Source organism: Tachypleus tridentatus, chromosome 13 (genome assembly GCF_004210375.1).
Source record: "Tachypleus tridentatus isolate NWPU-2018 chromosome 13, ASM421037v1, whole genome shotgun sequence".
Taxonomy (NCBI): domain Eukaryota; kingdom Metazoa; phylum Arthropoda; class Merostomata; order Xiphosura; family Limulidae; genus Tachypleus; species Tachypleus tridentatus.
Window position 1 is genome coordinate 249,022,995 of NC_134837.1, and position 60,948 is coordinate 249,083,942.

Consider the following 60,948-nt stretch of genomic DNA (forward strand, 5'->3'; position numbering starts at 1 on the left):
TTCAGTTTATTGTACGAACTTTAGGAAGTACCACGACCTCTGAATTAAATGTTCAATAGAAGAAAAAAACAAACAGAACTGAGAACAGGTTTGACTCTGATTCTTTCCTAACATGACGAACAAGAACTTCTATTTTTAGTACAACCGTTTCATGTCTCGTATTTAAAAATATTATCTAGTTGTAAAGAACCAGATGCTAAATTGGATTATTCAACATCAATTGAAAATGAGTTACTAAATCCAGAAGTCGTAATACCTGTAATTACATAAGACTCGACATTCACTAAGTGTTCTACTTGAAAAGGAATTATGAAATTCCTGAGTACAGAATCTGACGGATCCAAAGACGACTACTAAACATTAAGGACTGTTGACTTATCTTTGTCAGACTTCTGTATAACACGTTTTGGTTCGATCTGTTCTAGTATCTAATTAGCTACATCTATGCTTATGTTTAAAGATGAGTGAACATTACATATAGATTGATTTTATTCTGACAACACCTTGGGCAGAAACTCTGGAAATAATCAGTGAAGACGAGAAAACCCACTTGTAGAGAAAAATCTTCACGTACAAACGGCTGGGTTGGTTGAGAAAAACATTTTTTTACACATATATTAAACTCTGAAAATGTTGACATTCGTTGGACTAGTGTCTGGATGGCCACGAAATATTATGATGTTTGATGTCACCACAAATACATCAACACGTTGTGGATCATCTGTTAAGCCTTTTCTTCTTTAATTTTGCAAAAATAAATAATATTGTTTACTTTACCGACTGGCTTACCATTGGTTGTATTGATTGCACTACAAACATGATAACATGCATTAAATAAATACTGAAATCAATATTCAGGTAACGCATGTTTTGCTATATATAATTACTACAAGTTTATTCCTTTTTCAACAAATCAATGTAGTTATGTAAGTCTCAGCCGAAGAAGGGATTATATGTTGTAAGTGACTCATGACGTATTATTTCGACTTTCTTCTTTCAGTACTATTTGTAACATGAAATCTTTATGTTACTGTAACAAGCTACCTGAAGGAGATGTTTTTCCTTACTCTTTTTTTACAACTTTAGAATTACTATATTGTACATGTATGTTCCCTTTTTATTATATATTTATGCGCGAGCAGTTACAAAGGAAGGACTCACTTGTACCAAATATATTTTATTCCACATCAGTAGGCCCGGCATGGCCTAGCGCGTAAGGCGTGCGACTCGTAATCCGAGGGTCGCGGGTTCGCGCCCGCGTCGCGCTAAACATGCTCGCCCTCCCAGCCGTGGGGGTGTATAATGTGACGGTCAATCCCACTATTCGTTGGTAAAGAGTAGCCCAAGAGTTGGCGGTGGGTGGTGATGACTAGCTGCCTTCCCTCTAGTCTTACACTGCTAAATTAGGGACGGCTAGCACAGATAGCCCTCGAGTAGCTTTGTGCGAAATTTCCAAACAAACAAATAAACAAACAAACCACATCAGTATCTGTACCAACCTACCCTCAAATGTAATTAAATGTACAAAGTATTATGTATAATAGTTGAAGTTCAACTATGTAAAATCATGTTTAATAAAATATTATCTTATGGCATGAAACATTGTTTCTCTTATATCTAATTTAATAAAACGTATTAATAAAAATGCACACAAAAAGTAAAACAAATGTGGTAAATGCATGAATATGATGTTGAAATATTGATATATTTATATTTATTTATTATATTTATTAAAGTAAATCTAAATAAAATTATTAAAATATTCTGTGGTATATAGAATAATGTAACAGATAAATAAAAAGTAAAAATTAATAACATTTTACAGAAACTTTCTGGTAACTATTTGGAGTTGATATTAAGGTGATTTAATAACTTGGTACTACCTTATGTAGATAAACATTTTATCCCTTATAAAGGCTTGTTGGAAGGGAGGAGGGTTTGAAGAGTTGGCAGCAGGTCTTGTCGTTGCAATGATATCATTCCTGTTTACTTACATTTGAGGGCGGTCGACGTCGTTGAAGAAGGCTTTTGAAAGAGAGCATCCGACGGGTAAGAAGACATATGGTATTTGTAGCCTTTCCAATCACAATTATAGTAAATTACAGTCGTCATGTGTTTTAGTTGCATCAACTTGTTGCCTTTGTATCTACTTGCTCATTTCGCTTCGACCACATCTACGCCAAAATAACAACGAGAAAGTATAAGCTGAACTTCTCGTCCGACTCTTCACGCGCAACCCAGCTCGCCGTCCTTTTTCCAGTTTCGACTGACGCTCCTCAAAGAGACAATAATACCTATCACTATCACGAGGTAATTTACTACTACCATTCTACTGTGGTAACACAGTGTTATTCCGAGTTCGATTAAAAAGTTTCGGAAGTGTGTGCTTAGTTAACTCCAGCGCGTTTGGAGTGAAGAGAAACAATACTTTCTGACCGGGTGATGTTTTTTGTCCCCTTCGGGGAACGAAATAATTTAACTCTAATGCATACCAAGAAATACGGGTAGAGCCCCGCCAACCGCTAAACCATGCTAATATCTTTGCAATTATGCCGTTCAAAATGTAAGGACTAACTACGCTAATCATCCCACTGATCTCGCCGGTAATCATCGCACTTTACGCCGCTGTAAGTAACCCCTTTCATCGCACATGCAAATTCGGCGGAATCTTTACCTCCTACACTGTTAACATTGGAATAGTCTGTTTTCCCCCACTAAAGGTTCTGTCTGTCTCTTCTCTGTGTTCCTCAGAGGCGTCAACCCAACCAGAATATATTACAAGCCCACGAATGTCAAATCCAGACCACAATACACACCATACGACGAATGTTCTCCAGACACACCAACCTGCTCACTTATTTCATCAAGATAGTGACAACCTTAAAGTCTCCTGCTGAATTTATTTGACGTAACAGGTATTTCTATCACCTGTTTCACTTCAGTGCCGAACGCCCGCATCGCAGATCCACAAGCTTGTGGCCTAATAAACTGTCCAGATAACATTGACAATCAATGGACGACGTTCAACGGTCAACCACTGAAATACTGTTAAACCCAGAACCGGCCAGGAAAAAAACACTAAAGCAAATTCATGTAATTCAACATCGACAAATTCCACTACGAGCAACATATGAAGACTTAATCCAAGGAAGACAAGTGACAGCTCCTGCCAGACCTCAGTTTTAGGTTTAAGGAACACAACCATCACCAGACACTGCATTACAACTATCTAAGCGTCAGTTCAAACAGAACCAGTTCACGTGCACTCAGTAAACAAATCATCCCAAACCGATGAAGAACAACTCGCTGAAGAACAGCCAGTCAACTCACCACCACTCTCGTTTTTCTACACTTCTGGGCGTCAGGTTTGAACATAACTTCATCCTGAAGTTATTCCCTGTTCTACAAGACCATAGCTAGTAGTTTTCCAAGTCACCAGCCAACCAGTTACTTTTATATATTTGTTCCTTAATCCACTTGTTTTGTTTTTTATTCCAATACGTATAAATAACCTTTATTTTCTTTCCACCTACTTCCGAGGATGGTGTTGGTAGATTATTCGGCGTCCTGGGTTTTATTGATGCTCCCGTTTCCTCCCATAACTAATTCTCTGGTATTGGATCTCGAGATCCCAGTCTCGTTAACATCTTTCCTTAGACCCTAATCGTGCCGTTTCAGTTAATGTTTGGTCTAGCCACTTGGACTAAGACCTCTGACCTGGCTTACTTTCCTTATGGCACCTTCGTGTCCCTCTCCTTTCTCACGTGTCAGTTTCATGCCTCCCCACTTGACCTCATCACCTTAAACAAGTCAAATCAAAATCCAGGTAAACTCCCAATAAAAGTAAATCTTGCATGAACGGGGACTAAGATGAACTACAACGTTCCTTACAACCCCTGTTGGGGAGAGAATACATCACATTTCTCTAAACTAAACCTCTGCCAATATTGATTGTGGTGTTGAGCAGCTCGTGCATGTCGCTGGGTCTATGTTATACTAGGATAATTTGTGTATTGGAATATTAATGGTTACCTTACTACCATAATGGGGGCTGGAATGCCAACTTCAGGAGGTAAGTTTATTTAACTTCCTTATCCTCGTATGGTAGTAACTTGTAATTCTTTATAATTGTTTTTCGTTGTGGATCAGTCTAAAAATATGTATAGGCAGACGAGAATAATAATGTGGGACGTTCTGAAATTTATACATAAATTGACCTTGGTATGAATATCATAGATAACGTTTAAAAACATCTAGTGACTGATATGGACAGGCACGATTTGTCTTAGAAATAACGTAATCACCTAGGTTATTAAACAACTTTATTGAACAGAATAGTACATTATCTACATTTATTTTATAGCATGTATCCAAGCACATAAATAATAAGACACTGTGGGCACAAACAGTCCCCAACATCCTCACCTTCAAACATGAAAGCCTAACCCTTCACATAGATCAGGGATGCTCCAGTGTCTCCTGCTTTGACTGGAGGCCCCTCCACCCAAATGGCTCCCAAAGCATCCCTCACCTCCCCAGGGCCCAAAGCCTCAATGTTGGGTGAGTAAGACCTTGCCCTATGCAGGGTCCTGAGACCATCCCAGGACTTGGCAGCTACTGGGGTAGGTACCCCCTCAGACACCCCACCCACAGCAGCCTTTGATGGAGGAGGCATAGCAGATGCCTCCACCCGTTTGTCCTTTCCGTGCAGCAGCCATTGCATTATATTTAAGATTGGAAAGGAAGACGTCTGGTACCCGTTAACAAAGAGCCTGATCGAAGCAGTCGTATACAAAGTTTGCACACATCGTACAAAAACTAGAGGAAGATCACACCTCCTCAGAACGAACCATCCATGGTGGACTCGATCGAAAGCATTCCTCTGATCGAGGGACACAAAGACTGCAGGGATATCCCAATCTGTGATGCAATGGAACAGGTCTCTTAGAAGCACCAGATTTTGTTGGATACTTCTACCCTGCAATCTGTATGTCAGAGTTCAGCAAACCAAGGAAGGCATTACTGGACCCAAACGGGCACACAGGACCTTAAACTATCGTCGCATTCATGTTCAGGAGAGAAATGGGATGCTACGAGGAAAGATCTTCAGACTGGCTGGGAACCTTATACATAACTCTAATTAGCCCATTTAGCATTCCCGGTGGCAGAGACCCTGCAGAGAGACAGTCTTAAAAAGTCGGACGAAGGAGGGTTCGACGACATCCCACACGTGGCTGTAAAATTCCACCGGCAGTCCATCCGGCCCAGGACACTTGCCAAATGGCATGGACCAAATGGCTCACCAACACTCACCCAAAGAGACTGGGTTTCACTAGCTGGTCGTGAAAGGAAGAGTCGAGTGAGGACAAAAACCGAGTAATGTCATCCCACAACCACTCATCCACGATCGAAGCCCAAAACAAACTGCGATAGTAGCCATTTGAAAGCCTGGAGGTGGTGATCAACATGGTGCAGGTCAACGCGGCCCCAAACAACGTCCCACAGTAGAGCGGGATGGTAGCACTCCTACTTGTGGGTACAAGTAGGGACCAGCAGTCGGTAGAGGTACCGCGAGTCCATCGGTACCGCGGCAGACACGGCACAGCACTGCTGTAACGCGACAGCAGCGTCGATATACCAGGGTGGAGGGTTAAATCACATAGGTGTATGCAGGCTCAAAGGAACATCATAGAGCCTGTGCCCCGTGCCAACCAAGAATCGCATGAGGTGGCAACAGGGGTGACCCTCTGTGGACAGACAATGGAAGGAGACAAATAGAAAAAGAGAAAGACACTGGTTACAGACACAGACCTCCTTTATGAGGCGGCAGAGTCAAGGAGTGCCTTGACACCGCCTCAGGGTTGCTAGCCCACAGGAAGGCATAAACAACGTGCTCGATGGCCCGAGCCGCGCAGTCATCCAGAGGAATGACGGCCTCCAGGTACTTGACCAAAGGAAGAATCTTCCTTCACACCAGGGCAGTAGCGGTCATCATGCACGGCCGAATCAACACGCTGAACCACCCTCTCCAAAGGAGCCCCAGGGCCCGCGAGAAAACTAACTCAAAGCAAGTGATTGGGGAGGGGGTTTAATCCAGACCAAACGGGGAGTTAGCAGACGAGGCCCATTTGCCAGAGCCCCTCACACGAGAAATTGGGACACTTAGCTGGGCTGCGCTGGTCGGAAAATAACTATGAACCATGGCTAGCGCCGAACCTAAGGATATTAAATTATCTAGGAACAGGTTCGCATCGTCTGCGTACGCCAAATACGTCACTCACGAACCCCCCGGCAGCCGGAGACCACGACCCGAGACCGAGTGGAACAGTTAAGAGAGCAGGCACTCGATAACCAACACATAGTGTTGGGGATAACGGGCAGCCCTGACGAACCCCCTACAAGATGGGAAAGGAAGACGTCAGGTACCCGTTAACCAAGAGCCTACTCGTAGTTGAGGTGTACAAGGCCACCACGAAGCGGACAAAAACTGGAGAGAGGCCATACCTCTCCAGATCGAACCACAGACGTTCATGGTGGACTCGATTGAAAGCTTTGCTCTGATCGAGGGACACAAAGACTGCAGGGATATCCCGATCCGAGATGTAATGGAACTGGTCCCTGAGAATCACCAGATTTTGTTGGATACTCCTGCCCTGCACACCACAAGTCTGAGTGCAGCGGACACAAAGAAGGCATGGCTGCACCCAAAGGGACACACAGGGCCTTAAAAATGATCTTCGCATCCACGTTCAGGAGAGAAATGGGGTGCCACGAGGAAAGATCTTCAGACTGGCTGGGATCCTTACAGATAAGCGTAATTAGCCCCTCCAGTGTTTCCGGTGACAGTCTCCGCAGCTAGACAGTTCTTAAAGAGGCGGATGAAGGAGGATCCGATGACATGCCACACGTAGCTGTAAAATTCCACCGGCAGTTCATCCGGCCCCAGGACACTTACCAAGCAGCATGGACCAAAATGGCCGACGAACACTCATCCAAGAAAAGAGGTTTCACCAGGTGGTCCCGAAAAGAAGGATCGAGAGAGGGCAAAAACTGCATAACGTCATCCCGTTCTCCAAAATCAGACTGGAGATGTGGCTGGTCTTAGCCTTCTCCTGTGCCTTGCACAGTGGAGCTCTGGGGGCAGCACTGGAAACAAGGGACTCTGTCAGACTAGAGACGCTCGCCGCTCGGAATAGCTTGGAATAATCCAAAACGATATCCTTACATAGTGCCTCAATGTTCGAAAGGACCCAGCCAAGATGTCCTGCTTACCCCACAAATCCTGGCAGCGGGTCCTCGAAAGCCGCATACCTGCTTGCCTCGGCAAACGAGCACTGGCCTCCTTGAGACCCGCCCACCATGACCCAGCGAGAGACTCGACAAAACAGTCCCTGAACAAGGGCAAGCAAAGCGTCTCCCACACCATCTTCGGCAAGGAGGGAGACGTTGAGCCTCCACACACCGGGGCCTCAAAATCGGGAACAAGATCCCGGAAGGTGGCAAGAAACGCCCGATAGTCAGACACTGAAAACGAGACATCCCAAACCCGATGAACAGCAGCCCCGCTGAGGCTCTGCTGCAGGCCAGGTGTCACATAGACCTGGTCAAGGCAAGAAGAAATGCCACGACCGGACGAGGTACCCACAAAAGCAGACCCATGCAGTGCGCGCCAAACGTCACAAAAATCAAAATCCGATAGCACTGCGCACACGGACCGCGTACTCCGATCACCAGGACTAGGATCACCCCTAATCTTGTCGAGGTGAGGATCCTAAAGACAATTGAAGTCACCCAGAAGAACGATATCGGCCTGTGTGACCATGAACCCGTATAAGCCCGAAAATAAGGCATCCCTCACCCGGTGCTCGACAGGCGCATAGACATTGACAAGCCGAATCTTACGACCCCCAGTGACAACGTCAACGTACACCACCCACCTCTCATCATCACTATGTGACGTGAGGATGGTGCCAAGAAAATGCGGGTGGAAAAGGATCCCCACCTCACGCGAACGTGTAGTATTAAACGACCAGAAGTCACGGACAGGGTGACGGAAAGAGAAGGAAAAATGGTCCCTCCCGAGAGGCAAAATTAGTTTCCTGCAAGAAAATCGCGTCAACCACAAAGCGAAGACGTTGGTTTCATTGAATAGTTTCACTGAAGGCTGTGTAGGTTCCAGTTTTGATTATGGTTGTTACCATCAAAAAAACAATGGAAGTATTCTCGACAAATTTATTGGAACTTTAATTGGTGAATATCAATCTTCATCTGGACAAATCTGTGATTGAAGTAAAGTTGAAGTGGATGATGTTCCGTCTTCTTCTCCTTTGTTTTTATTTTTGTTTTAAATTCCATGAAGCTTCAAGTTCTGATGTTCGAAGTTGCTATTGTGATTACATGAATAATTGCAGTGCCCACAAATGAAATGTTTGACCTTTGTTGTCACTCAGATTTCGTCATAAGAATGCTTCTGTACAGAAGGACCGAGAACAAGTTGCACGTGTGCTCACTACTCTGTGCGGATTACGTGTGTGAACGAAATACATATTTGTTGGAGAAATGAGAACTGCTGTATTCAAGTAATTTGTGGATGTCATGTGCATGGAAGCGAAATGTCATTTAATATTGTTTTCTCTATTACATTCATAAGGACAGAGCATGCACGTGTGATGACTTAGTTGTCATGTCTTGTTTCCATCCCCAACCACACGTAAGTTCTTGACATATGACTCTTCAGATGCGTATGAACTCATTGATGAACCTGAGGTATAGTTTTCTTCGTTCTGACTGTTCATGATATATAAAAATGTACACAAAGGGTTATTCCAATATCGAAACACTTAAATGTTTCTAATACCACTGTATTGACTGTCTTGAAACGTACAAGGTACAATTTTAATTTTTCTTCTGTGATGCAAACACCATAACAAACTAATTATTTAACAACATAAACAGAAGTGGAATTGTTTGTTTTTAAATACCGCGCAAAGATATACAAGAGCTATCCGCGCTAACCTCTCTAATTGTAAAGTGTTAGACGACAGGGAAGGAAGCTAGTCAATCACCATCCAACGCCAACTGTTGAACTTCTATTTTGCTAACAAATAGTTAGATTGACCATCACATTATAAAGCCTTAACTACCTAGCCATGCCAGGCCGTCCGTATTGGGACATTACCAATCACACTGAAAACACGCATACAGTGATGTGAAAAAGTGAGGACACCCTATGAAAGCCTGTGTATTTGTGTAACATTTTTTGATATAAAGATATTTAATCCCAATTTCAATAATACTGAGAAATTACAGGAATATAATTAAACAATTAAAACTGAATAAAAGACTTATCAAGATCTTCTATAAATTTAATTCTACAAAAATCCATATTCTATCTGAGAAAAAAAGTTAGGACACTCTACTCACTAATAGCTAGTGTTAACTTGGCTCAAATAACTGTAGTGAGACGGTTCTTGTAGCCATCTACCAGTCTTTGACATCGGTCTGAAGAAAGTTTCCCCACTTCTCAATGCCGAATTCTTTCAGCTGTGAGATGTTTGAGGGGTTTCTTGTATGTACAGCTCGTTTCAAGTCACCCCACAGCATCTCAATGAGATTAAGATCTGGGCTTTGACTCGGCCATTCCAGAACTCTCCATTTCTTAGTTTTCAGCCAGTCCTTGGTGGATTTACTGGTATGTTTCGGGTCATTGTCGTGTTGCAGGGTCTAGTTCCGCTTCAGCTTTAACTTTCGTAGAGATGGTCTCGCATGATCCTCAAGCACCCTCTGATACACAGTAGAATTCGTGGTGGATTCTAGGATTGTGAGCTGTCCAGGTCCTGCTGCAGCAAAGCAGTCTCAAATCAAGACACTTCCACCTCCATGCTTCACAGTTGGTATGAGGTTCTTTTCCTGGAATGCTGTATTTGGTTTACACTATCAATGTCCTTTGTATGGTGTTCAAATAATTCAATTTTGGACTCATCTGTCCAAAGAACATTATTCCAGAAGTCCTGGCTTTTGTCTACATTCTCTCGGACAAACTTCAGTCTGGCCTTGATGTTTTTCTTAGAGAGAAAAGGTTTCCTCCTTGCACACCTCCCATGCAAGTTAAACTTGTGCAGTGTCTTTCTCATTGTAGAGGCATGCACTTTCACATCAACAGTATTCAGAGCGTTTTGTAGGTCATGTGATGACATGTTAGGGTGTTTGGAGACCTCTTTTAGCATCTTGCGGCCTGCTTTTGGTGTGAACTTGCTTGGACGACTTGACCTGGGCATATTGGCAGTTGTTTTGAAAGCCCTCCACTTGTTGACTATTTTCCGGACAGTGGAATGGCTGATTTCAAAATCTTTTGGGATCTTTTTAAATTCTCTACCAGAGTCATAAGCTGCTACAATTTTCTTTATGAAGGCCTCAGATATCTCTTTTGCTCTAATTTTGAATTTATGTACAACAAACAAAACAGTACAAAAGGCAAGACATGAAATATGTACAAGCGAAAAACATGAATATATATACAAATAGAGAAAAAAACATTAAAGATATACTAAAACAAAGAAGCGAGAGCAGAGGCTAGGAGGCTCAGAAGCTGATCTCCACCCACCTTCCCTCACCAACATACAAAGGGGCGAGACGTCCGGCCACCAGAGATGGTAAAACGTTACGGGACTCAGGCGCTGGTACTCCGCCTCAAGACAGAGTAACAGCCGATATCTGGCCCTATCCAGTATCGAAAAGTATGACACCAGAGCCCGCTCGTAGACCGAGTTGTTCCGAGCAAGCCAGATGATGTACTTAAAGATGGCAAGTGTATACTGAAAGGAAAAGCCAGGTGGCTGGGAACCGGAACCGGCACGTGATACAGGATCACCGCCGGATCACTGCAGCAGCGTCGACGTACCATGAAGGAGGGTCAAAACACAGGTGTCTACAAACATACCGTTGTGTCACAGAGGAGGCTCGGTCGACTTGTAATGTGAAAACGTCGTTTGTTCTTGTATTTATTCTGAGACCACAGAAGTTAATTGGAAATACACTTTGATCATGTAGAACACGCAGTCAGAATATTTGTAAAGACGCGCCTTGTTTCAGCTCAGGATTTTTATGTTTATGACAAGTTGATGAAATGAACTTATGTCCAAAAACTCGTCATTATCATGATCGAGATAAAGGTTAGTATCCAAAGAAAAGACCACCATGTTTAAACTGGTTTCACTTTTTATAGTTGTACAACTCTAGGTTTTGAATAAAGACTTTCGAAAGCTCTTGAATCTCGTTCAGGTTTTATACATGTTAAAATATTATAAATGTGACAAGATTCTGAAACTTTGTGTATTGCAATTAGGAGGTTCGTGTTTGTTTTGTTTTGAATTTCTCACAAAGCTACTCGAGGGCTATCTGTGCTAGCCGTCCCTAATTTAGCAGTGTAAGACTAGAGGGAAGGCAGCTAGTTATCACCACCCACCGCCAACTCTTAAGCTACTCTTTTATCAACGAATAGTGGAATTGACCGTCACATTATAACGCTCCCACGGCTGAAAGGGCGAGCATGTTTGGCGCGACGGGGATTCGAACCTGTGACCCTCTCATTACGAGTCGAACGCCTTAACATTCTTGGACATGTCGGGCCCCGTCTGAAATAGGAGCAAACCCTACCGTTGTCTTAACTGGTCTCTCACTTGGCTATTTAACTATATGTAACGAGGGATCCTTTTCTGATGTGGATTTCTTTCTGAGGTATATTTTGTCAAATATAGATCACATTTTTTAAATTTACACAATCTCTTACTTATTTAGATCTCGATCATAAATGAGCTAAAATACTTTGATTGTATATTTTCATCCGACTTGCTACATTAGCGCCATCTTTTACTTAAAACAATTCTATGTATGACATTTTATTAATGAAAACGTATTTTAGTCTTGAAAACAAATTCTTGTAATTTTAGATAAACGTTAAGCCGAAGTTCAATACTAAATGATGCCATTTACTATAAACAGTTTTATAATACTGTTGATTAACTATGACGCTGACATTTCTTTAATATGTGGTTTTCGCTAATTTGCATAATAAAAAAAATATTCTCACACATCTGAACACCCGCGTGGATAAGTAATACCTAGGTGCACACCTTAAGTGTGGGTGGGTGCAACATATCCGTGTCTAGATTCTTTATTCTTGGTGCTATGGTGGTTACTCTTCTCTACTTTGTAGTTTCTCACTATATTTCTCATTTAAAAGATGCGCACACACGTGGATAAGTAATAATATCCTCATGTAGTGTGTGTGCAAAATTTTAAGTTTCTAGGTTCTTTTCTCTTGTAGTTATGGTGGGTCACACACAAACCAAAAGCCTCGGAATTTTATTTTTGTGAATCAGTTTGTTGCTACATGACAACACTTTAAAATATATGTTTTTACAATTCAGGAATTAAACATATGATTAATTAATTCATTAAAATCGATAAATATACAACATTTTTACATATATTCAGTAAAACAAAATTAAAGCAAGGATAGAAGGATAGTAAATGAAAATATGAATGCCAATACAGGGTCTTTTACACCAAGCGTTTCGACGACATATTTAACAGGACTTGAGAAATCCTGAACATAATTAGAGGCGCTCATATTAGATATTCTTGCCAAAAAAACCGCTAGATTGATGAAATGGTAACGTAAGATAAAGAAATCATAGAGTACTGTTTAGTTTTTCTGTCACTCATAATTACGATTAATTAATAATAATTGTACTTTTTATCGGAAACTTTAACAATTGTTTATGAAGAAAATATTGCATAATATATATACATTTAGAATATTATCACGTATTACATATTCTTCCAGAAGTTAGCGTACACTGGGAAGGTATAAACGATTTATTTTGTTTTTCATACAAATATACAAGAGGATTATCTGCGCTAGTCGTCCTAAATTTAGCAATCAAAGACTACAGAGAAGGGAGCTAGTTATCACCATCCCACCTCTTGAATTAATCTTTTAACAACGAATATTGGGCTTGACCCTCAAATTAATTACTTGTAGATATCATGTTACGAACAAAACTAAACAATCATAAAATATTGACTCTCGAAATAAATTACCAACATATACACTTAACAGCCTTTTATATCATAACATGAGGATTGATGTCAAACGAATTCTCATGTGGTTGCGGTTCCGAACACTACTTTCAGGACATTTCCACCTGCCTCTATTAAACCACGTTTCTGTTGAGTCAAATCTGAAATCTAAACGTTATCTTTAATATCATTTAATCCTAATAACAAATCTTCTATCTCAACAAGATATCGTCTAACTAAGATCTTATACTTCTGAATTAACCCTTACTGTAAAGTCCTTACTAAACGTAAAATACAACAGTTAAACAACTTACAGACTCAGTTTGTTTTATAAAACAATTTTTTGCTGTGTGGCCAACCTTACCACACTTAAAACACTGCAAGTCCTCGCACTTATTTTGTCCGTTTCGCCAGTTTACTGTTTCATTTGTACTCTTACTTATCATACTTATTACAGACTGCTTGTGTTTGTATATCTGTTGCTCTCTTGTTTCCTCGATTAAATCTAATAAGGTTGCTCGTGGGGTATTGGATTCATTAACATCACTCCGAGCTCTATCGCTAAGCGACCTTCGCTGATACTCAGACTTTAGTGTATCTTGGATCATCATCTAATCTAAGTTCTACGTAATCTATTTCCTTGTTCTTGTAGCTTTATGTCCAAACACTCGAACAGACTCACCTTTTTCTTGATTCATATTTCGTAATTGTGCCATAATTGTGCTTACCGTTTCTCGTTTACCATATTCTTCTGTCAGCATACGTGTTACAAACTGAAAATCTACAGTTTCACGCAATTCCTCAATGAAACGTTTTGCTTTCCCTGCTGTTCTTAGTATCAAAATGTCTGATTTCTGTGCGTCAGTCCAACCAGATATTCTAACAGCTTCATTTAATGCATCTATAAAACTTTCGACATCCTCGTCGAGCTTACAGTGAAAAAAAGGTATCGTGCCCGTTAAGTGTGTAGTGCCTTACGAACCTACTTGAGTGGGTGTATCTGGCACAGCTTCCACATTATCATCATCCCTTCTGGTAGTAGTAGTAGTGTCTAGTGCCTTACGAACCTACTTGAGTGGGTGTATCTGACACAGCTTCCACATTATCGTCAGCCCTTCTGGTAGTAGTGGTGTCTATGCCAGCAGTAGCCATAGTTGCTTATTTAATTTTATTTTCTACTTACGCTACTTATAGTACCTAAAACTAACTTCTCTACGTCAACTTCTTTCTTTACTTTAACCAACCTGTTGTTAGTTACACCAAAAATATCCTCCAAGACTTCACCAATCACGTAACGGTGAGGAGGCAGGTCGAGTGGTTGGATTAGCTCAACTGTTGGAACTTCGACTGATAGTACGTGTTCTTACACGACTTGTTTATTTTTAAGTGAGGATGCAGTGGGTGAATGGAGCACACAGATACTAACTCGTGACTAACTGCCTTTCCTCTAGTCTTACACTGTTAATTTAGGGACGGGTAGCGCAGATAGCCCATCTTTAGCCTTGCGCAAAATTCAAGCCAAACCACGTCGATGGAAGAGCAGAATTAGTGATCATAAAATGGTTAATAAAGATAAATTATTGTTAATCAAAAGCTTAAAAACATTGATGTTGAATATAAATACAGTTTTATTTATCTACTAATTTATCTTTCTTAATTACTCAGTAGTTAAATCGTTTAAAATGCAAAATATTTTAAAATCCTGTATGGATATAGGTTGACGTACCGTAACGAGAAGAAAAGTAAAATACGATTTATAGATGCATAACATTGAGGAGGAAGCTGTCCAATGACCTTGTTATCGAATATCCAGTACATTAGCTCAGTAGGTAAACCACTTGACCATTGTACAGGATATCCAGGGTTCAATACCAACCTTACTAGTAAGTGATGTAGGGGTGAAGTTTATAGAGCACTTGCATAAAGTACGACAGATAATATGACATAAAAATAAAATTACCACACCAAGAAGTTTTATTCCAATTAGAGGACAAGACTTTATTTTAGTAACACACAAACTAAAACATATAAAATCTTAAATTCATTTGAAAAATTAAACTCCAATAAAATTCTGTACTTCTTCAGACAGAACAGTGTAAAAATAATACATATAGTGTCTTCTTCACAGAGAATAATAGAATAATCAAGTATGTGTTGATAAACCAGGAAGCTACGGAGGGAAAGAAAAGACGGCAATACATTACTTCTAATTGTACTACAGTTGGTCAGCTGCAGAAATGAACACGTAAAGCAATGTTTCTAATATTGTATTTTTATATTGTACTGATTTCTGATTTGTGTGGCAATGAAGATATTGTGAATAATGAAAGATTTTTAATTTTATATTATTGGACTAAGAGAGATATAGAAACTACTATAAATAAAGAGAGCAAGTACAATCATAATAAACAAATTTTATCATGAACCACAGTAGTGTTTCATAAAATGGATCACAACAAAACCGTATAAAATGTGACGACGAAAAACACCTTAAATAGTAAATATTCAATTTAGTTAAAACACTTTAAACCCTTTGTTGTTTATTACTAAGACTATACCTACATAAAAATATGTAAAAATAAAAGCAGTATGGCCTGGCATGGCCAAGCGCGTAAGGCGTGCGACTCGTAATCCGAGGGTCGCGGGTCCGCGCCCGCGTCGCGCTAAACATGCTCGCCCTCCCAGTCGTGGGTGTGTATAATGTGACGGTCAATCCCACTATTCGTTGGTAAAAGAGTAGCCCAAGAGTTGGCGGTGGGTGGTGATGACTAACTGCCTTCCCTCTAGTCTTACACTGCTAAATTAGGGACGGCTAGCACAGATAGCCCTCGTGTAGCTTTGTGCGAAATTTCCAAACAAACAAACAAACAAAATAAAAGCAGTACAAAATGACCCATTTAAAATGTTAAATATAAGGTGAAAGAAGAATTATCAGCCCATAACAGATAAATATATTTATATGATCGTAACATGTTGATACTAAATGCTTTCTAAATTATACACTCGGTCACCGCTAGTGGCACAGCGGTGCATCTACGAATTTATAACGCTAGAAACCGAGTTTCAGGCACAGCGGTGCATCTACGAATTTATAACGCTAGAAACCGAGTTTCAATACCCTTGGTAACCCATGTACTTTTGTGCTTAGTTCTAAACAAACAAACGGTGTTTTTAAGAAACCAGCCCTTATTTTCTATATGAAGAGAAGTAGTAAATAAATCAATACACATAATATTATATCCATCGTAGAATAATTACTTTAAAAGACACGAAGAATTATTGATAGTGACGTTTTAGTCTTACATGTTTTATTTGAAAGACTGCTATTGCACTTGTAAAATGTTATACTCACGTAGTGGAGCTTGTGTCTTGTATATAGTTTTCCTTTACTATACTTACATGAAGATAATGTCGTTACGCGGCAGCTATTAATGCTCACTATATTCTCAAACAAATCTCCATCTGCAGTTTAACATTTCATATTGCAAACAAATGCGGTCAAATAGTCAATAGTACAGTAAATCATCACGAACCGTATCAACTGGGTATTAGTTATGTTTATTATTATTACAGTGTATAAAGTTTGCTACCTTACCCAGTAATCCTTTGTTCATAATCCTGTATACAAAATAAGTAAAAACTGAGAATTTAAAAATCTGCAAATAGGTGCCATAAAAGAATTAGGAAAGAAAGTTCATTTTAAAAACACCAAATATAATTAAATGTAAAAGCATGGAAACTAGAAACCCTTATTTTGGTTCAGTAAATAATGTTCACACCATCTCCAATCCGGTTTTCTTGTTTTGTTTACAATCCATATTTGCATATTTTTAAATTCCCATTTTTATATTTATTTTGTCTTAACAAGTACAGTAAAAAATATAGTTTATTTGTCACAAAAGACAGTAGTTTTTACTGAAGAGTTCTGTTTGAAGTTCTTGTGAATGTGGAGATTACCAGTAAGATTGGCTATATTCAGATACTCTTCAGACTCAGTTTGTTATTATTGTGTTCCAGACAGTAAATATCACGTTGCTCAGTCTCCTTGATAATGTAAAACTTGTCCAGAGTGACTATCATTACCAATATGTTTATTTATTAGTGGATGTTCAGCCGACTTTAATTTTGAAGCTAATACACTACAAATGAGGCAGCTTGTTAATATCATCCTCCGTGAACTCTTGGACTACTCTTTACCATGAAATATAAAGATAAAAAGTCACAATATAATGTTTAGGGACAACAAGGGACTTGTGCAAAGCACTAAATAAATATAAATTAAACTCTGCGTAAAAAGTAGCTTTTGTAAGATAAATATTAATTTTAAAGATAAACGTATATATTTATATATGTATACACTTTTTGTAAATGTAACCAAGAAAACCGGCACTAGATCGTTCTTGTTCATTTCAGTCAGAATTAATTATATTAATTACCAATAATAATGTTGACGTAATAGATAAAAGTCAAGAATGAGATGGACAAAGTAAATTATAAAGAAAACCAGCAACTCTGAGTGAGGAAATAACCATTGTAAGTACTTGAAGAAGAAAGAAAAAACGAAGAGGTTTTTTATAGACTGACTCAAGTTAATCGCTATAAAAGAGTTTGAATATTGACCTAGTGACTGGTATAATAGAGGAAGTTATTTGACTGACATTAGAAAGTCAACAACCGTCAGACATTTATCCTTTCACAAACCACTGAAAAAAACCCCAACGGAAATGCAGTTTACTCAATGGGAAGAAGTCAAGAAATCAGAGAAATGCCCTGCAAGAATGTTCTTTTGAAACATGAATATGGCCAAGTGGCTGGGGCGGTCGACTCGTAATATTAGGGGTGCGGGTTCGAGTCTCCATCGAATCAAACATGGTTGCCCTTTCAGCCGTGGGAGCAGTATAATGTGATGAACAATCCCACAATTTGTTGGTAAAAGAGTAGCCCAATAGTTGGCGGTGGGTGGTGATGACTAGCTACCTTTCCACTGTTAAATTACGGACAGCTAGTGTAGATAGCCATCGTGTAGCTTTGCGCGAAATTCAAAACAAACCAAACCACGTCAATTTGACAGTAACACGCACTATGCCTGCAACTGTATTTTTCCATATTCAGATATGAAAAAACGAAAGAACAACTTCAATAATGTTTTAACATTTAAAGCGTTAAACCAAAACAACAACTAATTGACATAATTTTTATTTAATAAAAGATTTTATTTCGCTTTCTCTTACAGGCTTCACACACGACTGGGAACTATAGAAAAACTTCAGGCTCTTTGCATGAGAGCGTATGTGTATGTTTTCTTATAGCAAAGCCACATCGGGATATCTGCTGAGGAGAGGTATCGAACCCCTGATTGCATGAGGGAAATTTACATAATTTGAAAGTACAATATTGTTGTAGATTATTGGTTTATATAGATATGAGTTATAGAAACACATGTGAAACACTAAGCAACATATTCTAATTTATTGCGGTTTCAAAGAAAAAATCTTATGTTTGGTTAAGTAATAAAAATTGAATCGTGTTCTATTAAGAACTTGTTATCATTCATGTGGAAGTGTTAATACAGCTACAACATTCTTCTTTAATAGACGATATTCCAATTTATGGTTGTTTAGAAACAAATTCTAATTGGTTAACGTTGACAGTGTTTTAATATCTTAATAAAACATATTTAGCATTCTTTCAAATTGTATAGGAAAAATTTCTATGAAACCATCTAACAAATATTATGTAAAACGTAATCATATGTCACAGAGGACAAAGAAACTTCCTTTTGTCAAGAACAAACAAACAAACAAGAATGAAAAAGGTCACAATGATTTGTGGAGGAAACTGGAAGAGATGTTTTATTTTACAATATTTCATTTAAAGGTGAGGACAGAAGTTTAGTTAAAATAAATTATTTGCTATTCACTGAATTTGAATGATATTTGAGCAAAACAAATGTCTTTTTCGGGTTTTGCAAAAAGGATTTACACGTAACATTTGAAATTACAATATATTAATAAGTTTTACCTCTCGCAAAAGTGTAAAAATGAGATTTAATAGTTTGAAATAACGACAACTCTTTTAAACATGGACTTTATTTTAAAATAAAATGCATTAGTAGGAATTTAATTCGTTGTTTTAGGCCAATCTTTTCTATTGCTAGAAGTCTTGTACTTTCCCAAAAATGATGTTTCTTCAATTGTAAAATAAAACTTTATTTAGTACTTGTAGAAGAAAGTTCGTTAATTCTAAACTAATTTTGTAGACACATATAAAATAATATTACACTGTCTTAACAAAAGTATAGCACATAAGTGAAGAAAGATAAGGCTGATTATGTTATTCCTATAAGTGAACACTACACTCTTTGTTCCTCGGTGGTTTAAATAAATGTTTACGGACTTACATTGTCAAATTACACTGCTAAATTAGGGGCGGCTAGCGCAGATAGCCCTCATGTACCTTTGCGCGAAATTCAAAACAAACGATTACAGTGAAATATAGAGAAACAGTTTAATTGTTTATTCGCTAACAGAGGGAGTTGTTAATACATATAGAGAACTCGATGAAACAAACGTGGGAATACCTCAGGATATCGTTGGTAGTTTGTGATTTGGTTTTATTTATCTCTTCCGTTTTTGTTTCTCTTTTATATTTGGTTTGATTTATACAAAGTTTCGTCTAAAGTATGATATTATAGTTTGCGTTAAGTGGTGTGAGTCCGTAGACATATCGATATACCGCTGGGGTATCACTGACTGGTTAATACATCAGAAACCTTTTGACGTATTAACTATATTGCTAGTGTTTGACGAGGGGCCTCTTCAACACCTGAGATGACATATGTAATGTGAATAACATATAACATATTCTCCTTTGCTTTTAATTATGCGTTCTTATAATTACCATAACATGAAAACTATCTAAATGTTAATATACTAATGGAAATAACCATACTCAGGAAATAAGAAATTATATGAACTGATTTACTAGTTTTGTTAAACTGAAATAAGTTTTCCAGAACTTAAAATTCATTATTTTAATTTGCTATTTCTATTTTTCATGTAAAATTTTGTTCTATTGTTACTATGTCCACTACTATATAAACATTGATGTCTAGAGATAAAGGTTGTCAAACGGCATGTTAACAAGTGTTTGTGTTTATTATATATTTGTATGTCAGTTCTAAGAAAAAAACTATTTTAGTTTCACAAAAGTTAACATTTTACAAAACTATTACACATGTATGCCATTTTTATAAATATTTTAATCTCACTAAACGTTTATTTTGTCGTGTTTTCAACTTTAAGGTAACAGGGTATCTGTTCCCATAAAGATAATACAAGGTGAAATATCCTGCAGTAACATAAAATTAATTACTAAACCAATCGCGGTTCTCAACTGCCTGTGATTTGTATGATAAGTCAGTAACAATAACGTTATACAAACAATGTATTTTATTGGCTGATTCACTATGATAGTTATCTGCCTCTAATATTGTTGTATATGTATTTTTTTTACTATTCAACAAAATGGAAACCAAACAATACATGAAGTGAATTATATATGTAAAAACGGCTGGTTTGTGTTGAGAAAATTTTTATGTATAGGAGAGAACAACATTTCGACCTTCTTTGGTCATCGTCAGATTCACAAAGAAAGAAAGAGGAAACTGACCGATAGCTGACCACATGTTTGAAGGGAGTTGTGTAACTGAGTGTAGGAATGTAGAGGGCGTGCTTGATGTTTGATTATATATATTAATATAGGTATAAAGATGTTCCTTTGTATTGGTTTATTTTGGGCTTGAGTTGTTGTATAAGTAAGGCTTCTTTAATTCTGCGTTTGTTTCTTTCTTTATCTAGTATTTGAGTCTTTTCTGTGGTTATGTTGTGTTTATTTGATTTGCAGTGTTCGGACAACAACAGATAAAACTGGTTTCTATTTTACTACTTGTTTCTCTAATATAGAAGTCGTGGCAGTTATCACATTGTACTTTATAAATAATGTTGGTGTGGTGTTTGTCAGTGTAGTTTTTACATAGCATAGATTTTAGTTTTATGCCTGGTTTTTGATTAGATTTGGTATTACCTGTAATGTCATATATTGTTATTAGTTTTTGCCAAATGTTAGTTATTTTTCTGCTGATGTCAGGAATATATGGTGTGCAGCAGTATATGGTTTCGTGATTTTTTGATTCATGAGATATATTTACTTTTGTTAGTTGATTTTGCTTTCTGTCTATGTGTGTGCTTATAAGGTTTTATACGGTTTGTGGAGGAAACCTATTGATGTTGATGAAGTAATGTTTTATTTTGTCTAATTCATCGTTAATTTTATCTGGTGAACATAGTTTTATGGCTGTGTTTATTTGGTTTCTTAGTATGTTGAGTTTTTGTTTTGTTACATTAATTGAATTTAACTCATCTCCATTTATAATAACTCTCTGATTAATTCCATGTTGTCTGTTGAAAAGACCACATGTCTACAGCTTTTCTTTTGTCAGTACTTGCTATTCAATGGTTGTTTCGTCCTTTTGGTGTAGTGTTCTCTTTCAAGTTCACTGAGATTGGTTACTTCGTAGTAATGTGTACCTTACTGTTTTATAGGAACAATTGAAACGTTACTTTCATCAAAATTCACGACAAGATATTTACTCTGCTATTGACTCTATGTAAAGAATTTAGCCTAAGAAACTTAAGACGTCTTTTGTACATCAACTACTTCTGTTATTATCAGTGTCAGTTTCACTTACATCATAAGTGTTTACCATACGATGTTTGAGAGTGGATGGCAAGGGAAGCCTATAGAAATGAACGTCAATTCCAAACAGTGCTTGACCCTTGTGAAGCTATCTTCACCATTTGGAATAACATTTCAGCCAGCCTTCTGCACGTTTATATCAACCATACCAAAGCGAATGTTTGCAGTTATTCCCAATGACTGCCATGCAACTCACAACTGAGACCTCTTGTTGGGCATTTCCTTCCCTGTTTAGGACTTATTTTTGTTATGGTCTTAAACTCTTAAGCAGTTAGTATTTAAGCTAATTCCATAGTGTTCACATTTTCGGCGACATCTATTGAAAAGAAATTAACTATATACTTAAAGATAAAGAACGTATCAAGCTTCCTTTGTGTACAATTAAAATGCAAAGCCCAATTTGTGTTTATTGAAAAACAAGGAACGGTACAAAACCAAAACAAGGAACGGTACAAAACCAAAACAAGGAACGGTACAAAACCAAAACAAGGAACTGTACAAAAAGCAAAATGTACAATGAAATAATGAAAAAAATGGCGACAGTGAGAAAAATGTACAGAAATTACAAAACAAAAATGACAAAAAGATGCAAAGTAAATAAAACACAGCAAAATTATACAAAAGTAGAAATACAAGGGAAAAAAGCAAAGTAAAAATGTACAAAAGTTAAAAAAGTAGATTAAAGTTAGACAAAAAAGATACAATTTTAATAAACATGTGAACTGTGCAATGAAGAATGTACAAAATGTGAGCAGAAACTAAAAATAAAACACAAATTAAATAAAGTAAAATATACAACAAGATGTACACAAGTAAAAATGACAAAAACAGCAAAATTATACAAGTTAAAAACAGCAAGTTAAACAAACATTAATGTACAAAAATAAAATAAGATAAATAAAAGTTAAACAAAACAAAGCAAGGGCAGAAACATGGTGGCTCAGAATCCAATCTCCACCTGACCCCCAACCAAAGCACAAAGAGGCGAGACGTCCAGTCGCCACGGATGATAAAATATTCCTTGACTCAGACGATGATAGTCCGACTGAAGTCGGAGTAACAGTCTATATCTGACCCTTCCCAATATCGAAACGTACGACACCGGTGCTTGCTCGTAAACTAACTTGTTTCGAGCAAGCCAGATGACGTACTTAACGATAGTTAGAGTATATTGAAAGGAAAAGGCCAGGTGGCTGGGAACAGAGATCGGTACATGATACAGGACAGTCACCGCCGTGAGAGGCGGGACCCGGAAAAGGAGCGCAACTCTCTCCCAAATCTCCGCCGACATTGGACAGAGGACTACCCTGTGCATGACAGACTCAACATGGATGTGATACACTGAACACAACTCAGTTGTTCCAGAGTTCCACAGATACGTACGTTCTCTCACGGGCAGGATATTATGCACAACACGCCAGTTGAAAGCCTGAAGACAGCTATCAACATGGCGCAGCACTACACGTCCCCAAACAACATCCCACGGTGGAGTAGGATGGTATCGCTCAATCCAATCGGTACATCCGGGGATCAGCAGGCTGTAGAGAGAACGGAAGTCCGTCGGTATATCTGTAGCCACAGCACGAAACAGCTGAATCGCAGCAGCAGCGTCAATATACCAGAAAGGAGGATCAAAACACATTGGTGTCCGCTGGCTCAAAGGAACACCAAAGAGCCTGCACCCCGTTACAACCAGGAAATGAACGAGGGGGCAACAGACATAACCATCCACAGACAGACAACGAAAGGTAGAGAACAGTAGAAGAGAAAGACAGTGAGTCCGGACACATGGTATAACCAGACCTCCCCTGCGAGGCGGCCGCGTCAAGGAAATCCTAGACACTCTCTCTGGCTTGCCACCCTACAGGAAGGCGAAGACATGACGTTCAATGGCTCGTGCAGTGGAGTCACCAAGAGGAAGAACAGCCCCAAAGTACCAAGGGGAGTATTCTCCTCCTTACTACCTCTGCCATATCAAACAAGTTAACAGGGCAGCAGCGGTAATCGTGCACTGCTGAACCAACATGCTGAACCACCCCCTCCCAAGCAGCCCCAGAGCCCGCAAGAAAACAAACCCCGTAGCAAGTGACCGGGGAGGAGGCCCAAGCCAGACCAAACGGGGAATCGGCAGACGAGGCCCACTTGCCAAACCTTCCCACACGAGACTTAAGAAAACTCAGCTGGGCAGCACTCGCCTGAGAGTATCTATGAATAATGGACAATGCCAAACCTAAAGATGTAAAGTTCGCAAGGAACAGGTTCACATCGTCTGCATGCGCAAAATATGTCACGTTCCAACCTCGAGGAATCTAAAGACCACGTACCAAGACTGAGTGATACAGGGAAGAGAGCACACATTTTATAAATAACGCATAAAGCGTAGGAGACAGTGGGCAACCCTGACGAACTCCCTGTAAAATGGGCAAGGAAGACGACAGGTACCCATTTACTAAGAGCCACTGGATAACAACTGGAGGGAGGCCATGCCTCTCCCAGAACAACCACAGAAAGCCGTGATGAACTTGATCAAACGCTTTTCTGTGATCGAGGGATGTAAAGATAGCAGGAATATCCCAATCTGTGATGTAATGGAACAGATCCCTGAGAAGCACCAAATTTTGTTGAATACTTCTGCCCCGGATACCTCACGTCTCAGTGCAGTGAACCAAAGAAGGCACAACTGCCCCAAACGGGCACACAGGACCTTAGAAATAATCTTGGTGTCCACATTAAGGAGCGATATGGGACGCCACGAAGAAAGATCTTCTGACTGGCTGGGATCCTTACAAATTAGAGTAATGATCCCATCCAACGTTCAAAGAGGCATAGTCCCTGCAGCCAGACAGTTATTGAAGAGCCTGACAAACAAGGGTCCGACGACCGGCCACACGTGGTTATAGAATTCCACTGGCAGTCCGTCTGTGAAATCCGAATGCCAGCCTGCCTCAACAAGGAGGCACAGGCTTCCTTGAGACTCGCCCACCAAGACTCAGTGACAAATTCAACAGAACATAGCCCCTGGACATAAGTAACAATTCGTCTCCAACCTCATCCTCGGCAAGGAGGGAAACTCTTTGGGTCGCGCAACCGTCGGCGGCCTCACAGCCACCGCAGCATAACTTGCCACACGCCTCGGGCATTGCGAGGACGTGTGGCCGCCACTGCAAACATTGCACGTGAAAGTACAGTCACTGTCGGTGTGTCCAAAGGCCAGTCATATCCCGCACCATAGGGTCTGACATGCAGTTGACAGGTGATTTTCGAGACCACAGCGGCGACACAGTCGCATCATTCCCGGGTAGTTAACCATCAGCCGGAACCCGTTCACGACGATGAAGTTTGGGACTGGCTTCTTCATGTCCATACAGACCTGCCGGTTCCCAGTGCACACAGACGGCCACTTTTGATGCGCCTCGTGTTCAACCTTGCGTACCATCCCATACCTCAAAACACGTCCTTGATGACGTCATGGGACACCTCATACGAGGTCGACCAGATAGTTATCCACTTAATGTTCATCCCAGCCGGTTCCACAGACACAAGTTGATCACCGAAGGGAAAGTATCCTCGGTCCAGCAGGCGACGGGCGTGAGCGGTCGACGCCAATGTCGCAACATATCGACCGTTGCCAAAATGTTACAAACATTCCACATAGCTACCCTCGACAGCGGCGTGTATCACCTCCAAAGAAAGCGAAGCCGTGGGCACCACAAGACGGATGGACTGCGGCCTAGGAGAATACGGGCGGATGGTCGTAGACATTCCGACCACAATAGAACATTAACAAACACACTTAAATGCAAAAAAAAAAAAAAACGTTAAGCTCAAAAATTAAGAGCAATATTTAAAACACGAGAAACAAAATTAATTAGACGATAATGAAAACAACGTCTTACCAGCAATCCGGTACTACATTTTGATCTCAGCCAAAAGACCGAGAAGCGTACAGTCAAATACAAAGCAACACAATTGACTATGTTATCAGTGTCCGCAACTGGTATCAAAATTCACTTTTTAGCGTTATAAGTTTTCAGACTTGTTGCTATGTCACTGGAACTTGGAGTTAAGAAAAAGCGTTATATTAGGAAATCGAGTATCGAATATGCCGTACATTCCTTCAAGGTGTAGAAAAAATTTAAGTTTTCGATTTTATTAACATATTAGTTTTTGAAAAGTATGACTGATTCGAAATCTGTGATTTATGAATTAAAACTCAAAGTACCTCAGCTGAAAAAAGAAACAAAAACTAATTGATCGCACTCATAACTTTTATTTTATTCGCTAATTCAGTGCTTGCAATTTCAAATTAAAAATTATATATATGTAGCTTCTATTAACTTGGCACAAGAACCAAAGAGATAACAATGGGTGCCTTTAATTTAGTTACATAGTTTATTTTTGTTTTGTTTTTTGCTATTAAACAGAAAGCCATACAATGGTCTATCTAAGTCGGACCTTCAGAATCACCAACTGGGAAGCGCAATCCTTCTAGTCTGTCATTTAATAATTAGGGATCGTTAGCTGAAAACAACTCTTTTGTAGCTTTGCGTGAATTTCAGAAACAACCAACTAGCTTCAGTGTTGCTTCAAACTAGGAGAGTAAAATCGAAGAAGTTGCGATCAAGTAACTTTTAAGACAATAACAAAGCCTCTCCCAGTGGCACAGCTGTATGTCTGCAGAGTTAAACGCTAGAATCCAGATTTAGATACCTGTGGTGGGCAGAGCACAGATAGCTCATCGTGTAGCTTTGTGCTTAAATACAAACATACCACCAGACCCGAACAGGATGGACTCGTATTTACGTGATCCAGTGAAGGATGTTATGAAAATAATATTCCAGCTTCCTGAGGTTATTGATATGTTTTGTTTGATTTGTTTTTGAATTTCGTGCAAAGCTACTCGAGGGCTATCTCCTATATCCGTCCCTAATTAAGAAGCGTAAGACTAGAGGGAAGGCAGCTACACATCACCACCCACCGCCAACTCTTGAGCTACTCTTTTACCAACGAATATTGGGATTGATCGTCACATAATAACGCCCCTACGGCTGAAAGGGCGAGCATGTTTGGCGCGACGGGGATGCGAACCCGCGATCCTCGGATTACGAGTCGAACGCCTTAACACGCTTGGCCATGCTGGGAAATGAAGGTAAACTACCACATGTTAGCACTAAGAACCTCTGCATAGTTGTTCTAATTCACCAGCATAACCTAAGAGTGTGATAAAATGTTTAAAATAGCCCTTTTTATTCACTGGCAATAACGTACAGAATTACTACATTGTTGTTGAAGTATTAAAAACTAATATAAAAGTATATAATATTCATTCGTTTTCACGAATGTGCATGTTAGCCAACAGAGAGCATTGCGTGCTAGTTACATGTTTTAAATGTTCTGACGTAAGCGCAAAGATGCCCAATGAGCTGTTTGTGATACGCCCCCTCCCTGTTATTGATAGGACATTCTTCGTTTGGTCTGATCTAATTCCTTTATTCTATTTTCAACATACCCCACAATCGGATTTAGCTATGACCGCGTTATAAGAATGACAGTCAAACTTCTTTTTCGCTCAAATAATGTAAAAAGCTTTGTTGCGTATTTTTTGTAAGTGGGCTATCCATACTGTGCTCACCGCAAGTATTAAAATCTAGTTTTTAATGGGGTGAGACCTCATCACCCTTTCCACTGGGGTTACCTGAAAAAACAAGACAAAATGATATAAGCCTATATAGAAACTGCTAGTTGGTGTATAAGGTAATGGTGCCGAAGGCACTGTTTTCGTGTGTAAGATAAATTTCCTGAACTAATATGGACGAATTTTGATTAAAATTTATGGAAATTTGTCGTCAGACAAAGAGAGTTTGACAGCAAGTAATAATTAAACTTCTTCCTTTATTCACTTTCAGTAAACCTTGAAAACCATCTATTCTCGGCTTTTTACTATAAGAGACACATCGTACAGGTCGCGGGAGACGAAAGATTGGTTTGGTTTGAATTTTGTGCAAAGCTACACAAGTGCTATTTGTGCTGGCTGTTCCTAATTTAGCAGTGTAAGACTCGAGAAAAGACAGCTAGTCATCACCACCCCCGCTAACTCTTGGGCTACTCTTTTACTGACGAATAGCAGGATTCATCGTCACTTTATAACGCCCTCAAGACTGAGAGGGCGAGCATATTTGGTGTGACGGGGATTCGAACTAGCGACCCTCAAATTACGAGTCGAACGCCTTAACACGCTTGGCCATGCTGGGAAATGAAGGTAAAGTAACACATGTTAGCACTAAGAACCTCTGTTTAGTTGTTCTAATTCACCAGTATAACCTAAGAGTGTGATAAAATGTTTAAAATAGCCCTTTGTATTCATTAACAATAACGTACAGAATTACTATCTTGTTGTTGAAGTATTAAAAACTAAAATAATAGTATACTAATATTCATTCGTTTTCACGAATGTGCATGTTAGCCAACAGAAAGCAATGCGTGCTAGTTACATGTTTCAAATGTTCTGACGTAAGCGCAAAGATGCCTGATGAGCTGTTTGTGATACACCCTTTCCCTGACGCAATAATCGAACTATAAACTTTAGAAGTATAAGTTTTCAAACATTCTGCTTAGCCACTAAAGACTATTATTCGATTACAATCCAAAGTTAGTCTTACCAATGAGCCACTGACTCATTGTTTCGAAATTGAAACAAACAACGCAATTCGTTAAATTTGGATGAAAACGTTGTGATATATATATATATATATATATACCTATTAATGTTTATTAACACCTGAATGATATTAAATTGTCCGTTAATTTTATATTTGTTCATCATGTAATAACATTTTTTTTCGCTTGTGAGTAGGTGAGGCCCGCCTACTCTCTCTTTACATTAACTTGAGTATTATACACTAGTTCCATTTATTATTTCCAATAAATTGTTCAGACGGAACATGCCAACTAAGTATAGGAACTGAGGACTTAAAGACCAGTTTACACAAACCTTTTGATCAAGATTTGCAGATGAAAACTAATTTTTAATTTGTACCTAAACCAATATTGTTTTAAAACTTCAGAAAGCGAGTTAAAGTCAAACCCTCTCTAATAACTAGTTAAAAACTAACTAGTTTTGTTATGTTTATGTTCTTTACCGTTACTGTAAACACACACACACATATTATTAAATTTATCAAAACACACATTTATTAATAGCGAATCAAAGAAACCATAAAAGGGAAATGAATGTGTTAGAATGTTTGTTGTTCAGCGCAAAAGTGTGTAACTGGCTATCTGTGCTATGCCTAACGCTGTCAATGACCCCTGAACTTTACTGTCATAGAGCTAGCTGTACGCTTACCGATGAGTTATAACAGTTAGTGTTGTTGTTGTTAAACACAGAGCTACAAAATGAGCTACATTTCTGCGTTCAATACATGGATCAAATCCCGAATTTTAGTATCATAAATCCATAACTTACTGCTTATTCACCAGGGGGCAGTGTTGGAACTATTCAATACAGGTTGTACACTTTTACAGTTTTAGAGTTGTCCCCTCCCCCGTCAACATGATTCTTGATTCTCAGATAAACAAAACCTTTGCAGCTCAAACCTTGCCTTCTAGACGTATCCAATGATGTCTCAAAGAAACAACAACGTTTTAAGGTTATTGCCGATAGGTGTTAAAAACAGAATTCTCGAGTCTTGAAGAAATAACCGCTATTTTTGCTTTATATTCAGTTGTGTACTACGTTTTCGCGTAATACAACAGGTAAAACCCCTTGTAAGGGCCCACTATGGCAAGGTTTGGCTTGGATTTTTAGACCTTCGAGTCTGTTTACTCACTGGGGGACTTTTGTCAAAGGAACTTGATAATATCCCAGATATTTATCTTCTAAAAGAAATATGTTTCTAACTTTTATTTATTATTTTTAAAAATCTACTTGAAAAGTTTTTTCACTCATTAAATAAAGTAGACCACATTTTACGAGAGTTTTAGTAAACAAATATACGAAAACCTTCGGCTAACAGTTAAATATAGCACCATTGGTGCCTTGTGTCACAAACTGACATGTAACGACAGTTAATCTATAATACTGGTACCTTGTATCACACACTGACATGTAACGACACCTAATCTATACTATTGGTGCCTTGTGTGAAAAAAATAATGTGTAACGACAGCTAATGTACACCATTTGTGCATTGTGTCACACACTAACGTGTAACGACAGCTTATCTATATTATTGGTGCCTTGTGTCACAAACGACATGTAACGACAGCTTATACAACTGATGCCTTTTGCCACAAATTCACTTTTATAACTGACATGTAACGACAACTGACGTACATCATTGGTACCTTAGTGTCAGTTCTATAACATTTATAAGTTACATGTAACAAAAACTACACATCATCAATACTTTCGTACAGATTGTTATGTGGTTATGTAACTTCATTTATAATCGGTCTAACGCATTTTATATGTCTTGTTCTTCAGTACAACACCAGGTGGACACGCTCTGAAGACACCATACTGAAGTTTTATTTTTGTCAGCTACATTAGGGTAACGCCCACCGTAGCTAACTATAAGTGTCTAATTTGTATTTTGTTAATTCACACATGAATTAAACGCCTGTATACTACAAGATATGAACCTCTATTTCTACCAGGCAGTGAGAAATTGCAAAGAATAGTTAAAAGAGAAATAGGTAGGTGGTGTTCCAGAACTGAATGATTGTTGGCAAGTGATTGTCCAGCCCAGCATGACCAGATGGTTAGGGCGTTTGACTCGCACTCTGAGAGTTTCGTGTTCTAATTCACATTCCACCGAAAGTTCTCATCTTTACAGTCGTGGGAGCATTATAATGTGACGGCCAATGCCACTATTCATTGTTAAAAGAGTAGCCCAAGATTTGGCGGTGGGTAATGATGGCTAGCTGCTTTCCCTCTATTCTCACGCTGCTAAATTGAAGACGGTTAATGCAAATAGCCCTCTTGTAGGTTTGTGCGAAATTCAAAACAAACCAAAGAAGTAAATATCCCACCGAAATTTCATTTCACTCACGTTTCCTCTCTTAAGTGCTTTTAGAGTTTACTGTTACTAATAACCTTAAAAGGATGTTTCTATTAACGCCCTAATAGGAATTAGCAACACATAGGATATGTGGAAAAAATTAATGCCATTTATATCTTTAAAATATGAAACAAGGATCGAGGAATGTTCCTTTAGCAACTGAAATGGAAATCTTGTAATGAGCTCATTTGTATAGATCGTTCTGGTTACTTTGGTAGTGTTGATATATTGGAAAGGACTAAGAAAGCTGTTGAATTCTAAGTGAAATCAGTTGAATTTCAAAGCGAAACAATGTCTCAGTGGATCAGTAATAGGTTTATCAATTTACAGCTCTCTAAACCGGGATTTAATTATCCTCTGTGGACAGAAAGAAATTGTTTATTGTGTAACTGAAGACGTCACTTACTGTCCTGAGAGAGTCGCCACTGTATGGCTGATCAGAAACCAGGTCAAGAAAATCTTGTTGTCTGTACCTGATCTTGAGAAGCCAGAAATGGCTGAGAACAGCTGATCTGTTCTCTCGTGAGGTCCTGTCTAAATGGTTAATCATGGCTGTCACCGATAACCTTCAAAGAGCTTTTGAATCGAGAGTGACTTTCTCAGTATTGAGAAGTTCTGGTTGACCAGAAAAATGGAGATCAGAAGGTTGGGTTCTAGGCCTTAACCAAATTCCTGATATATATGACAAACCTTATTCAACTTTTAAGGTTATTTTAGTTAGACTGAGATGTAATACGAATATATTCACTGATTTAAACATTGGAATGTTTTCTTATGCAAGATCCATGACTGAAATCAAAACGAATTTATTAACCAACAGGTGCGGAACCAGGGTTCTTATTTTAATTAAGGATGTCACAAATTATCAAGTTTTATACCGTAATAGTAATAATACAGCTCCCACTGTCTCAGTGGTAAGCAGAAGGCTTATATATCAAATACCAGGTTTTAACACACATGGTGGGCGTAATACAGATAGCCCATTGAATAGTTCTGTGCTTAACTACATAAAGATCCATAAACAAGATAACAAATTAGCATATGTTCATATTATATGTTAAATACTTTTAGTTTTATTGTGTGATAACATGTTATATTTTTTTCATTTTTACCCTGTTTTTAAGAATTATTTATAATTTCTCCTCAATGAAGTTAACCGTTACGTAAAATATAATTTATGTATATATACATATAGGTATATAACGTACATTATACTGGTTGTGCTTTACTAAGTGAATCATAAGTAGGTAAAATAATATTAAATATATTTTTACTCTGATTACTCATAGAGGGTCAATGTATTCTCATAATAAGCCCAGTATGGCCTGGTGGTTAAGGCACTCGACTTGTAATACGAGGGTGATGGGTTCGAATCCCCGTCACACCAAACATGCTCGCCCTTTCAGTTTTGGGAGCGTTATAATGTGTCGGTCATATATATCAGGAATCCCACTATTCGTTGGTAAAAGAGTAGCCCAAGAGTTAGCAGTGGGTGGTGATGACTAGCTGCGTTTCTTCTAGTCTTATACTGCTAAATTAGGGACGGCTAGCGCAGATATCTCTAGAGTAGCTCTGTGCGGAATTCAAAACAAACCAATTCTCATAATAAAACGAGAGAATTTTATTTATTTTAAATAACGTTTGACCATCACTGTAGTAGAACTAACTTAGATAATTCATAGAAACTAAATCTAAATCAACTTAGCTTTACAGTAAGTTGACAGCAAAACATGAGCCAAGAAGTTATTACTTACGTTAACCTTACTTTTAGATGCTTATTTTGGAATTGGCTTCTCACTGTTGATTGACTGAAACCAAGCGAATAAGAAAATCACCCTGTCAGACTGGTTCAGATCAGCGCCAAATATTCAAAGTAAGATAGATTTTTAAATCATTTCTTAGTGTATATTTAAACATTTTAATAATGGAAGCAAACAATCTTATTGTTTGTTTCTGAAATTCGCCTAAAACTACATGAGGGCTATCTGCGCTAGCCGTACTTAATTGAAGAATGTAAGATTAGAGGGAAGAGAGTTAGTCATCACCACCCACCACCAGCTCTTGGGCTACTGTTTTACCAACGAAATGTGGGATTAACCGTCACATAATAACGCCCCCACGGTTGAAAGGGCGAGTATGTTTGGTGTGACAGTCTTTTTGCACTAAGTTTGTTTTAACTGGATATTCAACGTTTCACTTTACAACTCTCAGTTACACACACTTCTGAATGATCAGGTGTTTAGGACGCTCGAGTCGCAATCTGAGAGTCTCGAGTTCTAATTCCTGTCGCTCAAACATGCTCTCCCATTCATCTGTGGGGGCGTTATAAACTCAAGGTCAATCCCACTATTCGTTGGTAAAAGAGTAGCCCAAAAGTTAGCGGGGGTGGTGACTAACCGCCTTCCCTCTAATGTTACGCTGTTAAAGTAGGGATGGCGAGCGCAGGTAGTCCTCGAGTAGCTTTGCGCGAAATTCAAAACAAACCAAATCAATCCTTTCTCAGTGAAACTAAACATTCACTTGTTGTTGTTGTTATTAAGTACAAAGCTATACAGTGGTCTTTCTGTGCTCTCCCCACCACGAATATTGAAGCACTATATATATATATGTAAAAACGGCTCGTTTGGTTTGAAAAAAATTTACGTAGAGGAGCGAACAACGTTTCGACCAAACCAGTCGTTTATACGTATATATTTTTCTCTACAAGTTGGTTTTCTCGTCATCACTGATATTGAAACCCTGTTTCTAGCAGTACATGTCTACAGATATAACAGGGTGGGGGCAACATTCAGGTGATCTTTACAAACGCTAAATTAACGTCCCCGCTGGTAGAGTGGTAAAACTACGGATTTACAACGCTACAATTAGCGGTTTGATTCTCGTCAGTTGAGTCAGCAGATAGCCCGAAGTGGCTTTACTATGAGATAGCACACGCTAAATTAACACACCAAGATATCTTTGGGAATCGAGGTCTTTCTTTAGCCATAAATTTAAAACAAAATGCGTTTAAAATATATATGGAACGAAAATTCATGTTAACATTAAAATAAACCATCCTGTATCATAACATTTGTTATTCTTCTTTAACTGGACACTTAACGTTTCGTTTTACAGCTTATTGAGGATAGTTTGTTTGTTTTGGAATTTCACGCAAAATTACACGAGGACTATCTGCGCTAATTTAGCAGAGTAAGACTGGAGAGAAGGCAGCTAGTCATCCCACCAATCGCCAACTCTTGGGCTACTCCTTCACCAACGAATGGCTAGACTGACCGTGAGTTTACAACGCCCCACAGATGAATCGGCGAGCAATTTTGAGTGACAGGAATTAGAACTCTATACTCTCAGATTGCGAGTCGAGTGCCTTATCCACCTGCCCAGCCACCATTGAGAAAGGAAGTGCCTTGTTCATGCAGACTATTAAGTAAATAATATTAATATAAGGTAGTGGAAAATATAGATTTAAGGAAAATTTGTTTTACTACGCGTTGAAAAAAAAAAAAAAACTGCATAGTAACAACATTTGTATTGTTTTGATCGTTTCGGATTACGTTCTTTTCAGGAGATTGTTAAGTGAACAATTAATATGTGTCAAAAAGTATGAAAGAAATGATGTTATGATTAATTTAAAGAACAGAGAAGAAGAAAGTTACTGACACATTTTATTGTAGACTGGATTTGTTCTTATAAACAGAAGCGTAACGTCGATCATTTCGCGTCAAAACAACCGTTTCTATTGTATTCAACGTTGAGTTAAGAGAGTTTTATGATAAATGTATGTGTTTTACTTTCATCAGAGTGCCAACAACGTAGTGTTTCATTCTATATATTATTATAATAATTGAAACGATCGCCCGTTTTGCTTGTTGTGAAAAATGAAGCCTCACGATTGGTTGTTTCTGATGTGCCGTTCTAGTGATAAAGCCCTAAATTTTAGCAATATGAGACCTGAAGCTTACGGCTGAGCTACGGGTGTGTGTGTGTACTGTATGTTGCACCTGATTTCACTTGAAATGTATTAACGTATACCTACCAGGAAGTCCCAAGCATCACAGGAAACACAAAACATTTATATAATGATATTACGTGTATTGACGTAACACGAACCACGTGCAATATGAGACATTCATTTTCCGGTGCGTATCTTATGCTGTAAAATTAAAGCCATTTTGTAACAGACTTTCAAGCCCTGCGTGTCTACTTTATACTAAGAGCGAAGTACCGTAAGTTGATATCTCACTTTATTCTAAAGACAAAGTACCATAGGTTGATACCTCAGTTTATACCATGGAAGAAGTACCGTATATATCCATGACAAAGTACCAGGTTGATACCTCAGTTTATACCATGTAAGTTGATATCTCACTTTATTCTAAAGACAAAGTACCATAGGTTGATACCTCAGTTTATAGTAAAGGCAAAGTACCATAGGTTGATACCTCAGTTTATAGTAAAGGCAAAGTACCATAGGTTGTTACCTCACTTTATACCATTGAAGAAGTACCGTAAGTTGATACTTCACTTTATACCAAGGGTGAAATACCGTAGGTTGATATATGTCAAATGTGACACCTTCTCTTCTTTATTAAGAGTATTTTTATTGTTTTTTTTTTGTTTTAAACATGTAGCATATTTCCTTGTTAAAACGTAATAAAATAACAAACATAAGAAGTTCTTTCCGTAATGTTTTATGCTGCAGAATAATAAATATATAATCAAAATATAAATATAAATGCAATCTAACAGTTTAGCAACTGGTACACATACGGAGAGAAACGCTTGTTGAACATAAGGTACACATTAAGAGAACAGTGGAATAAGCTTTCTTTTCTATCACATGATTCAAATTCATACATTGGTAGAACGTTTTTCAGGCTCTAACTGAATAGTGAGAAATCTCTCCTCTTTATTGGTTGTAAGCATGTCATTCAACTTCAAACTGCCATTTAAAAACACAGCTTTATTTCACTTTGCATGTGGGCACGACCTACCATAAGCTTAGAAATATTTGAATCCAAAATCCCTTGAGAAATGATTGAAAAGTTTCCATACGATACTGAAAGACAGGTAGAACCTCAATTTAACCTTGTATGCCAGCAGTCCTTGTTCTATTATAACAGTATCATACGTAACAGCTCGTAAAGTTTATACCTGTAACAGCAAGCGGATCACGTGAAAGCGAAACGTGCAGTTTTAAATGTTTCAAATCTTTCCTTTTAAAATTAAGGAACAAAAGTTACGTCATTGTTAAAGATAATTTGTTATAATTATTTTATTTTACACAAGCAAACTGTCTTGTACATATATACATCTTAAACAACGGTTATCCGACTGATTTTATAATAAATATTACACGAAGTTCCCCAAACAACAAATTTCAAGCATCAAGCCAATGTTCACACCGTCCCTAAAGGTTCCTTTATTATCTCCCTTCCTTTAATTAAAAAAACAACTATCGTCTCTAACACAACCTTCTACCCTCAAATTCAGTTTAGAATAAAATACAGAACTAACCTCCGTATCAAACATCTATTTCAGTACAATAATATACAGACCTAACCTCAGTATCAAACACCTATTTCACTACAATAAGCCCTCCGCTAGTACAGCGGTATGTCTCCGGATTTACAACGCCAAAATCAGGGGTTCGATTCCCCTCGGTGGGCTGAGCAGATAGCCCTTTGTGGCTTTGCTATACGTAAAACACACACACACTACAATAAAATACAGACCTAACCTCCGTATCAAACACTTATTTCAGTACAATACTATACAGACCTAGCCTCTGTATCAAACACCTATTTCAGTACAAAGATCAAGTGCCTAAACCTATACATTCATGGTTCATGTATAAATTAACGAGTAGCCACTGTAATATCACGTACATTGGCAAAACTAAACGCCACTTAAAAACTAGTGTCTGTGGACATTTTGGAGTATATAACAGAACCAACCATCCACTACTTAAACCCAGCCACTCAACCATTCGTACATATTCTGAAAACACAGGTCACAATATTTCATTTAACGATTTATCTATCACCACCATAGGATCTTCAGACCTTAACCTTTACATTAAATAAGTCTATTCTTAGCTAAAGACCGCCTGACCTTAATGATTCACAAAGTACTTTAGACCTAAAATTATTCTCAATTTTCACACGTAACTCAGTCACAGTGTAATATATACATACAATGTTTTATTTATCCATTTTCTCTTTTCCTAATAACTAAATAAACTTATGATTATGACATATAGTATTATAATCATAGTAGCAAACATCACTGTAACACAACTGTCATTTTTCGCTAATCATGGAATAAGTTGTTCCAAAACGTTAGAGCCTTATAAATAAAATGTTTTGTTAAACGTCTTCATTATTAAACTCCGGTTTCTTCACGATGAATCAGTTACTAGTGTTATAACTTACTTGACAATAGTACTTCATTAAAATGAGTTCATATTAAAGTGATTTATTTATATTTGGGGTGTAACTCAGTAGACATGTACAGAAGGGGTTTTAAAATGGGGACATTGATATCGGGCTAATTTACAGATACAGAGAACCTGTTCTTGTTGAATAAACTTGTTACGACCCCACAGCTGGGGAACTCCTGTTTCGAACTCTCGGTATAAAGCTAAAAATAATGTAGTTTTCTATTATATTTCTATGTTTTTTTTCTATTATGCTTCTCCTCTCTTATGTCCACGATGTTGGTGTAACGTTAAAAAAAACCGTGAGAAACAGATCAAAAAGTTCTAAGTCTGGCGCATTGCGTGGGTTATTCTCCTGAGTTAAGTTCTTTCTAAAAACGTTATTTGTACATATATTCAAGACCATTCATTGTAATATTCTTCAGATAGAAAAGTTGCTCTGTCTGTACTTGGTTTAATGTTCATTGTTTTGAGTTGTTAGTATTGTATAAATATTTAAAATAATCTATGTTTTCTTCTCTGGCCGAATTTCCTGAGGTGATATTTGGATTATGACCAGAAGTGTCGTTAATAGCGAGGGCACCAAACTGGGAATCAATACATCCTAAATTATATGTTTTAATTTAGTGACGTTGCATAATCCAAGTTAGATTAAGTTATCCACATTATATACTTGGCCAAAGTTTTAATGCTGGCCTATGTATGTATGTTGCTTTGATGTTGAATTATGGGTAATTAGTTTAGGGTCTAGTTATAGTATTTACAGGCCATCGTCGTGTATTTGAACCGTTATGTATATTACGTAAATCATAAAACGTATTTTAGGATTATTTCATGTGCTGTTTATGTTTAAGAAACGCATCTAATAAATTATATTTATATAACATAGAGTAAATATGTAGAAGGCGCTGAGCTATGCCATCCACAAACCATAAATTTTCAACATTCTAGTCTCTCATTCTTTTCATTTCTTTATAACAGAAATATTAAACAATTGATAAATGAAATAGTTAATCCCAAATAACTGAAGGCACAAAACAGATTCCTCAGTAAACCCAGCCACCATTATCGTTATAAAGTGAGTTTAACCTCTGATACTAAATAAATATATATATATTGCTCTTACGTTTAGATTTATAATTATAAACCAAATGTAAAACAGTATTTCTGAGTAATGTAATATAATAAGATCTACCACACAGTGTACATAACATGCCGTCACACCTGAGAAGTCTTATACGTACTCTTTGGTAAATACACTAATACATCATGTATTACATAAACTTTTTTCTCACTTTCAGTGAATAATCAACCGATTACCTAAATAATACATAAAACAAAATGTCCCTAGTCATGTGTATTGCAGGACACTGCAAAATTAAAGTGGTCACCAATCCAACTTATATAAGGTTCAACATACCCTATCATATATCAGTATAAAACAAATAAATGGATCTGGCGTGGCCCAGTGGGCAACAAATCAGATTTCCAATTCGTATTAGACATACGTCATATGGTATTCACTTGGATATATACGTATGTATTACAGTTCCCACGTGTTTCTATGTAGTTCTATTTTCATCTAAACATATGTATTGAACTATGTTTTGTTTGATGTTAACAAATACTTTTCTTCTTTCTTTATGTTTTAATAAACCAGCTATACGTACTGGAAACAGTTAGGTTTAGAACAGCTTCTTTAATTTCAGTTTTTTTTTCGCTGGAAACATGTGGAAGATAATTACTGTTGTAAATGTTTCTATTTTAACAACGGATTTTATTGTGGAAGATAATTACTGTAGTAAATGTTTCTATTTTAACAACGGATTTTATTGTGGAAGATAATTACTGTAGTAAATGTTTCTATTTTAACAACATATTTTGTTGTAGAAGATAATTACTGAAGTAAATGTGTCTATTTTAACAACGGATTTTATTGTGGAAGATAATTACTGTAGTAAATGTTTCTATTTTAACAACTGATTTTATTGTGGAAGATAATTACTGTACTAAATGTTTCTATTTTAACAACAGATTCTATTGTAGAAGATAATTACTGAAGTAAATGTGTCTATTTTAACAACGGATTTTATTGTGGAAGATAATTACTGTAGTAAATGTTTCTATTTTAAGAACGGATTTTATTGTGGAAGATAATTACTGTAGTAAATGTTTCTATTTTAACAACGGATTTTATTGTGGAAGATAATTACTGTTGTAAATGTTTCTATTTTAACAACTGATTTTATTGTGGAAGATAATTACTGTAGTAAATGTTTCTATTTTAACAACAGATTCTATTGTAGAAGATAATTACTGAAGTAAATGTGTCTATTTTAACAACGGATTTTATTGTGGAAGATAATTACTGTAGTAAATGTTTCTATTTTAGCAACGGATTTTATTGTGGAAGATAATTACTGAAGTAAATGTGTCTATTTTAATAACGGATTTTATTGTGGAAGATAATTACTGTACTAAATGTTTCTATTTTAACAACAGATTTTATTGCCAAGCCACCGACTCTTTGTCGTCGTTGCATCTGGGTCTTCGATTTCTGCTTGTGCATTGGATTTTGCATTTATCACAGCATCACCTTTGTGACGTCATATTTGGAGTATCCCGTCATTGTCAACTTAGACGTGGAGAACAATTTGGAGTTGGAGTTTCCTGCTGTCACTGTGTGCAACCTGAACGGGTAAGTTGAAGGAAAAACGATTTATAAGGCTTTGAGATTCTTTGAATGAGTAAAATACTTATTGTAAAGGTTAAAGGCTTAAGATTAATGTGTTTTGGAGAGAGTAGAACTTCTTTTCGTGTGTAACCTTACGCAAGTGTGTAATTCTCCCTCCGCTGTACAACCTGAATATGAAGATAATGATATAAAGACACAAACTACAATAGTGTACAAAATAACTTTAAAACATACATGACATTTTAATCATTTAGTTTAATTCCTATTTTTTTAACTTTCCCTTCATGAAGGTGTATAAAAGTAGTTCCTCAGGCAACTTACGGATTTACGTCATTATTGTTTGACGTCGGCTTCACGTATTTTGCTCACGAGTTCCGCGTTCGTTTGAAGCCTCATTCGAGGTAATTACAGGTAGTAAAACCGGAATGACTACCAAACTAGAGTCTTTTAGGCAATTGTTTATATCACTTTAAAATATATCTAAGAAGTCTGCCTTGGTTCTACTCTCCCTGATGAGAGAAAACACGTAGACCCAAGAAATTAATTTAACACAAATATGAGACACTCAAACGCTTTCGAAAGATGGGCCTGAAGGAGAAAGGTCCATCTTTCAAACGCGCCTGGGTTATGGCGCATCGTATTGTTAGGTTACTCTATCACATTTTCTAGAATATGTTTGGTTCACTCAGTCACAACATAAACGCGTCTGTTCAAAATGACAAAATTCTAGTTTTAGAAGAGAAGCCAACTAAAAAGACTGAGATAATACTGAACATATTTGAGTTATATATAACACTGTTTGGCAATATAATTCTTAAAAACAGGGTCTTTTTAAAAAGTGACATTGGGTCATCTGCGCAAATCGAACCCTGAATTCTAGCGTTCTGCTGTTTGTTTTAAGATAGTCATTATTAGTATTATAAAACGTAGAGCTCATTAAATTACCTAATTGGTTATCTGTGCTGTGCCTGCTGCGAGTATCGGAACCCGGTTTTCAGTGGTTTGAGTCCTCAGACAAACAACTAACCTCATGAAGAGTTTGGATATGAACGTCATTAAATTTACCACTAACAGACTAGGTTAGAAAAATAAAAACTCTTCGACTAAGGTTTTATTAACTTTTTGTATACAAATATAACCCCCAAAAATATAATTGAAAAATATCAGGCTAACAAAACTTGTACATAGGAAGCATCTGTCAGGTTATTAAAACATGTGACTAATGTATATCAGTCAAACAATTAGAACATGCACTTAATGAGTGCCGGCCAAACTATTGGAACATGCTTTTATTTTAACCAGTGAAAACATTAGAAGCGATTTTCTTTTCAAGTTGTTACTGAACCAGAATGCACTTAGTGAGAGATGAGTTCGTATTTTGTTTTTTAATTGTATTCTGATTACTTGATCGGGATCAGTTCGTATCTTATTTGTGTAATGGGGATTTAATTGTATTCTGTTTCTTCTGATAAAGGTTAACAAGTGATTATAAGTTTAATTCAACAGTTAACAGATATCTTCGCCACCAGTTAAACTTAAGTTTATGTTTGATCCCAGACTCCGTAAGTCAGCTCTGATGCTACAGCAACACGTCAACCCAAATGAAGACCTGTACAATCTCCTGTTGGTCGCTGGAATTCTTTCAATGGATTATTCGATTATTCTCTTTCCAGTAAGTCTGTGACGATAAATATACATGTATTTGAAGTGATATCTAGGCAGAGGGAAAGGTTTACCAAGATGTGTATTCATGAAATACATATGAATTGTTAACGTACTGGTCACGGTAGTAAGTTGTAATACCATTGTTAACTTATTAGTCATTGTAGTAAGTGGTAACACTTTTGAATACATTAAAATATTCATCACCTGCAATTTCACCAACAGAGTTTATTTATTCTAGCATCTGTATTTATGAAAATTTAAAGGTTAGGTTTAATCAATAAAAATATTTAATACTTTATTATTAGAAATGCTATTAATTCTGTTTATTGTATTACATTGTAGTAATACCGGATTAATAAAGCACCCATTACATATGGAGAGGGTGAGTATGTTATATTATAACTAATTTTGGTGTCGATATCACAACAACCGGTCATGTTCTATCTGTTAACCATGCATTTGGCCAACATTCCTGCAGCATGGCTCTGTTTTAAAGCTGTCATGCCGAAAGCACAATATTGGTCCTTCATACGTTTTGTGTACTATTGAGAGTACGGTGAGAGAAGTTTTGCAATGACTTTTTGTAACAGTCTATAATATATATTTGTAAAGAATAGCATGAGTACTAGATTCATTTTACAGCCGCTTGAGGGCGTTATTTACAAACAATTTGTGTTACTTAGATCTCATAGAGGGCTTTTGCTACTCGTCCTAATGTCTGTGTTTTCTCACCTGTTACAAGACGGTACAGTTTGTTTATCACAGTTAGAGTATTTTAGGTTTTTTTCTGGATGGCCGGTATCCCACGTTCATCCATTTTTTTGTTCTCCAATAGTATCAGGTAGAAGTGATATTCATATCTTGGAAATTCTATATCCCTGATCTGAACACGTTCTTATGATCTGAGAGTATGACTAATTTTAAACAGAAAGAACTGTACATATTATTCCCTAAAGCGATCAGTTTACAGTGACGTCACAGTACTAAAAAACTATAAACAATGTTAGAACCTCGTTCTGATACATCCAGTTTCACTGCTTCTTCATATCGCGTTGGATGTCATGGAATTAACAGATTCAGATATCCAGAATAGTTATAAAATAACATATTTAATTACCAATATAAATCTAGTACGAGTGAATAGAATTTTACTGAAAAGTTAAGAATGTGACTTTTTACCTCCTTTGTAGCATACTTAATTTGTAACTTCATCTCTTCTCTTTTCATCCTCGTTCAGCTATTTCTTCCTGTAAAAGAAACGACCAAGATAAAAGTCAGTCATACAGTGACATTGAAATATTCTTCAACATCTTGCACAAAGTAAATACAACTATACGTCAGAAGATTGGACATCAGGCACAGGATTTCATTAAAAAGTGTACTTGGATGGATGAGGATTGTAGCTACAGTTATATTTCCTTAGTGTTAGATGCAATAACGAATAACAAAACTTAGGCTTAGCAAGATGAAATCAAACAAATAAACAAGAAGACTTGTAATACTTTCTTTACTAATCTAATCAAAAATCCAAAGTTGGGTGAAAGTCGCAGATCATTTTCCAAACCAGTTTTCTGTTTAAAAATAACCAACGAATAGACTCACTAGTTATCGTTTGATTAGTCGTTGAACAAACGTTAGATCTTTAAACTGGATTGTTAGGTCTTTGATTTGGACGTTTGTAATTCTTGACCACTTTCACAGCTCGTCCTGTTTTTATTTGATGTTAGTCCGGTTTGTTCATTTTTACCATCTACTTGAAGAGTAAATATTTCTTTGTGGAAATGGTAGCTTCATTGTCTCCGAGAGGCGGGTTTGATAAAAATTCACTCAATATGTTTTACCAGTACCGTTTCAACCATAACTTGTTTTCCTTCTTCACAGATTTTGTCTGATTGGGCCACACCAATTTTTAACACTGGTACATCAAATGTTAGTTTGAACTTTTTTCCCAAAACGGAATAATACATCAAATGTTAGTTTGAACTTTTTTCCCAAAACGGATACGTGATACACACTGCTGATTGAAGTAAGTCAGAGTGCCATTACATGCTATTTTAGCTCTTAATGATAGTAATTTTCCTGCTAAGAGATGACCAATATGGTTTTATACTGTTGAATTATTACCTAGTAACAGATTACCATCACGGTTTTGTAGTGGTAATAAATATCAACATACTTTTGTAGTGTTGGATCGTCACCTGGTAGTAAATGTCCAATATGGTTTAGTAGTGTTGGATCGTCACCAAAGTCCAATGTCCGTAACTGGTTTTGGGTCATCTCTGCTCCTGGCTTGGCTTCTTCAGACCCCTGACATTCTAATACTAGTTCTTCCAAGAACTTCAAGTTAACAGGGAATTTAATTACTTTATACGTGACAGAAATGACTGTTGTTTACTTCAATCATTACTTAGTCGGCTCCTGTTCTCAAGACTTCTTGTAGATTGCGTACCAACTGTAAGAAAATGACCAATTGGGTTGCAGAAATTAGCATTTCTGTATTTAATCTAATCTTTTAGGCACTCCTAGTAGTTAAATTTGAATGATAGCGTTTCTTAATTAGAGGGAAAACGATTTTCATAAAATTTTCAAAGAGTTATTCTTGTTTGTTTTAGTTTTTGTTATTTAACAATTTTTTTTGTCTAATTGTTGGATAAAAAACACAGAATCAGGTAAATCAATTTGTAATGACTCCAGCAACACAGAAGTACAGATTAAAAATATGCAGGATCAGATAGATCAGTTACCAATGGCTCCAGTAACACAGAAGTATAGGATAAAAACACAAAATCAGGCAGATCAGTTGTAGTGACTCCAGTAACACAGCAGTACAGATTAAAGATATGCAGGTCAGATAGATCAGTTTGTAGTGACTCCAGTAACACAGAAGTAGAGGCAAAAAATACAGAATCAGGTACATCAGTTTGTAATTACTTCAGGGACACAGAGGTACAGGACAAAGACACAGAATCAGACAGACCAGTTTTAGTGACTCCAGTAACACAGAAGTACAGATTAAAAATATGCAGGATCAGATAGATCAGTTTCAAATGATTCCAGTGACACAGAAGTACTGGACAAAAACACAGAATCAGGTAGATCAGTTTCTAAAGACTCCAGGATCACAGAAGTACAGGCAAAAAATACTGAATCAGGTAGATCAGTTTATAGTGAGTCCAGTAACACAGAAGTACAGATTATAGAAGGAAACACTATAATCAGTACCTTAGATCATAAAAATACAATCAGTTTTCTATACCAGTATTTATGAAAAAACAGTTATGACAGAAACGTTTCAGTAGTATGTTAGTAACATTATTCTCTCATAGAAGCACATGTAGCTGAAAAATACAAACGTAAATTTAAATCTGTAGTAACTCCACAGAAGTATAGAAACACCACTGTAAGACACACAGAATACGCCTAATAAGACCTTTGTAAAACACATTTAAGTTAAACCTATACTGTTTCGTCAGGTACACTTTTATTATACTAAGCCTATAATAGATGTACATTCAATAGAAGACTCTCAGCTTTTGTAAATGAAGAATGTCATACTTAAATATAAACATTTGAAATCAAATTACCCTTAGTAACACAGTGTATACATAGAATCTTAATAAGAGTATCCACCATTTTATGACACGCACAATATACCAAGTAAGACTATCTAAAGAAAGAAATCCGTAAATATAAAACGTGCACAATAAATTGAAATCTATACTCAATCCTATGGGCTTTTTTGTAATATACATAATTCACCTAGTGATGCCTACAGAAACCATAGTAACAACATCCGCGTACATTAAAAGTAACCACATACAGAACTTAAATGCCAGAATCCTCCTGTAAACTGTCCATCTGTAGTAACAGTCTCTCTAGCGTAAAGTAGTAATGGGTGTTATAAAGACTAATCGATAGGATACATTATTGTATTAATATGATATCTACCCATATATCAAGGGTATTGACTTCTGAATAAAGGGTATTAGGTTACATTGTTCTTGTATTCATCATCTCCTTACTTCAAGAACAAGCAAAAGGAGGGCGAGATACTTCCATACAAACACATTTGATTAATAGCACATATCGTCATGTGAGTTGTGATAAATATGTATATAACGAAGAAACATGTCACGGCTTCTATTAACGTGAAACAAATTAAATTAGGTTGTGATACACATAACTAACATTTCTTACTTCATACGTAAGCTTATTCACAGCACCATTTTTACCATGTATGACTGATGATGATAAAAACAATAAAATTTATCTAAAACTATATAGATGTGAATAAGTAATATGTTTTGTAGAAAATTGTAGAAAAACTAATTTTTGACAGATTTATATGTGTAAAAACAATTTAAAACAAATGGATAATATACTGAACTATTCAATACTTGAAATCATCTTGTTTGTAGCTTTTACTTTTTCAAAGTACTGTTCATGCTGTTAGAGGAACACTTGTGAAGCCATGGTAAAGAGAGAGAGAGAAAGAGTGGCATCAGATTTGGGGTGCCAAAATTACTCTACAAGTAGTTGCCAAAATTTATAGTCCATGACATTGAAATTATTACAGTGTTTTGACTACAATAAATCTTTTATTGTGCACTATTATTATCAAAGGTAATATACTTTAATTGTCGTAACTTTTTATTTATTGATTCAGAGTATTAAGCCATATGATTACCGAACATATTCGGTACTGTACATCTCACAATTAGTAACTGGCATTATTGGAATATGTACGTCATAGGTCACTCTCCTTTAGTCAAGACTTCGTGGTATTACTTCCATATTCCAACCTATGAACAGAAAGGTGAACGATAATTGCGGATACATTGAGCAGAACAACAAATTTCCATCGTTCACGAAGCCTCCTCCTAGGAATATGTCTCGCTCTTACAGCATCATTTATCATCTGATTTTCAAGATGAAATCGTAAACTCCATGACTTTTATGTTTAAAATGGGTTATAGTTATTTTTTGTTCGCCCTTTCAACTGTAGGGATGTAATGATGTGTTAATCAATTGAAGTATTCAATCGTAAAAGAGTAACCTAAGACTTGGCGATGACCTATAATGACTAGCTGCCTTCCCTCTAGTTTTACACAATTAAATTATGGACGGCAGGCGCAGATAACCCTCGTGTAGCTTTGCGTGAAATTCAAAAGGAAACATACAAACAGAAATTTAGAAGATTTATAAAGCAAAATAATCAGTAGTGTCGTTAATATTATATTTTTTTAAAATAATAAGTTTTCTTCAATGGATTAATTCATTCATTTTTGTTTCTGAATTTCGCACAAAGCTACTCGAGGGCTATCTGTGCTAGCCATCCCTAATTTAGCAGTGTAAGACTAGAGGGTGGGCAGCTAGTCATCAACACCCACCGCCAACTCTTTTACCAACGAATAGTGGTATTGACCGTCACATTATAACGCCCCCACGGTTGGAAGGTATTTGGCGCGACCGGGATGCGAACCTGCGACCCTCAGATTACGAGTCGCACGCTTTACGCGCTTGGCCATGCCGGACCATTCGTGCATGTGGGCGTAGTTGAAATGTTTCAAAACTCGTCACACTACGAGTACATCTCGATTGTAACAGCAGTACACATTTTCAAAAGTTATCAATGTTACTTGATAGAGTGGTGCTTACTTGTGTCAGTATAAATTACTATTTATGTTTTATCCATACTTTATAGTATTCTTCATGTAGTAAGAAACATTTAACTATGCATGATATTCTAATTTATGTATAATGAAATAAGCATTCATTTTTACAATTTTACAAAGATTAGAAACATATGTTAATCCATTGTGTTTGTTTTTCTCAAAGCACAATAATTTTATCACTAGAATTTAGTTATGTTTTTACATACCAGTATATTACATATTCTATTGATACTTCATTTATTATTTCATTGCTTCAGCAGCTGTATATAAAGCGAAAGATAGAGAAACAGGGTGGACAGTTGCTGTTAAGAAGATATATTTATCGCAGCAATCATACAAAGAAGATGTAATTACAGAACTGTTAGCCCTACGTGAAATAAAACATCCTAACGTAATCAGCTACCTAGACAGCTACCTCATAGGAGATGAACTCTGGGCAAGTATTCTTAGTGTTACATATTAGTGAATTCTCTTGTATTTTCAATTTTACATTCCATAGAGTGCACGTTTAGGTACTAATCTTTATTAAACATAGTAAGTCAATTTCGAGCAACAGTATTGGTTTGTGAATAGTTACCCACATTATTCTTACAGGTTTGCTTTTTAGAAATCTTGTTTTTAAATAATACATGATTGGAAGACAATATTCTAGATGAAAAATCTAACTCTTCAAGAGTTACTTTAATTTTTACCTCGTGAAAAATTATCTTGGTATTGGTATTTGTTTTACATATATGATTACTGACAGAAACTTAAGTTAGGAACAAATATTATGTCTCATTGTTTATGAGAGATTTTACTAAAGAATAAAATGTAAGTGAAATTTTAAATTGTGTTTATTTAGGTAATCATGGAATATTTGGCAATCGGCTCTTTGGATAATGTCCTGACCCAAACCCGTTTATCTGAACATGATATATCAGCAATTTGTAAAGAAGTATGTTATATTGACTGTTATGAATAGAGATTTTTTGTAATTTTGTTTGCCAACAGATGTCTAATGATTACAATTTATTTAAAAGTCCGTTCAATAATTATTGCAGTTAGTTTCCCATGTCTGTTATGCAAGCATTATTACATTAATAACATTGCTTATATATAATAATAATAAAAGCATGTGTCTATGCGTGTATGTTAAAGTCATAGCTTGAAGAAGAAAGAACCCAAAAACCAAATATTTTGCACATGTACCAAGATGCTCCTGAGTGTTACTTTTCCACGTACCTGTGCATCTATCTTAGGAGGCAAAGTAACAAAAACCACAAATAACACGAGCGGTTTGTTGCATTACAAAATAAATCACAGAGAGACAAACACATGTGAGCAGGTGTATATATGGATCTTTTTTAAAGAAGGAAACTATCAAGATATCTGCATCGAAAAGAAGTTGTTCCCTGTATAACAAATTTTAATATATAGAGAAGTCAAGGCAAGAATTATACTTTTATGCTAAAATGGTTTCTAAATTTTCACCATAACAGTACAGTACAGTAGAGATGGATGGATTGAGCCCTTTTTGAGGACCATGCCATTTTATTATGAGTTTGTTTCCATTCCATGCCACCAGCAATGACAGTCATGTATGGCCAATGCGTTTCTAACGAGGAGTGACCATGTGCCGTGATACATGGTTAGTTAACGTCTGTCACTTGGAATATAACAATGTGATAACCTGAGTAGAGCTGAATACTTTCATTTATAAAACGACACTGAATGTATAGTAAAGCCAATGGGATTTACTAACAGTCCTTTTTAACAATGGCTTCCTTGTCATGTCACTTAGTTACAGCAGTATGTTTTAATATCGCTGTCATTCTGTGTACTGAAAATACATGAAATGAAACATCTACATAACAAAACTGGAAACTATTTGTTGATATTTTTCAATTTAGAATCTTCACTGATTAAAGAAGGTTTTTATTGTCGGTGATATAACAGAAAACACCTTAACTCGGAAATGATTTTAGTTTAAAATTGCACAGGGGCAATTACTGAAGGTGGTTAGTCTCAACCTAAAAAGCCCACGCTTTTCTCGTAGCCAGTTTAATGTTAGGTGTTCCAGTGGTAGTAATAACTTTTTCATCTTGGCAGCAGATGGTAAAACAACTGATATATCAACCCAATCTAAGCTTGGTACTTCTGCTATTTATAAATTATATATAATTAAAGTATTGAAAACAACAAACACACTGAATTAAAATTATAGTGATATTTAAAAGTATTTATCCTTGAAATAAATTTACATCTCATGTAGGTTCTTCAGGGAATAGAATATCTTCACGTTAACAGTGTAATACACAGGGACATCAAAAGTCAAAATATATTAGTTGGTATGGACTGGAGCATAAAACTTGGTAAACTTTAAGACATATAATATCAGGTTTGGTTATTAGAAAAAACAAGTTGACTGCAGGTGTTTTCTTTTTCCAGATTCCTAATAATTTGTCCAATGTTACTGAAAATCAGGTGTGTCTAAAACCCTTCAGGATTATCTTTTATATACATCTAATTTGTAGCCAAAATGTAGAAATTAGTTGAATATGTAAAAGGAAATACACCTGCAGCTATCTTGTTTTACAATAATTTTGAGCTTGTACAATATTTTAGTAATTTACAGCATTTAAATTGCAATATTTAATAAGTTTTATACCATTTGTATAGATATTTTCATAGAAACTTTTGTCTCTCACCATCCAGCCAAACTGATAAGCTATCTTATTGAATAAAATCTTTTTTGGCTCTGACATGTAGGAGACAAAAGATAGAATTGAAATGATGTTTTCGACACGCCACTGGTATTGAATCACAATGGACAAACTGAGAATAATGTAAAATAAAAACACACCATCTGCACTTAGCTTGTTTTTATTAGAATTTTGAAATCAGTTGGTTTTCAATATTGTGCCAGCATTCAGTGCTTGTGCAATGATTTTTGTTATTAAAGTCATTACTTTCATTCCTACGTGAACAGAAATACATATATTATGAAGATGTTGATACGTTACATGGAAATCATGTTTACTCAGAAATAAAAAATATTCACGTATAAGAATTAGTGTTTCCAGTTCTCATGTTCAGTACAATATTAATGTACAATACATTCAGTACAATATCAACTACATAGCATACCTATGTATTACTCTTTTAATAAATGTGTATATAATTTGACATGTAAGCCTGGTTTTACGTATGCTTACTTGCAATGACACAGTCATGTGCCAAGTAATTTTCTAGCCTCCTTTACTGAAATAAATTGCCATATATTACTTGGAGGTGTTTAAATAAATAGAATTCAAAGAAGCAAATAATTTTACTTTTATATTGTTTTTATGACTATTGACCTAAGATATTTGGAAATTATAAAATAATTTATTGGACGTTACATTTTTTTTAATACAAGCGTCTTCGAAACACATTTGATTAAGAATTTTTGTTCTGAAAATAAGTGCGAAACACGAATAAAAAGAACAGATTTGTAGCAATATTTTGTACGTTGACAAGATTTATTTGGATGATTAATTATTTCTATTTTTCTATCAAAATTTGCAATAGAAGCATCACAAATCAAAATTACAGTTAACTGTTTGAATATTTCTGTTGTCAATTTATCTTTAACAAATGATAGTAGAATTTTATTTCATTATAAATTATGTGTCTGATTATTGAAAAGATAGTTTTGTTACATCGGTAATTTGACAGGAGGAGAATAGGCACGAATAATGTTATCTTTATGTTGTCGTGCTCTCAAAAAACGATATCATACAACTGGCTGAAAAAAGTAGTTTTAACAATTTAAAAATTTTACTATCTAAGTTGATCCTAACATACTGACTACAAAACTGTAAGAATTATTAATATACTTTAAATTCATTTTGTCAGGCTAACTTGAAATTCTTTCTAAATCATTTTTGTTTTCATTTTCACTCAAATGAAAATTTTATTCTTGGTTCTTTTCATCATGTAGCTGACTTTGAATTATGTGCCGTTATAACATCACAAGAAAGTAAAAGAACATCAACGGCCGGCACTCCGTACTGGATGGCACCCGAAATCGTTAAAAAGAAAAAATACGGATGTGAAGTCAATATATGGTCTTTTGGCATCACAGCTATTGAGATGATACAGGGAGAGCCTCCTTATTGTAATGAAGATCCCCTCATGGTAAGTGTTGCCAACCAGACCGTACAGCCATGGAGAAAAATTAGATTGAATTTCAACTTTCTCCTTATTTGAATGTACTTTCCTTTTTGTATGTAAATACTTTGATGAGATGAGAGTAGAAAATTATGATTGAATAAATCTATAAGAGTTTCCTTCTGGATAAATTTAAAGTATTTCATATAAATTTCAAGATCTTTTAAGAATTTGGGTAAATTAATGCTTGCGTTAGTTAAAGAGAAATGTTTCTGTAATAATATTACTCATAAAAATTATCATTGTTTCGCAATACCAAACTTCTTAATAGTGAGATTTCGTTTACTTAAATACACAAATGATTGTATAATTTGGTTGAAATGTCTTCCAGCAACTCTAATAAGGAAAGACAGAACAAGGCTTGCCCATTAATCACACATATAGATATACATAAAGTCATGATGTCCCATTTCTTTTTCAGCTATCTGATCTCATAGCGAAAAATGGGAAACCTGATATTAAAGAAAAAGATAACATTTCTCTCGTATTCCAAGATTTCTTGGAGAAGTGGTTACAAGTCGACGTACGGAAACGATATACAGCTTCGGAACTCTTGAAGGTATGTCGTGAATTACTGCTACTTCACTATTTTATTTTGTTTTGCTTTGAACCTATTACCCTAATGACATACATCAAAAAGCAATATCAATAAGTCGAAGAATTCGTTGTTGTGCTTGCATGTTCATTTTACAGTTTGAGTACATCGACTTCAAATATCACAGCATAATTTATCATTTTTATTCTATAATCAATAATGATGTTTTATTGATCCTGACTGAACACCACATGTGTGTTTTATTAACCTAGTTGGATGATGTTTTATTGATCCTGACTGAACACCACATGTGTGTTTTAATAACCTAGTTTGATGATGTTTTATTGATCCTGACTGAACACCACATGTGTGTTTTATTAACCTAGTTTGATGATGTTTTATTGATCCTGACTGAACACCACATGTGTGTTTTATTAACCTAGTTTGATGATGTTTTATTGATCCTGACTGAACACCACATGTGTGTTTTATTAACTAGTTAGATGATGTTTTATTAAATTCGACTGAATACTACATCTGTGTTCTATTAACCTAGTTTGATGACATTTTATTGAACCTGACTGAACACCACATGTGTGTTTTATTAACCTATTTAGATGACGTTTATTGAACCCAACTGAACACTAAATCTGTGTTTTATTTATATGATAGAATAAAATATCATGTAATAATTAATTTTGATATTATACCATGCTAATTCATGTTTTACTTTCCTTTTCTACTACAAAAAATAACACATTTCACAATTTGGGCTTTAGATGCATTATAATAGTTTCAGTCAAACAGTAATTGAATCCGAAGTTTACGAACGGGCGCTGTTGACTAGTCATTTTCACCTTTAATCTATCAGTTCAAAATTAAGGGTTGCCAGTTCAGACACCTCTTGTGTAGCTCTGCAAGAACATTTATAATATAACGTGCAAATGCACATGAATTAACTTTTTGCTGGGAAAAAGGTACAGACTTACCTGATTGTGACATGTCTCTTTCTTTCCTTTGCTGGAAAGTAAAATAGATGTATACCACATTAGAATAAATAAAAGAAATAGTATAAACTATTATTAATCTTAGAACAAGTTGAGAAGTTAGAAATGGTGTAAAAATGTAATAAGAGTTTGAGGTTTATCACACGAGCTAATGTAATAATTCTAATGTAAAACCTGTGTTTCAGTTGAATAATTAATGAGTATAGATATTTCTGAATAACGTAAACTAAAACTTAACTAAATGGAATGTTGAAAAATAAGTTAATAAGGAAAACTTAATTAGCTATACGATTAAGATATTTTTTTTAATTGTTTGTTTGTTTAAAATTAAGCACAAAGCTACATAATGGGGTATCTGTGCTCTGCCCACCACGGGCATCAAAACCCGTTTTTTAGCACTGTGACTTCGCAGACATGCCGCTGTGCCACTAGAAGGCTGTTGCTAACACATGAAGTTGGGATTATAACATTAAAGTTAACTACAAAAAACAAGGTTGAAATAGCTTAGTCTGAGTGAACAGTACAAACATTAAGGCGTCCTCTATTAGTAGACTAATTCACGCTATTGTTATTCTGATTGTAAGGTTTGTACCACTACGTGATGGCTTTTTTGTTTGTTTTTTACTGTAGTTTGCTGTTTGGACGACGTTTTGGGGGGTGTGAAGAACAGGACACTAAAATGTCTGTCCACTTTCTTGCAGGTAAAGTAAAAAAATGGTTTCACAGATTTTTTTATTAAAATATTATTATTGTTTTACAGAAACTAAAACGTGTTACTTGATATATTAAATGTGTTTGATGGAAGTAGAGAACGATTAATGTGAAAACGGGCCATATTATGACTTATAGCACAATATTACTCCAAGGGTTTACGACTCTTGGGAACGTAATACATTTACATCTGGACGAGTTATTGAGAAGTGTTAAGAAGTATTGTGGTGTGATATTGACGAGTTATTGTCACGTATGAGGTTTAAGAAGTATTGTCGTGTGATGTTGTTGAGTTATTGTTACGTATGAGCTTTAAGAAGTATTGTCATGTGTGATATTGAAGAGTTATTGTTACATATGAGCTTTATGAAGTATTGTCCTGTGTGATGTTAGTTAAATATTGTTACATGTATGTGCAACAATTTAGACGAGATATTGCTTTGTGTGGTATTGATAAATTAAGTTTTGTTGTGTGTGATCTGGGTGAGGTATGTGTGGCACATACTGAAACACTGGCTTTGTGTAATTAAAATAACGAGAAGTGAAAAAAAACACACACCCAAATTATTGAACTCTAAAGACGATAGGCATGACTAGGTGACTAAGGCACTTGATTCATAGACCGAAGGATGCGAGTTTGAATTCACGTCACACCAAACATGCTCGATCTTTTAACCATGGAGGCGTTATAATTTACAGTCAATCCCACTATTCGCCGGTAAAAGAGTAACCCAAAAGTTGGCGGTAGGTGGCGATGACTAACTGCCTTCCTCCTAGTCTTACACTGCTAAATTAGGGACTGCTAGCACAGATAGCCCTCGAGTAGCTTTGTGCGAAATTCAACAAACAAACAAACAAACTTTGCTGCGTGATATCAGTTAATATTAGTTAATATCTATGTTCTACATTCACTCACACAAAACCGAGAGGTAAAAAAATAAATGAAAATAGATTTATCTGTCTTTCGTCTGTTCCTGTTCTTATGGTAATTAATCTTTATATAAGTTGACTCAAAGAATCACAGAGTCAGTTTCCATTATAGGGCATTAGATGTTTACCATCCATAAACCCGTAGCTTAGTGAACGGAGCCAACAAAACTGTATTAGTAACCAACAGTACATTGAACGTAACTGACAAACCTGTATTAGAAACCAGTAATACAGTGAATGTAGCCAATAAACCTGTGTTAGTTTAATGTGGTATATAATCAGTGATGACGTTGTTCGCTCCTCTACATAAAAATTTTCTTAACCCAAACCAGCCGTTTTTACATATATAATGTAGCATATGGATTGTTGAAGGAACTGCAATTTATTAATTGTATTGTTTGTTGGTAGTGAACTAGATCGGCTGTTGGTAAAAAATATTTCTTTGTTTAAGCGCAAAGGTGCAAAATGGGCTACTTACTGTGGGGATCGAATCCAGGATTTTAACATTATTATATGGAACATGTACATTAATCACTATATATATTCTTTTCAGAAAGTCAACGTTTGATATGATCTTGTCGTCACCAATGTTGTTGAACAAGCAGGACGAGTCAGAGTTTCCAAAACCTTCACAGGAAACAGTCCAGAGAAACTCAGGTTCAGGACGTGTAAGTGAATCCACATGTTTTGGTATCTGTCTTTGTCTGTGTTAATCACAAATGTAATTTTTACTTCGGACGTTTGACCTTCCTGGAATTTCAAAAGACACTGGGATGTTTTCGGTAAAGTTTAAAAAAAACTGACCAATATAAATTAGTTTCTTAAACATACGTTTTAATACGATAACAATAATACGTTTACCTAGATCTATACAGTAAGTGAAAATCATTGTAGATGGTATGCATAATCACAGTTTGTGTGTGTTTTAAGAACGTTTGAGAGATACGCTGTGGATCGTTAAGTAAGCTCAGTTTTTATACTTATTAATACGGGACGACCATTCGTGATTTTTGTCCCGTTGTCCCGCTATACTGTAACCAGTAGAGGAATGGTGGTCAAATACAATCGTTCGGTCAGACAAGAATATTTCATGGTTTAAAGTTACTGATGGCCACGCATATAACCCTTGTGAACTTTGAAAGGATGTTCTGACGATGAACTAAAATTTTAATCTGCAACTTGAAAGACACTTTGTAAGGACATGGGTTAAATGACCAAGGTAGAAAACCCTCTGGTGCCTGGGTAGAGAGGAAAGCTAGCAATAAACAAGCAACATACGCCGCCACAAGTTTTATCCAGTTCTTTTAACTGAGTAACAAGACTAGCTGCCTACACTTTTATAACGCATTCATATTTAAAATTGTGTGATCATACCATGTTTCAAACCCCAGGTCCTTACATCATGGTATGGTGACCATTGAGCCACGACAGACATTTTAACAGAGAATCTCGTTCACGTGCTTTTGTTCGACCAATACCACAGGCCTGCGAATTTAAACTTCATAAAAGTTGTTTCTGTTTTAATAATGGTTTTTCCTTTATTCAGCTACGTAGACTTTTTAAAATAATATCCTTGTTTTTTTCTATTATGTAAGGATTTTTTCTACAAATAGAGAAGAAATAAAACTTACTTGGATGAAATTATTATTTCGTTTATCACAATGAACATTTGTTATTATTTTGTTTATTAACAAAAATACAAACAAACTAAAGAAAAGGGAAAAAACATTGATGTCAAACAAATATGTTTCTTCATTTATTCTGAATTGTGTACGAAATCCACATCTTCTAGTCTAGAAGTACGCGTTGTGGTCTTTGTTTTATATATTGTGTCCTAAACGTCTCGTTCAAGTGACTAATAGTAATTGACCATCATGCTGATATTCCATCTTTCCGGTTACCTCTTCTCCATCTCCCTGATGCTTTCATCAAACCTTTCCCTTTATTTTTCACTGATGGCACTAAAGAAAAATTAATGTCAAAGTGTATGTCTAAACACATTCTGCGACCTGTTAACCGTTTATATACTAAGGGTGTGTTTCTATTGGGATGTAAAACGACCGATGAGACTTTCACTTGGCGATTTATCTAAAGAAACCTGTTTGGTTTATTTTAAATATCATGCAAAGCTACACGAGGGCTATCTGAGCTAGTCGTCCCTAATTTATCAGTGTAAAACTAGAGAGAAGGCAGCTAGTCATCACCATTCTCCGCCAATTCCTAGACTACTCTTTTACCAACGAATAGTGGGATTGACCGTCACATTATAACGCCCCCACGGCTGAGAGGGCGAGTATGTTTGGTGCGACCGGGATTCGAGCCTGCAACCCTCGGGTTACGAGTCGAGTGTCTTAACCACCTCGCCAAAGAAATGTGTATGTAGCCAGTGGTTGTCAATATTTTAAGCATAACAAAATATGACGCAATTTCAGTGAAAATGACTCATTTACGGAACGATACATGTTATGATTGTGAAAATATATAAGTGACGGAGAAAAATGGATATGGCTTTCGGATTCAGCGTAAGGAAATATTATAATACGTGTAAACCTGTCAAGAGAATAAAACCATCACAAGCCTGTGTATTTAATAAAAATACACATTATTTAAGCATTTCGAATATATTTAGAGACAGTTTTAATAAAAGCTTAGGTGATTAATCTATTGTAAGTAGCAATTAACGTAAGTGAGAAAAACAATGCCACTCATATTTATCCATTGTTATTAGAGTCATTACCATGATATTATTTACTGAAAATATTACAAACGTGCATTTATTTTACAGGGTTTGCGTCAAAGTTGGACCTCTTCAAAGTAAGTTAATTGAAACGTGATTCAAACGTTTGTGAGTTTTATAATATGAACAGACTTGGATATATTTAATTACATTTAATATTTTAGATATTAAAAACGCTACGTGTACACTATGCTTCTTTATTTAAAATTTATCATAATGGTTGCATCATGGTACGTGCTGCCATCTATGTAATCCTTCTGTCATAACTCAATATTTCTGTTTTGGTGAGTTCATCTGATAACGTGCGCTTCTTGTCCAATCTGTAATTTCACTAAATTTCAGACTATTGGGTAATTTTATGATAAGCATGAACCTGTTGATGTTTCTCGACAGTAAAACTCGAGTGTTTGTGGAAAATCAACTAGTTGAAAGTTCCTACTTTAACTACGGAAACAGCTCGATGTGTTATTCAATGAAAAAAAAAAAACACAAGAGAGCTTTCTGCAAAGAAAATGGCTGTACATATATCTGTTTAACATATAGTAAGAATGCATATTATATTTCTATTTCGAATAATATATAAAGGTTGTGACGATTTGGATAAAAACTATGAAAGACTATGGCTGCAAAAATATAAGTAAATTATTTAGGAAGATAATTAATTTTCATATACATTAACCTGTTGACTGCCAAGTATTTCAGCTGCTACAATACAACTCTAATGCTTCTTCATATTGTAACTTTTTTGTGACCCCATTGTGGATCGAAAGTGAAACAATTTGTAAGTAGGTCAAATGCATGTATGGTGCTGACATCTAGCGGTGAAGTTGGGCGTTATTGAGAAAGAATTAACTTGTCCATGGCACTATGTTACCGATCGGCTTGGACGAGTTATCTCGTCTACGGCACTGAACAGGTTAATGTGAAATATTTGAAATGCCCATTTTAGCTTTTTCTCCTTACGTTTTGTTATCTTCGAACTCTAAGTTTAACAGGTTGTCACGTTAAATTAGTGTCTCAACTAAAACTTGTTTGAGAAATTATATTAAAAAGATGCAACGAACTACAAGGCCCGTGAGCAATTACATATGTATATAAACATTTACGTTTTGGTAACTAAAATTTTTAACGCTAATATTTGGTTATTGTACTGAAATAAACGTTAATCGTTTTTATTGAGAACTTCGCCAAACTTCGTGTGTTCTACAAAACGTTAGATCACATAATCTATAGGCAGCAGCCTAAGTATCAGGTAAGAACTATTTGTTCTAATTTTTTAAATATTTTTTTCTAATGAAAACAACCAGAATGTTTCTGTAACTCATTAGTTTCGGGTGTTTAATAAGAAGCGAAACATGAAATTATATTTATACGACTTGGTCTTACGTTACACATGATGAATTACAAATGTCAATATTGTACGTGATATATTGATTAATTACAAATGTTAATAATGTACGTAACATCTGATCATTTACAAATGTCATTAAAATATGACATATGATGAATTACAATGTCAATATCGTATGTAACATGTTACAAATGTCAATAAAGCAGACATTTTGTTTCAGAGTAATAAAATCTTTAGTAACCTTGGTGGACAACTGGAACTATGGCTAGGGATCTCCTTAGTGGCCTGGTTCGAGGCTATAGAGACCATCTACCTGCTGATTGGATATGTTATTTCTAAACGACAAATCCAGAAAGAAAAACCACAAGATGTTTTCGTAGTTAATAATAAGTGAAAGTAACCTTTCATTAATAGTTTTCACGAAAATCCTGTTTGCACATTATGTGACTAAGGTTGTCAATTATAGTTATTATAAATATGGTTTATCCTCATTTTTAAATAATGATTTATTAATTTTCGTATTTAATATATATATATGACTTATAAAACCAAATAGCTGCCTGAAATAGTGTTACTTCTTATTGAACACAATTCACAACAACTGTCCATAATTTGACCTCTTCCATGAAACACAACAACAAAAAAACAACAACACAATAATGGTACTTCTTCTTAAAGTCGTTTTAAAACACCATCAGAGTCAAAACTAATTTTAGAAGCTAGCACTATATGTCCAATATCATAGGAACATTCCTAGATTGTTCTAGACATAATATCTCGCTAGAGAGCGCTATCAGCAGCAACTGTCAAAAACAAAAACGTTTGACACTGTTGTGTAACTTAACAGAAATACTGAACACTGTACATTTACTGTACCTTTATCAGATTATATGAAATATAAAATAAAAGTAGTTTTGGAATTAACCTAATAAATGTAGCTGTTACATATTTTTATAACCATGTTTTGTTAAAACATCATGTGTACAGTAAATACTATGTGTGCAGCAATATTTATCAAATGTTCGTCAGGAAATATTCATATCAGAAAAATTTTCAATTAAGTAAAAATATTGACTGCTGTATGGAATACGACTGTGGATTACTGAATTAATCCTATGACTAACTCTATGGAATACGACTGTGGATTACTGAATTAATCCTATGACTAACTCTATGGAATACGTCTGTGGATTACTGAATTAATCCTATGACTAACTCATTTATAATCACCAGTTTTTATTAAACTCGTGACATAGTTCTAAAATAGTTTGTAACTCGCTTTCATCCATGTATAAACTTAATCGTGGCTAGAGGTGTATGTGTTTTTTAAAAAGCAAAACCACATAATGTTATCTGCTATACTCACCGAGGGGAATCGAACGCCTGGTTTTAGCGTTGTAAATCTGTAAACTTAATGCTGTATTAGAGGTGAGCATCGTACCTAGTGCCTGGTAATAAATTCCGTTCCTATGTCACAGCGCACATACAAACATAAATAATATGTTTCTTTTCATAAACTGACGTTTTTAGAAACTAATTTCTGTTCCCTACGTTGCTGGTAAGTAACAAAGAACTGGGATAAATTTCTTTCCCAAACATTATGTTTGTTTGTTTGTTTTGGAATTTCGCACAAAGCAAGTCGAGGGCTATCTGTGCTAGCCGTCCCTAATTTAACAGTGTAAGACTAGAGGGAAGGCAGCTAGTCATAACCACCCACCGCCAACTCTTGGGCTACTCTTTTACCAACGACCCAAACATTAGAAATTTAAGAAGTGTAAAAGGAAAAACAGTAGTTCTCGATTTCTAGAAAAGAAAAATTAAAACAAATGCAAACGAAAAAATTATTTCAAAAATAATAAGTTAAAAATTCCAGAAAAGGAATGTTAATCCTTTTATTCCAGAAATAGAAAACTTAAATCATTGTAAAGAGAGAACTCAGAATATATTTACCCCTCTTTCTGGGAACTAACTTCTACACATTAATATAATACACATTGTCTCAGTGGTAAGCTTGAAAAGATATTACGTTAAAATTTGGGGTTTAATTCTTGCGATGGGCTTAATAGAAAATAAGCAAACGTCTTTCAGAAAATAGAGTTTAAAAAAATGT

The 60,948-nt window shown here is 36.1% G+C and overlaps 1 protein-coding gene and 2 long non-coding RNA genes across 3 annotated transcripts; all 3 read left to right on the forward strand.

Annotated features, from left to right (window-relative positions):
* The first annotated feature begins 35,054 nt into the window (after nucleotides 1-35,054).
* LOC143240001 (uncharacterized) lies at nucleotides 35,055-43,603 on the forward strand. The gene is made up of 4 exons (XR_013021498.1): nucleotides 35,055-35,125; nucleotides 39,855-40,036; nucleotides 41,591-41,705; nucleotides 42,936-43,603. It is a non-coding gene; the product is annotated as an uncharacterized LOC143240001 (long non-coding RNA).
* Nucleotides 43,604-46,438: 2,835 nt separating this feature from the next.
* Nucleotides 46,439-53,306, forward strand: LOC143236506 (serine/threonine-protein kinase Pak-like). The gene is made up of 7 exons (XM_076474803.1): nucleotides 46,439-46,514; nucleotides 47,631-47,809; nucleotides 48,218-48,310; nucleotides 49,356-49,470; nucleotides 51,338-51,534; nucleotides 51,989-52,126; nucleotides 53,295-53,306. Exons 1-7 carry the CDS (start codon nucleotides 46,439-46,441, stop codon nucleotides 53,304-53,306), a joined length of 810 nt encoding a protein of 269 aa, XP_076330918.1.
* Nucleotides 53,307-53,734: 428 nt separating this feature from the next.
* On the forward strand, nucleotides 53,735-59,829 carry LOC143239546 (uncharacterized). The gene is made up of 4 exons (XR_013021233.1): nucleotides 53,735-53,810; nucleotides 55,304-55,418; nucleotides 57,536-57,564; nucleotides 59,059-59,829. It is a non-coding gene; the product is annotated as an uncharacterized LOC143239546 (long non-coding RNA).
* The last annotated feature ends 1,119 nt before the right edge of the window (nucleotides 59,830-60,948 follow it).

What these genes read in the sequence shown, in the direction of transcription:
- LOC143236506 (XM_076474803.1), top strand. Translation starts at nt 46,439, where the DNA reads ATGTACGTCATAGGTCACTCTCCTTTAGTCAAGACTTCGTGGTATTAC. An exon ending in TATCAGCAATTTGTAAAGAA is followed by an intron (nt 48,311 to 49,355) that starts GTATGTTATATT and finishes AAAATTGCACAG; the next exon opens with GGGCAATTACTGAAGGTGGT. An exon ending in TTTCATCTTGGCAGCAGATG is followed by an intron (nt 49,471 to 51,337) that starts GTAAAACAACTG and finishes TTCATCATGTAG; the next exon opens with CTGACTTTGAATTATGTGCC.